The 72,089-nt window shown below is 52.5% G+C and overlaps 2 protein-coding genes across 3 annotated transcripts in view; one reads left to right on the top strand and one right to left on the bottom strand.

The window, feature by feature from the left end:
• Positions 1-24,259: 24,259 nt before the first annotated feature.
• Positions 24,260-53,265, bottom strand: LOC137345276 (transmembrane protein 17-like). The gene is made up of 4 exons (XM_068008754.1): positions 53,059-53,265; positions 45,059-45,162; positions 44,490-44,600; positions 24,260-24,551 (listed from the first exon to the last, which is right to left on the bottom strand). Exons 1-4 carry the CDS (start codon positions 53,147-53,149, stop codon positions 24,360-24,362), a joined length of 498 nt encoding a protein of 165 aa, XP_067864855.1. The 5' UTR covers positions 53,150-53,265; the 3' UTR covers positions 24,260-24,359.
• A 1,260-nt stretch (positions 53,266-54,525) lies between these two features.
• LOC137345275 (transmembrane protein 17B-like) overlaps positions 54,526-72,089 on the top strand; it is a 20,675-nt gene continuing 3,111 nt past the window's right edge. For both annotated transcript variants that reach the window (XM_068008752.1, XM_068008751.1), the window contains exons 1-2: positions 54,526-54,698; positions 69,956-70,059. In XM_068008752.1, coding sequence (XP_067864853.1) covers positions 54,581-54,698; positions 69,956-70,059 — 222 coding nt within the window. In that variant the 5' untranslated portion in view covers positions 54,526-54,580. The remainder of the gene's footprint in view (positions 54,699-69,955; positions 70,060-72,089) is intronic.

The following is a 72,089-nucleotide window of genomic DNA, read 5'->3' as shown; positions in this document are numbered from 1 at the left end:
TATCCCACTGTTCCCCAGTGTGTCCCCTCTCTGTTTCCCACTGTTCTCCAGTGTGTCCCCCCTCTATATCCCACTGTTCCCCAGTCTATCCCCTCTCTGTATCCCACTGTTCCCCAGTATGTCCCCTCTCTATATCCCACTGTTCTCCAGTCTGTCCCCTCTCTACATCCCACTGTTCCCCAGTGTGTCCCCTCACTTTTTCTCACCATTCCCCAGTCTGTCCCCTCTCTGTTTCCCACTGTTCTCCAGTGTGTCCCCCCTCTATATCCCACTGTTCTCCAGTCTGTCCCCTCTCTTTTTCTCACCATTCCCCAGTCTGTCCCCTCTCTATATCACACTGTTCCCCAGTGTGTCCCCTCTCTATATCCCACTGTTCTCCAGTCTGTCCCCTCTCTTTTTCTCACCATTCCCCAGTGTGTCCCCTCTCGATATCCCACTGTTCTCCAGTGTGTCCCCTCTCGATATCCCACTGTTCCCCAGTCTGTCCCCTCTCTATATCCCACTGTTCTCTAGTGTGTCCCCTCTCAATATCCCTCTGTTCTCCAGTCTGTCCCCTCTCTATATCCCACTGTTCTCCAGTGTGTCCCCTCTCTATATCCCACTGTTCACCAGTCTGTCCCCTCTCTATATCGCACTGTTCCCCAGTCTGTCCCCTCTCTAGATCCCACTGTTCCCCAGTGTGTCCCCTCTCTTTTTCCCACTGTTCTCCAGTATGTCCCCTCTCTATATCTCACTATTCCCCAGTCTGTCCCCTCTCTACATCCCACTGTTCCCCAGTGTGTGCCCTCTCTATATCCCACTGTTCTCCAGTGTGTCCCCTCTCTATATCCCACTGTTCTCCAGTGTGCCCGCTCTCTATATCCCACTGGTCCCCAGTCTGTCCCCTCTCTATATCCCACTGTTCCCCAGTCTGTCCCCTCTCTATATCCCAATGTTCTCCAGTCTGTCCCCTCTCTATATCCTACTGTTCCCCAGTGTGTGCCATCTCTGTATCCCACTGTTCCCCAGTCTGTCCCCTCTCCATATGTCACTGTTCCCCAGTCTGTCCCCTCTCTATATCCCACTGTTCCCCAGTCTGTCCCCTCTCTATATCCCACTGTCCCCAGTGTGTCCCCTCTCTATATCCCACTGTTCCCCAGTGTGTCCCCTCTCTATATCCCACTGTTCCGCAGTGTGTCCCCTTTCTATATCCCACCGTTCCCCAGTCTGTCCCCTCTCTATATCCCACTGTTCCCCAGTGTGTCCCCTCTCTGTTTCCCACTGTTCTCCAGTGTGTCCCCCCTCTATATCCCACTCTTCCCCAGTCTATCCCCTCTCTATATCCCACTGTTCTCCAGTCTGTCCCCTCTCTACATCCCACTGTTCCCCAGTGTGTCCCCTCTCTATATCTCACCATTCCCCAGTCTGTCCCCTCTCTATATCACACTGTTCCCCAGTGTGTCCCCTCTCTATAACCCACTGTTCTCCAGTGTGTCCCCTCTCTATCTCCCACTGTTCTCCAGTGTGTCCCCTCTCGGTATCCCACTGTTCCCCAGTCTGTCCCGTCTCTATATCCCACTGTTCCCCAATGTGTCCCCTCTCTATATCCCACTGTTCTCCAGTCTGTCCCCTCTCGATATCTCACTGTTCCCCAGTGTGTCCCCTCTCTATATCCCACTGTTCTCTAGTGTGTCCCCTCTCTATATCCCACTGTTCTCCAGTGTGTCCCCTCTCTATATCCCACTGTTCACCAGTCTGTCCCCTCTCTATATCCCACTGTTCTCCAGTGTGTCCCCTCTCTGTATCCCAGTGTTCCCCAGTCTGTCCCCTCTCTATATCCCACTGTTCCCCAGTGTGTCCCCTCTCTTTTTCCCACTGTTCTCCAGTATGTCCCCTCTCTATATCTCACGATTCCCCAGTCTGTCCCCTCTCTATATCCCACTGTTCCCCAGTGTGTGCCCTCTCTATATCCCACTGTTCTCCAGTGTGTCCCCTCTCGATATCCCACTGTTCCCAAGTCTGTCCCCTCTCTATATCTCACTATTCCCCAGTCTGTCCCCTCTCTATATCCCACTGTTCTCCAGTCTGTCCCCTCTCTATATCCCACTGTTCCCCAGTCTGTACCCTCTCTATATCCCACTGTTCCCCAGTCTGTCCCCTCTCTATATCTCACTATTCCCCAGTCTGTCCCCTCTCTATATCCCACTGTTCCCCAGTCTGTCCCCTCTCTATATCCCACTGTTCCCCAGTCTGTCCCCTCTCAATATCCCACTGTTCCCCAGTGTGTCCCCTCTCTATATCCCACTGTTCTCCAGTCTGACCCCTCTCGATATCCCACTGTTCCCCAGTCTGACCCCTCTCGATATCCCACTGTTCCCCAGTCTGTCCCCTCTCTATATCCCACTGTTCCCCAGTCTGTCCCCTCTCGATATCCCACTGTTCCCCAGTCTGTCCCCTCTCGATATCCCACTGTTCCCCAGTGTGTCCCCTCTCTATATCCCACTGTTCTCCAGTCTGACCCCTCTCGATATCCCACTGTTCCCCAGTCTGTCCCCTCTCTATATCCCACTGTTCCCCAGTGTGTCCCCTCTCTATATCCCACTGTTCCCCAGTCTGTCCCCTCTCTATATCCCACTGTTGTCCAGTGTGTCCCCTCTCTATATTCCACTGTTCCCCAGTCTGTCCCCTCTCTATATCCCACTGTTCCCCAGTGTGTCCCCTCTCTATATCCCACTGTTCCCCAGTGTGTCCCCTCTCTATATCCCACTGTTCCCCAGTCTGTCCCCTCTCTATATCCCACTGTTCCCCAGTGTGTCCCCTCTCTATATCCCACTGTTCCACAGTCTGTCCCCTCTCTATATCCCACTGTTGTCCAGTCTGTCCCCTCTCTATATCCCACTGTTCCCCAGTGTGTCCCCTCTCTATAATCCCACTGTTCCCCAGTCTGTCCCCTCTCTATATCCCACTGTTCCCCAGTGTGTCGCCTCTCGATATCCCACTGTTCCCCAGTCTGTCCCCTCTCTATATCCCACTGTTCCCCAGTGTGTCCCCTCTCTTTATCTCACTGTTCCCCAGTCTGTCCCCTCTCTATATCCCACTGTTCCCCAGTCTGTCCCCTCTCTATATCTCACTGTTCCCCAGTCTGTCCCCTCTCTATATCCCACTGTTCCCCAGTCTGTCCCCTCTCTATATCCCACTGTTCCCCAGTCTGTCCCCTCTCTATATCCCACTGTTCCCCAGACTGTCCCCTCTCTAGATCCCACTGTTCCCCAGTCTGTCCCCTCTCCATATCTCACTGTTCCCCAGTCTGTCCCCTCTCTATATCCCACTGTTCCTCAGTGTGTCCCCTCTCTATATCCCACTGTTCCCCAGTGTGTCCCCTCTCTATATCCCACTGTTCCCCAGTCTGTCCCCTCTCTATATCCCACTGTTCCTCAGTGTGTCCCCTCTCTATATCCCACTGTTCCCCAGTGTGTCCCCTCTCTATATCCCACTGTTCCCCAGTGTGTCCCCTCTCTATATCCCACTGTTCCCCAGTGTGTCCCCTCTCTTTATCTCACTGTTCCCCAGTCTGTCCCCTCTCTATATCCCACTGTTCCCCAGTCTGTCCCCTCTCTATATCCCACTGTTCCCCAGTCTGTCCCCTCTCTATATCCCACTGTTCCCCAGTCTGTCCCCTCTCTATATCCCACTGTTCCCCAGACTGTCCCCTCTCTAGATCCCACTGTTCCCCAGTCTGTCCCCTCTCTAGATCCCACTGTTCCCCAGTCTGTCCCCTCTCCATATCTCACTGTTCCCCAGTCTGTCCCCTCTCTATATCCCACTGTTCCTCAGTGTGTCCCCTCTCTATATCCCACTGTTCCCCAGTGTGTCCCCTCTCTATATCCCACTGTTCCCCAGTGTGTCCCCTCTCTATATCCCACTGTTCCCCAGTGTGTCCGCTTTCTATATCCCACCGTTCCCCAGTCTGTCCCCTCTCTATATCCCACTGTTCCCCAGTGTGTCCCCTCTCTGTTTCCCACTGTTCTCCAGTGTGTCCCCCCTCTATATCCCACTGTTCCCTAGTCTATCCCCTCTCTATATCCCACTGTTCTCCAGTCTGTCCCCTCTCTATATCTCACCATTCCCCAGTCTGTCCCCTCTCTATATCCCACTGGTCCCCAGTCTGTCCCCTCTCTATATCCCACTGTTCCCCAGTCTGTCCCCTCTCTATATCCCAATGTTCTCCAGTCTGTCCCCTCTCTATATCCTACTGTTCCCCAGTGTGTGCCATCTCTGTATCCCACTGTTCCCCAGTCTGTCCCCTCTCCATATGTCACTGTTCCCCAGTCTGTCCCCTCTCTATATCCCACTGTTCCCCAGTCTGTCCCCTCTCTATATCCCACTGTTCCGCAGTGTGTCCCCTTTCTATATCCCACCGTTCCCCAGTCTGTCCCCTCTCTATATCCCACTGTTCCCCAGTGTGTCCCCTCTCTGTTTCCCACTGTTCTCCAGTGTGTCCCCCCTCTATATCCCACTCTTCCCCAGTCTATCCCCTCTCTATATCCCACTGTTCTCCAGTCTGTCCCCTCTCTACATCCCACTGTTCCCCAGTGTGTCCCCTCTCTATATCTCACCATTCCCCAGTCTGTCCCCTCTCTATATCACACTGTTCCCCAGTGTGTCCCCTCTCTATAACCCACTGTTCTCCAGTGTGTCCCCTCTCTATCTCCCACTGTTCTCCAGTGTGTCCCCTCTCGATATCCCACTGTTCCCCAGTCTGTCCCGTCTCTATATCCCTGGATCTCTATCTCTCTCTCACTCTCTCTCTCTCTCTCTCTCTCTCTCTCTCACTGTTCCTGTATCTCTCTCTCTCTCTCTCTCTCACTGTTCCTGGATCTCTCTCTCTCTCTCTCTCTCTCTCTCACTCACTGTTCCTGGATCTCTCTCTCTCTCTCTCACTGTTCCTGGATCTCTCTTTCTCTCTCTCTGTTCCTGGATCTCTCTCTCTCTCTCTCTCTTACTGTTCCTGGATCTCTCTCTCTCTCTCTCTCACTCTCTCTCTCTCTCACTGTTCCTGGATCTCTCTCTCTCTCTCTCTCTCACTGTCCTGGATCTCTCTCTCTCTCTCTCTCACTGTTCCTGGATCTCTCTCTCTCTCTCTCACTGTTCCTGGATCTCTCTCTCTCTCTCACTCTCTCTGTTCCTGGAAATCTCTCTCTCTGTGCTGTGTTTCACTCTCTTTCTTTCACTGTTCCTGGATCTCTCTCTCTCTCTCTCACTCACTGTTCCTGGATCTCTCTCTTTCTCTGTTCCTGGATCTCTCTCTCTCTCTCTCACTGCTCCTGGATCTCTCTATCTCTCACTGTTCCTGGATCTCTCTATCTCTCTTTCTCTGACTGTTCCTTGATCTCTCTCTCTCTCTCTCTCTCTGTTCCTGGATCTCTCTCTCTCTCACTGTTCCTGGATCTCTCTCTCTCTCTCTCTCACTGTGTCTGGATATCTCTCTCTCTCTCTCACTGTTCCTGGATCTCTCTCTCTCTCTCTCTCTCACTGTTCCTGGATCTCTCTCTCTCTGTGCTGTGTTTTACTCTCTTTCTCACTGTTCCTGGATCTCTCTCTCTCTCTGTTCCTGGATCTCTCTCTCTCTCTCTCTCGCTCACTGTTCCTGGATCTCTCTCTCTCTCTCTCTCTCACTGTTCCTGGATCTCTCTCTCTCTCACTCTCTCTGTTCATGGATCTCTCTCTGAGCGCTGTTTCTCTCTCTCTCACTCTCTCTGTTCCTGGATCTCTCTCTCTCTCTGTTCCTGGATCTCTCTCTTTCTGTTCCTGATCTCTCTCTCTCTGTGCTGTGTTTCACTCTCTCTCTCTCTCACTGTTCCTGGATCTTTCTCTCTCTCTCTCACTGTTCCTGGATCTCTCTCTCTCTCTCTTTCTGTTCCTGGATCTCTCTCTCTGTGCTGTGTTTCACTCTCTCTCGCTCTCACTGTTCCTGGATCTCTCTCTCTCTTTCTCACTGTTCCTGGATCTCTCTCTCTCTCTCTCACTGTTCCTGGAAATCTCTCTCTCTGTGCTGTGTTTCACTCTCTTTCTTTCACTGTTCCTGGATCTCTCTCTCTCTGTGCTGTGTTTCACTCTCTCTCTCTCACTGTTCCTGGATCTCTCTCTCTCTCTCTCTCTCTCTCACTGTTCCTGGATCTCTCTCTCTCTCTCTCTCTCACTGTTCCTGGATCTTTCTCTCTCTCTCTCTCTCTCTCTCTCTGTTCCTGGATCTCTCTCTCTCGCTCTCTGAGCGCTGTTTCTCTCTCTCTCACTCTCTCTCTCTCACTGTTCCTGGATCTCTCTCTCTCTCTCTTTCTGTTCCTGGATCTCTCTCTCTCTGTGCTGTGTTTCACTCTCTCTCTCTCACTGTTCCTGGATCCCTCTCTCTCTCTCACTGTTCCTGGATCTCTCTCTCTCTCTCACTCTCTCTGTTCCTGGAAATCTCTCTCTCTGTGCTGTGTTTCACTCTCTTTCTTTCACTGTTCCTGGATCTCTCTCTCTCTCTCTCTCACTCACTGTTCCTGGATCTTTCACTCTCTCTCTCTCTCACTGTTCCTCGATCACTCTCTCTCACGCTCTCTCACTGTTCCTGGATCTCTCTCTCACTGTTCCTGGATCTCTCTCTCTCTCTCTCTCTCTGTTCCTGGATCTCTCTCTCTCTCTCTCTCACTGTTCCTGGATCTCTCTATCTCTCTTTCTCTCACTGTTCCTGGATCTCTCTATCTCTCTTTCTCTGACTGTTCCTGGATCTGTCTCTCTCTCTCTCTCCCTCACTGTTCCTGGATCTCTCTCTCTCTCTCACTGTTCCTGGATCTCTCTCTCTCTCTCACTGTCCCTGGATCTCTCTCTCTCTCTCTCTCTCACTGTTCCTGGATCTCTCTCTCTCTCTCTCTCACTGTTCCTGGATCTCTCTCTCTCTCTCTCTCACTGTTCCTGGATCTCGCTCTCTCTCTCTCACTGTTCCTGGATCTCTCTCTCTCTCTCACTCTCTCTGTTCCTGGAAATCTCTCTCTCTGTGCTGTGTTTCACTCTCTTTCTTTCACTGTTCCTGGATCTCTCTCTCTCTCTCACTCACTCACTGTTCCTGGATCTTTCTCTCTCTCTCTCTCTCTCTCTCTCTCACTGTTCCTCGATCACACTCTCTCACGCTCTCTCACTGTTCCTGGATCTCTCTCTCTCTCTCTCTCTCTCTCTCTCTGTTCCTGGATCTCTCTCTCTCTCTCTCACTGCTCCTGGATCTCTCTATCTCTCACTGTTCCTGGATCTCTCTATCTCTCTTTCTCTGACTGTTCCTGGATCTGTCTCTCTCTCTCTCTCTCCCTCACTGTTCCTGGATCTCTCTCTCTCTCTCACTGTTCCTGGATCTCTCTCTCTCTCTCTCTCTCTCTCTCACTGTTCCTGGATCTCTCTCTCTCTCTCTCTCTCACTGTTCCTGGATCTCTCTCTCTCTCTCTCTCACTGTTCCTGGATCTCTCTCTCTCTCTCTGTTCCTGGATCTCTCTCTCTCTCTCTGTTCCTGGATCTCTCTCTCTCTCTCTCTCTCTGTTCCTGGAACTCTCTCTCTCTCTCTCTCTCTGTTCCTGGATCTCTCTCTCTCTCTCTCTCTCTCTCTCTGTTCCTGGATCTCTCTCTCTCTCTCACTGTTCCTGGATCTCTCTCTCTCTCTCTCTCTCTCTCTCACTGTGTCTGGATATCTCTCTCTCTCTCTCTCTCTCTCACTGTTCCTGGATCTCTCTCTCTCTCTCTCTCTCTCTCTCTCACTGTTCCTGGATCTCTCTCTCTCTGTGCTGTGTTTTACTCTCTCTCTCACTGTTCCTGGATCTCTCTCTCTCTCTCTCTCTCTCTCTCTGTTCCTGGATCTCTCTCTTTCTGTTCCTGATCTCTCTCTCTCTGTGCTGTGTTTCACTCTCTCTCTCTCTCACTGTTCCTGGATCTTTCTCTCTCTCTCTCACTGTTCCTGGATCTCTCTCTCTCTCTTTCTGTTCCTGGATCTCTCTCTCTGTGCTGTGTTTCACTCTCTCTCTCTCTCACTGTTCCTGGATCTCTCTCTCTCTCTCTCTCTCACTGTTCCTGGATCTCTCTCTCTCTCTCTCACTGTTCCTGGATCTCTCTCTCTCTCTCACTCTCTCTGTTCCTGGAAATCTCTCTCTCTGTGCTGTGTTTCACTCTCTTTCTTTCACTGTTCCTGGATCTCTCTCTCTCTCTCTCTCTCTCTCACTCACTGTTCCTGGATCTTTCGCTCTCTCTCCCTCTCTCTCACTGTTCCTCGATCACTCTCTCTCACTGTTCCTGGATCTCTCTCTCTCTCTCGCTCTCTCACTGTTCCTGGATCTCTCTCTCTCTCTCTCTCTCTGTTCCTGGATCTCTCTCTCTCTCTCTCTCACTGTTCCTGGATCACTCTATCTCTCTTTCTCTCACTGTTCCTGGATCTCTCTATCTCTCTTTCTCTGACTGTTCCTGGATCTGTCTCTCTCTCTCTCTCCCTCACTGTTCCTGGATCTCTCTCTCTCTCTCACTGTTCCTGGATCTCTCTCTCTCTCTCACTGTTCCTGGATCTCTCTCTCTCTCTCTCTCTCTCACTGTTCCTGGATCTCTCTCTCTCTCTCTCTCTCTCACTCACTGTTCCTGGATCTCTCTCTCTCTCTCTCTCACTGTTCCTGGATCTCTCTCTCTCTCTCTCACTGTTCCTGGATCTCTCTCTCTCTCTCTCGCTCTCTCTGTTTCTGGATCTCACTCTCTCTCTCTGTGAGCTGTGTGTTCTCACTCACTCACTGTTCCTGGAGCTCTCTCTCTCTCTCTCGCTCTCTCTGTTTCTGAATCTCACTCTCTCTCTCTGTGAGCTGTGTGTTCTCTCTCTCTCACTGTTCCTGGATCTCTCTCTCTCTCTATGAGCTGTGTTTCTCTCTCACTCACTGTTCCTGGATCTCTCTCTCTCTCTCTCTCACTGTTTCTGGATCTCTCTTTCTCTCTCTCTCTGTTCCTGGATCTCTCTCTCTCTCACTGTTCCTGGATCTCTCTCTCTCTCTGTGTTCCTGGATCTCTCTCTCTCTCTCTCTTTCACTGTTCCTGGATCTCTCTCTCTCTGTTCCTCAATCTCTCTCTCTCTGAGCTGTGTTTCTCTCCCTCTCTCACCTTTCCTGGCAGTCTCTCTCTCTGTGTCTGTGCTGTGTGTGTGTCTCTCTCTCTCTCTGTGCTGTGTTTCACTCTCTCTCTCTCACTGTTCCTGGATCTCTCTCTCTCTCTCTCACTGTTCCTGGATCTCTCTCTCTCTCTCTCTCTCTCACTGTTCCTGGATCTCTCTCTCTCTGTGCTGTGTTTCACTCTCTCTCTCACAGTTCCTGGATCTCTCTCTCTCTCTCTCTCTCTGTTCCTGGATCTCTCTCTCTCTCTCTCTCTCTCTCACTGTTCCTGGATCTCTCTCTCTCTCTCACTGTTCCTGGATCTCTCTCTCTCTCTCTCTCTCTCTCTCTCTCACTGTTCCTGGATCTCTCTCTCTCTCTGTTCCTGGATCTCTCTCTCTCTCTCTGAGCGCTGTTTCTCTCTCTCTCACTCTCTCTCTCTCTCTGTTCCTGGATCTCTCTCTCTCTCTCTCTCTCTGTTCCTGGATCTCTCTCTCTCTCTCTCTCTCTGTTCCTGGATCTCTCTCTCTCTCTCTTTCTGTTCCTGATCTCTCTCTCTCTGTGCTGTGTTTCACTCTCTCTCTCTCACTGTTCCTGGATCTCTCTCTCTCTCTCTCTCTCTCTCACTGTTCCTGGATCTCTCTCTCTCTCTTTCTGTTCCTGGATCTCTCTCTCTCTGTGCTGTGTTTCTCTCTCTCTCTCTCACTGTTCCTGGATCTCTCTCTCTCTCTCTCTCTCTCTCACTGTTCCTGGATCTCTCTCTCTCTCTCTCTGTTCCTGGATCTCTCTCTCTCTCACTGTTCCTGGATCTCTCTCTCTCTCTCTCTCTCTCACTGTTCCTGGATCTCTCTCTCTTTCTCTCTCTCTCTCTCACTGTTCCTGGATCTCTCTCTCTCTCTGTCTCTCTCTCTCTCTGTTCCTGGATCGCTCTCTCTCTCTCTCTCTCTCTGTTCCTGGATCTCTCTCTCTCTCTCTCTGTTCCTGGATCTCTCTCTCTCTCTCACTCTCACTGTTCCTGGATCTCTCTCTCTGAGATGTGTTTCTCTCTCTCTCTCTGTTCCTGGATCTCTCTCTCTCTCACTGTTCCTGGATCTCTCTCTCTCTCTCTCTCACTGTTCCTGGATCTCTCTCTCTCTCTCTCTCTCTCTCTCTCTCTCTCTCACTGTTCCTAGATCTCTCTCTCTCTCTCTCTCTCTCTCTCTGTTCCTGGATCTCTCTCTCTGAGATGTGTTTCTCTCTCTCTCACTGTTCCTGCATCTCTCTCTCTCTGTTCCTGGATCGTTCCCTTTCTCCATCCCTGGCTCTCTCTCTCCTGTTCTCTTTCACTGTGTCCTGAGATCCGTTTTCTCTCTCTTTTCCTGGATTTGTTTCTGTCCTATGATGAGAAGCTGAGTATATTGGGCCTATACTCGGTGGAGTTTGGAAGAATGAGAGGTGATCTCATTGAAAGAAATGACTGTGAAGGGGTTTGACAGGGTAGACACTGAGAGATTGTTTCTCCCCCTGGCTGGAGAACCAGGAAAACGGAGGCACCGTCTCAGGATAAGCGGCGAATCCTTTAGGTCAGAGACGTGGAGATATTCCTTCAACCAGAGGCTTGTGACTCCCAGAGGGTTATGGATGCTCTGTCGTAAATATATTTGAGGCTGGATAGAGAATTTGGGTCTCTCAGGGAATAAAGGGATCCAGGGAGTGGGTGGGAAAGTGGAGTTGGAGCCGAAGATCAGTCATGACAATACTGAATAGTCTGGAGGGGCGGAAAGGCCTGCTCCTGCTCCTATTCCCGATGTTCTGATCGATCCCTTTCTCTCTCTCCGCAGTTTCCCGAACTCTGTGCCTTCCTCCGTCTGACCCTGCTGCTGCTGGTTCCGGTCAGCCTCCTTGTTCTCGGGAAAAAGAGGATGACATTCCTGGATGATCTGCCATCCTCGCCCGTGTCCTTCGCTCTGCTGCTCAGCGCAGAATCCGTGCTGGCCCATTTGCTGGTCAGGATGATCCGTAAACCCTTTCACATTGCTGTGGAGATCTGGAAGATCAGCATTGATTAAACAGGAGGAGCCACCCCAGCAGCATCTTTCATCACATCTCCTCCCCTCCACACGCGGGGGTGGGGGGGGAAACACGGAAACTGGGATGACCAGTTCCTGCTTAAGCCAATAAATGGGGTGCGGTGGGGGGGGGGGAGTTCCTCTCCACATTCAGTGCCTCTCAACCCATACTTTGCCCCCTTGTTCAGAGTTACACTTATACTGCGCACAGTCCCGGTCTCCATATACCACACATGGAGCACAGCGCACAGTCCCGGTCTCCATATACCACACATGGAGCACTGCGCACAGTCCCAGTCTCCATATACCACACGTGGAGCACAGCGCACAGTCCCGGTCTCCATATACCACACATGGAGCACAGCGCACAGTCCCGGTCTCCATATACCACACATGGAGCACAGCGCACAGTCCCGGTCTCCATATACCACACGTGGAACACTGCACACAGTCCCAGTCTCCATATACCACACGTGGAGCACTGCGCACAGTCCCGGTCTCCATATACCACACGTGGAACACTGCGCACAGTCCCAGTCTCCATATACCACACTTGGAGCACAGTGCACAGTCCCAGTCTCCATATACCACACATGGAGCACTGCGCACAGTCCCAGTCTCCATATACCACACATGGAGCACTGCGCACAGTCCCGGTCTCCATATACCACACGTGGAGCACAGCGCACAGTCCCGGTCTCCATATACCACACGTGGAGCACAGCGCACAGTCCCGGTCTCCATATACCACACATGGAGCACTGCGCACAGTCCCAGTCTCCATATACCACACGTGGAGCACAGCGCACAGTCCCAGTCTCCATATACCACACATGGAGCACTGCGCACAGTCCCAGTCTCCATATACCACACATGGAGCACTGCGCACAGTCCCAGTCTCCATATACCACACATGGAGCACAGCGCACAGTCCCGGTCTCCATATACCACACATGGAGCACTGCGCACAGTCCCAGTCTCCATATACCACACTTGGAGCACAGCGCACAGTCCCGGTCTCCATATACCACACATGGAGCACTGCGCACAGTCCCAGTCTCCATATACCACACATGGAGCACTGCGCACAGTCCCAGTCTCCATATACCACACATGGAGCACTGCGCACAGTCCCGGTCTCCATATACCACACGTGGAACACTGCGCACAGTCCCAGTCTCCATATACCACACATGGAGCACAGCGCACAGTCCCAGTCTCCATATACCACACATGGAGCACTGCGCACAGTCCCAGTCTCCATATACCACACATGGAGCACTGCGCACAGTCCCAGTCTCCATATACCACACATGGAGCACTGCGCACAGTCCCAGTCTCCATATACCACACATGGAGCACTGCGCACAGTCCCGGTCTACATATACCACACATGGAGCACTGCGCACAGTCCCAGTCTCCATATACCACACATGGAGCACAGCGCACAGTCTCCATATACCACACGTGGAACACTGCGCACAGTCCCAGTCTCCATATACCACACATGGAGCACAGCGCACAGTCCCAGTCTCCATATACCACACATGGAGCACTGCGCACAGTCCCAGTCTCCATATACCACACGTGGAACACTGCGCACAGTCCCAGTCTCCATATACCACACATGGAGCACAGCGCACAGTCCCAGTCTCCATATACCACACATGGAGCACTGCGCATAGTCCCAGTCTCCATATACCACACTTGGAGCACTGCGCACAGTCCCAGTCTCCATATACCACACATGGAGCACAGCGCACAGTCCCAGTCTCCATATACCACACATGGAGCACTGCGCACAGTCCCAGTCTCCATATACCACACGTGGAACACAGCGCACAGTCCCAGTCTCCATATACCACACATGGAGCACTGCGCACAGTCCCGGTCTCCATATACCACACATGGAGCACAGCGCACAGTCCCAGTCTCCATATACCACACGTGGAACACTGCGCACAGTCCCAGTCTCCATATACCACACTTGGAGCACAGTGCACAGTCCCAGTCTCCATATACCACACATGGAGCACAGCGCACAGTCCCAGTCTCCATATACCACACTTGGAGCACAGCGCACAGTCCCAGTCTCCATATACCACACTTGGAGCACTGCGCACAGTCCCAGTCTCCATATACCACACTTGGAGCACAGAGCACAGTCCCAGTTCTCCATATACCACACGTGGACCACTGCGCACAGTCCCAGTCTCCATGTACCACACTTGGAGCACAGCGCACAGTCCCAGTCTCCATATACCACACTTGGAGCACAGTGCACAGTCCCAGTCTTCATATACCACACTTGGAGCACAGAGCACAGTCCCAGTCTCCATATACCACACGTGGACCACTGCGCACAGTCCCAGTCTCCATATACCACACTTGGAGCACAGCGCACAGTGCCAGTCTCCATATACCACACTTGGAGCACAGCGCACAGTCCCGGTCTCCATATACCACACATGGAGCACAGCGCACAGTCCCAGTCTCCATATACCACACATGGAGCACTGCGCACAGTCCCAGTCTCCATATACCACACGTGGAACACTGCGCACAGTCCCAGTCTCCATATACCACACATGGAGCACAGCGCACAGTCCCAGTCTCCATATACCACACATGGAGCACAGCGCACAGTCTCCATATACCACACGTGGAACACTGCGCACAGTCCCAGTCTCCATATACCACACATGGAGCACAGCGCACAGTCCCAGTCTCCATATACCACACATGGAGCACTGCGCACAGTCCCAGTCTCCATATACCACACGTGGAACACTGCGCACAGTCCCAGTCTCCATATACCACACATGGAGCACAGCGCACAGTCCCAGTCTCCATATACCACACATGGAGCACTGCGCATAGTCCCAGTCTCCATATACCACACTTGGAGCACTGCGCACAGTCCCAGTCTCCATATACCACACATGGAGCACAGCGCACAGTCCCAGTCTCCATATACCACACATGGAGCACTGCGCACAGTCCCAGTCTCCATATACCACACGTGGAACACAGCGCACAGTCCCAGTCTCCATATACCACACATGGAGCACTGCGCACAGTCCCGGTCTCCATATACCACACATGGAGCACAGCGCACAGTCCCAGTCTCCATATACCACACGTGGAACACTGCGCACAGTCCCAGTCTCCATATACCACACTTGGAGCACAGCGCACAGTGCCAGTCTCCATATACCACACTTGGAGCACAGCGCACAGTCCCGGTCTCCATATACCACACATGGAGCACAGCGCACAGTCCCAGTCTCCATATACCACACATGGAGCACTGCGCACAGTCCCAGTCTCCATATACCACACGTGGAACACTGCGCACAGTCCCAGTCTCCATATACCACACATGGAGCACAGCGCACAGTCCCAGTCTCCATATACCACACATGGAGCACAGCGCACAGTCTCCATATACCACACGTGGAACACTGCGCACAGTCCCAGTCTCCATATACCACACATGGAGCACAGCGCACAGTCCCAGTCTCCATATACCACACATGGAGCACTGCGCACAGTCCCAGTCTCCATATACCACACGTGGAACACTGCGCACAGTCCCAGTCTCCATATACCACACATGGAGCACAGCGCACAGTCCCAGTCTCCATATACCACACATGGAGCACTGCGCATAGTCCCAGTCTCCATATACCACACTTGGAGCACTGCGCACAGTCCCAGTCTCCATATACCACACATGGAGCACAGCGCACAGTCCCAGTCTCCATATACCACACATGGAGCACTGCGCACAGTCCCAGTCTCCATATACCACACGTGGAACACAGCGCACAGTCCCAGTCTCCATATACCACACATGGAGCACTGCGCACAGTCCCGGTCTCCATATACCACACATGGAGCACAGCGCACAGTCCCAGTCTCCATATACCACACGTGGAACACTGCGCACAGTCCCAGTCTCCATATACCACACTTGGAGCACAGTGCACAGTCCCAGTCTCCATATACCACACATGGAGCACAGCGCACAGTCCCAGTCTCCATATACCACACTTGGAGCACAGCGCACAGTCCCAGTCTCCATATACCACACTTGGAGCACTGCGCACAGTCCCAGTCTCCATATACCACACTTGGAGCACAGAGCACAGTCCCAGTTCTCCATATACCACACGTGGACCACTGCGCACAGTCCCAGTCTCCATGTACCACACTTGGAGCACAGCGCACAGTCCCAGTCTCCATATACCACACTTGGAGCACAGTGCACAGTCCCAGTCTTCATATACCACACTTGGAGCACAGAGCACAGTCCCAGTCTCCATATACCACACGTGGACCACTGCGCACAGTCCCAGTCTCCATATACCACACTTGGAGCACAGCGCACAGTGCCAGTCTCCATATACCACACTTGGAGCACAGCGCACAGTCCCGGTCTCCATATACCACACTTGGAGCACAGCGCACAGTCCCGGTCTCCATATACCACACTTGGAGCACAGCGCACAGTCCCTGTCTCCATATACCACACTTGGAGCACAGCGCACAGTGCCAGTCTCCATATACCACACGTGGAACACTGCGCACAGTCACAGGAGGAGGTTATCGAGATAGGGAGGGTTGTAGAGTTGGAGGAGGCTACCGAGATAGGGAGGGGTGTCGGGGCTGGAGGAGGTTATGGAGATAGGGTTTTGGGGAGTGGAGGAGGTTACAGAGATAGGGTTTTGGGGACTGGAGGTGGTTACAGAGGTAGGGTTGTCGGGGCTAGAGGAGGTTACAGAGAAAGGGTTTTGGGGACTGGAGGTGGTTACTGAGATAGGGAGGGGTGTAGGGGCTGGAGGAAGGGACGGTGATAGGGAGGCTTGTAGGAGTTGGAGGGGGTTACAGAGATAGGGTTTTGGGGACTGGAGGAGGTTACAGAGATAGGGTTGTCGAGGCTGGATGTGGTTACAGAGATAGGGTTGTCGGGGCTGGAGGAGGTTACAGAGATAGGGTTGTCGGGGCTGTTGGAGGTTACAGAGATAGGGTTGTCGGGGCTGGAGGAGGTTACAGAGATAGGGTTGTTGGGGCTGGAGGAGGTTACCGAGATAGGGTTGTTGGGGCTGGAGGAGGTTACCAAGGTAGGGTTGTCGTAGCTGGAGGTGCTTACAGAGATAGGGTTTTGGGGACTGGAGTAGGTTACCAAGGTAGGGTTGTCGGGGCTGGAGGTGCTTACAGAGATAGGGTTTTGGGGACTGGAGGAGGTTCCAGAGATAGGGTTTTGGGGACTGGAGGAGGTTACAGAGATAGGGTTGTCGGGGCTGTAGGAGGTTACAGAGATAGGGTTTTGGGGACTGGAGGAGGTTCCAGAGATAGGGTTTTGGGGACTGGAGGAGGTTACAGAGATAGGGTTGTCGGGGCTGTAGGAGGTTACAGAGATAGGGTTGTCGGGGCTGTTGGAGGTTACAGAGATAGGGTTGTCGGGGCTGGAGGAGGTTACAGAGATAGGGTTGTCGGGGCTGGAGGAGGTTAGAGATAGGGTTGTCGGGGCTGTAGGAGGTTACAGAGATAGGGTTGTCGGGGCTGGAGGAGGTTAGAGATAGGGTCGTCGGGGCTGGAGGTGGTTACAGAGATAGGGTTGTTGGGGCTGGAGGTGGTGACAGAGATAGGGTTGTCGGGGCTGTAGGAGGTTACAGAGATAGGGTTGTCGGGGCTGGAGGAGGTTACAGAGATAGGGTTGTCGGGGCTGGAGGAGGTTACAGAGATAGGGTTGTCGGGCTGTTGGAGGTTACAGAGTTAGGGTTGTCAGGGCTGGAGGTGGTTACAGAGATAGGGTTGTCGGGGCTGGAGGTGGTTACAGAGATAGGGTTGTTGGGGGCTGGAGGAGGTTACCGAGATAGGGTTGTTGGGGCTGGAGGAGGTTACAGAGATAGGGTTGTTGGGGCTGGAGGAGGTTACCGAGATAGGGTTGTTGGGGCTGGAACAGGTTACCAAGGTCGGGTTGTCGGGGCTGGAGGTGCTTACAGAGATAGGGTTTTGGGGACTGGAGTAGGTTACCAAGGTAGGGTTGTCGGGGCTGGAGGTGCTTACAGAGATAGGGTTTTGGGGACTGGAGGAGGTTCAAGAGATAGGGTTTTGGGGACTGGAGGAGGTTACAGAGATAGGGTTGTCGGGGCTGTAGGAGGTTACAGAGATAGGGTTGTCGGGGCTGTTGGAGGTTACAGAGATAGGGTTGTCGGGGCTGGAGGAGGTTACAGAGATAGGGTTGTCGGGGCTGGAGGAGGTTACAGAGATAGGGTTGTCGGGGCTGGAGGAGGTTAGAGATAGGGTTGTCGGGGCTGTAGGAGGTTACAGAGATAGAGTTGTCGGGGCTGGAGGAGGTTAGAGATAGGGTTGTCGGGGCTGTAGGAGGTTACAGAGATAGGGTTGTCGGGGCTGTAGGAGGTTACAGAGATAGGGTTGTCGGGGCTGGAGGAGGTTAGAGATAGGGTTGTCGGGGCTGTAGGAGGTTACAGAGATAGGGTTGTCGGGGCTGGAGGTGGTGACAGAGATAGGGTTGTCGGGGCTGTAGGAGGTTACAGAGATAGGGTTGTCGGGGCTGGAGGAGGTTACAGAGATAGGGTTGTCGGGGCTGTTGGAGGTTACAGAGATAGCGTTGTCGGGGCTGTTGGAGGTTACAGAGATAGGGTTGTCGGGGCTGGAGGAGGTTACAGAGATAGGGTTGTCGGGGCTGGAGGTGGTTACAGAGATAGGGTTGTCGGGGCTGGAGGTGGTTACAGAGATAGGGTTGTCAGGGCTGGAGGTGGTTACAGAGATAGGGTTTTGGGGACTGGAGTAGGTTACCAAGGTAGGGTTGTCGGGGCTGGAGGTGCTTACAGAGATAGGGTTTTGGGGACTGGAGGAGGTTCAAGAGATAGGGTTTTGGGGACTGGAGGAGGTTACAGAGATAGGGTTGGCGGGGCTGTAGGAGGTTACAGAGATAGGGTTGTCGGGGCTGTTGGAGGTTACAGAGATAGGGTTGTCGGGCTGGAGGAGGTTACAGAGATAGGGTTGTCGGGGCTGGAGGAGGTTACAGAGATCGGGAGCGTAGTAGGGGCTGGAGGAGGTTACAGAGATAGGGTTGTCGGGACTGGAGGAGGTTACAGGGATAGGGTTGTCGGGGCTGGAGGAGGTTAGAGATAGGGTTGTCGGGGCTGTAGGAGGTGACAGAGATAGGGTTGTCGGGGCTGGAGGAGGTTACAGAGATAGGGTTGTCGGGGCTGGAGGAGGTTACAGAGATAGGGTTTTGGGGACTGGAGGAGGTTCCAGAGATAGGGTTTTGGGGACTGGAGGAGGTTACAGAGATAGGGTTGTCGGGGCTGGAGGAGGTTATAGAGATAGGGAGGGTTGAAGGGGCTGGAGGAGGTTACAGAGATAGGGTGGGTTGTCGGGGCTGGAGGAGGTTACAGAGATCGGGAGCGTAGTAGGGGCTGGAGGAGGTTACAGAGATAGGGAGGGTTGTAGGGGCTGGAGGAGGTTACAGAGATAGGGAGGGTTCTCGGGGCTGGAGGAGGTTTCAGAGATCGGGAGCGTAGTAGGGGCTGGAGGAGGCTACAGAGATAGGGAGGGTTGTCGGGGCTGGAGGAGGTTACAGAGATCGGGAGCGTAGTGGGGGCTGGAGGAGGTTACAGAGATAGGGAGGGTTGTAGGGGCTGGAGGAGGTTACAGAGATAGGGAGGGTTGTCGGGGCTGGAGGAGGTTACAGAGATAGGGTTGTTGGGGCTGGAGGAGGTTACAGAGATAGGGTTGTCGGGGCTGGAGGAGGTTACAGAGATCGGGAGCGTAGTAGGGGCTGGAGGAGGTTACAGAGATAGGGAGGGTTGTAGGGGCTGGAGGAGGTTACAGAGATAGGGAGGGTTGTCGGGGCTGGAGGATGTTACAGAGATAGGGTTGTAGGGGCTGGAGGAGGTTACAGAGATAGGGTTGTCGGGGCTGGAGGTGGTTACAGAGATAGGGTTGTCGAGGCTGGAGGTGGTTACAGAGATAGGGTTGTCGAGGCTGGAGGTGGTTACAGAGATAGGGTTATTGGGGCTGGAGGAGGTTACCGAGATAGGGTTGTTGGGGCTGGAGGAGGTTACCAAGGTAGGGTTGTCGGGGCTGGAGGTGCTTACAGAGATAGGGTTTTGGGGACTGGAGGAGGTTCCAGAGATAGGGTTTTGGGGACTGGAGGAGGTTACAGAGATAGGGTTGTCGGGGCTGTAGGAGGTTACTGAGATAGGGTTGTCGGGGCTGTTGGAGGTTACAGAGATAGGGTTGTCGGGCTGGAGGAGGTTACAGAGATAGGGTTGTCGGGGCTGGAGGAGGTTAGAGATAGGGTTGTCGGGGCTGGAGGTGGTTACAGAGATAGGGTTGTCGGGGCTGGAGGTGGTGACAGAGATAGGGTTGTCGGGACTGGAGGAGATTACAGAGATAGGGTTGTCGGGGCTGGAGGAGGTTAGAGATAGGGTTGTCGGGGCTGTAGGAGGTTACAGAGATAGGGTTGTCGGGGCTGGAGGAGGTTACAGAGATAGGGTTGTCGGGGCTGGAGGAGGTTACAGAGATCGGGTTGTCGGGGCTGGAGGAGGTTAGAGATAGGGTTGTCGGGGCTGGAGGAGGTTACAGAGATAGGGTTTTGGGGACTGGAGGAGGTTTCACAGATAGGGTTTTGGGGACTGGAGGAGGTTACTGAGATAGGGTTGTCGGGGCTGGAGGAGGTTACAGAGATAGGGTTGTCGGGGCTGGAGGTGGTTACAGAGATAGGGTTGTCGGGGCTGGAGGTGGTTACAGAGATAGGGTTGTCGGGACTGGAGGAGGTTACAGAGATAGGGTTGTCGGGGCTGGAGGAGGTTAGAGATAGGGTTGTCGGGGCTGGAGGAGGTTACAGAGATAGGGTTTTGGGGACTGGAGGAGGTTTCACAGATAGGGTTTTGGGGACTGGAGGAGGTTTCACAGATAGGGTTTTGGGGACTGGAGGAGGTTACAGAGATAGGGTTGTCGGGGCTGTAGGAGGTTACAGAGATAGAGTTGTCGGGGCTGTTGGAGGTTACAGAGATCGGGTTGTCGGGGCTGGAGGAGGTTACAGAGATAGGGTTGTCGGGGCTGGAGGAGGTTAGAGATAGGGTTTTCGGGGCTGGAGGTGGTTACAGAGATAAGGTTGTCGGGGCTGGAGGTGGTTACAGAGATAGGGTTGTCGGGACTGGAGGAGGTTACAGAGATAGGGTTGTCGGGGCTGGAGGAGGTTAGAGATAGGGTTGTCGGGGCTGTCGGAGGTTACAGAGATGGGGTTGTCGGGGCTGGAGGAGGTTACAGAGATAGGGTTGTCGGGGCTGGAGGAGGTTACAGAGATAGGGTTGTCGGGGCTGGAGGAGGTTAGAGATAGGGTTGTCGGGGCTGTTGGAGGTTACAGAGATAGGGTTGTCGGGGCTGTTGGAGGTTACAGAGATAGGGTTGTCGGGCTGGAGGAGGTTACAGAGATAGGGTTGTCGGGGCTGGAGGAGGTTAGAGATAGGGTTGTCGGGGCTGGAGGAGGTTACAGAGATAGGGTTGTCGGGGCTGGAGGAGGTTAGAGATAGGGTTGTCGGGGCTGTCGGAGGTTACAGAGATGGGGTTGTCGGGGCTGTAGGAGGTTACAGAGATGGGGTTGTCGGGGCTGGAGGTGGTTACAGAGATAGGGTTGTCGGGACTGGAGGAGGTTAGAGATAGGGTTGTCGGGGCTGTAGGAGGTTACAGAGATAGGGTTGTTGGGGCTGGAGGTGGTTACAGAGATAGGATTGTCGGGGCTGGAGGAGGTTACAGGGGGATCATTGGATCTGAATGGCACAGACCAGAAGGAAACCATTCAGCACATTGAGACTGCACACAGCCCCCAGTGATAATGCACAGTCCCTCCTGAATGTTCACATCCCATTGGGTATACACTCACTGAGATCTATATATTCCCCAGCAAGTGTACACACTCCCCCGTGAGTGTTCATAATCTCCTTTTTGTGTACACGATCCCCATCAAGTGTACAGAGTCCAAAGTGAACATACACTGCCCCCAGTGAGTGTACACACACCCCCAATGACTGTATGCAGTCTACAGTGAGTGTACAGACTGCACAGATTATACACAGGCCCCAGTGAGTGTACACAGTGCCCAGTGATTACACACAGTTCCTAGTGAGTTTGCGTGGTCCCCAATGATTATACACTGTCCCGTGTTTCTGTACAGACCACAGTGAGTGTTCACAGACCTCAGTGTGTGAACACTATCCCCAGCGAGTGTACACAGTTACCGACGAGTGTACACAGTTACCGACGAATGTACAGACACCAATGATTATGCACAGTCCCCATTGGTTATGTACACTCCTCAGTGAGTGTACAAGTCCATAGTGAATGTACACTGTCCCGAGTGGGTGTACACAAATGCCTGTGAGTGTACACAGTCTCCACTGAGTGTACAAAGTCCCCAGTTAGTGTTAAGAGTCCGAGTGAGTGTACACTGATCCCAATGATTATACAAAATCCCCTGTGATCATACATGCCCCCAGTGAGTGTACACAGAAGCCAGTGCGTGTACACTGGCCCCAGTGAGTGTATACTGACCCCAGTGAGTGTACACAGAAGCCAGTGCGTGTACACTGGCCCCAGTGAGTGTATACTGACCTCAGTAAGTGTATAGTCCTCAGTGAATGTACATAGAAGCCAGTGAATGTATACTGACCCCAGTGCGTATATACTGACCTCAGTGAGTGTACAGCCCCCAACGAGTGTGCACTGAAGCCAGTGAGTGTATACTGACCCCAGTGAGTGTACACAGAAGTCAGTGAGTGTACACTGACCCAGTGAGTGTACACAGAAGCCAGTGAGTGTACACTGACCCAGTGAGTGTACACAATCCCCAGTGAACGTACACAGTCCCCAATTAATGTACACTGATCCCAGTGAGTGTACAGTCCCTAGTGAATGCACACAGTCCCCAGTGAGTGTGCACAGACTCCAGTGAGTGTACACAGTCCCCTGTGTACAGAGACGCTAGTAAAAATGCAGACCACTGTGAGCATACACAGTCCCAGCAATTGTGCACAGTCCCCAGCGAGTGTACACAATCCCCAATGAGTGTACACAGTCCGCAGTGTGGGTACACAGTCCCCAGTGTACAGAGACGCAAGTGAAAATGCAGACCACTGTGAGCATACACAGTCCCAGCAATTGTGCAGTCCCCAGTGAGTGTACACAGTCCGCAGTGTGTGTACACAGTCCCCAGTGTACAGAGACCCCAGTGAAAATGTACAAACCACTGTGAGCATACACAGTCCCAGCAATTGTGCACAGTCCCCAGCGAGTGTACACAATCCCCAGTGAATGTGCACAGTGCCCAGTTTGTGTACACTATTCTGAAATGTGTATACACAGTATCCAGTCAGGGTACACAGTCGCTTGTGTGGATCCACAGACCCCAGTGAGTGTACACAGTTCCCAGTGAGTGCACAGAGTCCCCAGTGAGCATACACAGTCCCCAGGGAGTGTACACAGTGCCCAGTGGGTGCACACAATCACCAGTGAAGGTACACAATCCCCAGTGAGTGTACACAGTCTCCAGTGAATGTACATTGCCCAGTGTGGTTACACAGTCCCCAGTGATTATACATAGTCCCCAGTGTACACAATCTCCAGTGAGTGTACATACTTCCCAGCAAGTGTACTTGATCCCCCATGAGTGTACACAGATGCCAGTGAGTGTACATTGATCCCAGTGAGTGTACACAGTCTCCGGTAAATGCACATAGGCCCCAGTGAGTGTACACATTCCTACTGAGTATACACAGTCCCCAGTGCATATGCACAGATCTCAGTGAGTGTACACAGTCCCAGCATGTGTATACAGTCCCAGGCAGGTATACACAATCCTCAATAAATGTACACAGTCCCCAATGAATGTATACATCCCCTTTTGTGTACACTATTCCAAAGTGTGTACACACAGTCACCAGTCAGGGTACACAGCTCTCAGTGAGTGCACACAACTCCCACTGATTTTATACAGTTCCCAGTGAGTGTACACAGCTCCCAGTGAGTGCACACAGTCCCCAGCGAGTGCACACAGCCCCCAATGATTGTACACAGTCCCCAATGAGCGTATATAGTCTGCAGTGAGTGCACATAGCCCCGGTGAGTGTGCACAGTCCCCAGTGGGTGTATACAGCTCCCAGTAATGTACACAGTCCCCAGTGAGTGTACACAGAGCCCAGTCAATGTACATAGACCCCGGAGAGTGTACACAGACACGGTGAGTTTACACAGTCCCCAGTGAGTTTACACAGTCCCCAGTGAGTGTACACAGCTCCCAGTGAGTGCACACAGTCCCCAGCGAGTGTACACAGCCCCCAATGATTGTACACAGTCCCCAATGAGCGTATACAGTCTGCAGTGAGTGTACATATCCCGGTGAGTGTGCACAGTCCCCAGTGGGTATATACAGTTCCCAGTAATGTACACAGTCTCCAGTGAGTTTACACAGTCCCCAGTGAGTGTACACTGCTCCCAGAGAGCATATATAGTCGACAGTGAGTGTACATATCCCGGTGAGTGTACACAGTCCCCAGTGCATGCATACAGTCCCCAGTGAGTGTACACAGTCTCTGGTGAGTGTACACAGTCTCTGGTGAGTGTAGACTGGCCCCAGTGAGTATACACAGTCACCAGTGAGTATACACAGAGCCCAGTGAGTGTACACAGTCACCAGTGCATGTATACAGTCACCAGTAATGTACACAGTCGCCAGTGAGTATACACAGAACCCAGTGAGTGTACACAGTCACCAGTGAGTATGCACAGAGCCCAGTCAATGTACACAGACCGCAGTGAGTGTAACAGCCCCTGGTGAGTTTACACAGTCCCCAGTGAGTGAACAAAAACCCCAGCGAGTGTACACAGAGCCCAGTCAATGTACACAGACACGGCGAGTATACAGAGTCTCTGGTGAGGGTAGACCTGCCCCAGTGAGTGTACACAGACACCAGTGCATCTCGCCAATTGTGAGAAACCTCCTCCAGACTCCTCATTGAACAAAGGCTCAATGAATGAAAGCGAGGAGTGCCGGTGAACACTTGCTTCTTTAATAGCCTCCTGATACCGCTCCTTATCCTCCACCCCAAGACTGTGTTGTGTGAGTAAAGAGCGGGGTCCTCCTGGCTTCAATTTCCTACAACATCCGCTTCATGGTCCTGAGGCCCAGGAATCCAAACACCCATTCCAGGGCCAACAACAACAAGAAGCCAAGGAAGAGATTGCACTCCACAGCGGTGAAGTCAGTCGAAAGCCTGGTGAAAACCACAGTCGTCGAGCAAAGTAACATCAGCACTGTGAGAATCAGGAAGAGAATCATCAGCCGGATCTGAGGAAAAAACAGCAAAGACAGTCATGGAAGCAATAGTGGGCAACAGCGGGGTATAGACAGGGCACACACAGGGCAACAGTGGGAGATAGACAGGGCACACACTGGGGATCAGTGGGATATAGACTGGGCACACACTGGGGAACAGCATAATATAGACAGGGCACACACAGGGCAACAGTGGGATATAGACTGGGCACACACAGGGCAACAGTGGGAGATAGACAGGGCACACACTGGGGATCAGTGGGATATAGACAGGGCACACACTGGGGAACAGCATAATGTAGACAGGGCACACACAGGGCAACAGCACAATATAGACAGGGCACACACAGGGCAACAGTGGGAGATAGACAGGGCACACACTGGGGATCAGTGGGATATAGACTGGGCACACACTGGGGAACAGCATAATAAAGACAGGGCACACACAGGGCAACAGTGGGATATAGACTGGGCACACACTGCGGAACAGCATAATATAGACAGGGCACACACAGGGCAACAGTGGGATATAGACTGGGCACACACAGGGCAACAGCACAATATAGACAGGGCACACACAGGGCAACAGTGGGATATAGACAGGGCACACACTGGGGATCAGTGGGATATAGACTGGGCACACACTGGGGAACAGCATAATATAGACAGGGCACACACTGGGGAACAGTGGGATATCCACAGGGCAACAGCACAAAATAGACAGGGCACACACTGGGGAACAGCATAATATACACAGGGCACACACTGGGGAACAGTGGGATATCGACAGGGCACACACAGGGCAACAGCACAATATAGACAGGGCACAAACTGGGGAACAGCACAATATAGACAGGGCACACACTGGGGAACATCACAATATAGACAGGGCACACACAGGGCAACAGCACAATATAGACAGGGCACACACTGGGGAACAGCATAATATAGACAGGGCACACATAGGGCAACAGCACAATATAGACAGGGCACACACAGGGCACCAGCACAATATAGACAGGTCACACACTGGGGAACAGTGGGATATCGACAGGGCACACACAGGGCAACAGCACAATATAGACAGGGCACACACAGGGGAACAGCATAATATAGACAGGGCACACACAGGGCAACAGCATAATATAGACAGGGCACACACAGGGCAACAGCACAATATGGACAGGGCACATACTGGGGATCAGTGGGATATAGACAAGGCACACACTGGGGAAGAGCACAATATAGACAGGGCACACACAGGGCAACAGCATAATATAGACAGGGCACACACTGGGGAACAGCACAATATAGACAGGGCACACACTGCGCAACAGCATAATATAGACAGGGCACACACTGGGGATCAATGGGATGTAGACAGGGCACACACTGGGCAACAGCATAATAGAGACAGGGCACACACAGGGCAACAGCATAATATAGACAGGGCACAGACTGGGGATCAATGGGATATAGACAGGGCACACAGTGGGGATCAGTGGGATATCGACAGGGCACACACTGGGGAACAGCATAATATAGACAGGGCACACACAGGGCAACAGCACAATATAGACAGGGTACACACTGGGGAACAGCATAATATAGACAGGGTACACACAGGGCAACAGCATAATATAGACAGGGCACACACTGGGGAACAGCATAATACAGACAGGGCACACACAGGGCAACAGCATAATATAGACAGGGCACACACTGGGGAACAGTGGGATATAGACAGGGCACACACTGGGGAACAGCACAATATAGACAGGGCACACACAGGGCAACAGCATAATATAGACAGGGCACACACAGGGCAACAGCATAATATAGACAGGGCACACACTGGGGAACCGTGGGATATAGACAGGGCACACACTGGGGAACAGCATAATGTAGACAGGGCACACACTGGGGAACAGTGGGATATAGACAGGGCACACACTGGGGCACAGTGGGATATAGACAGGGCACACACTGGGGATCAGTGGGATATAGACAGGGCACACACAGGGCAACAGCACAATATAGACAGGGCACACACAGGGCATCAGCATAATATAGACAGGGCACACACTGGGGAACAGCACAATATAGACAGGGCACACACAGGGCAACAGCATAATATAGACAGGGCACACACAGAGCAACAGCACAATATAGACAGGGCACACACTGGGGAGCAGTGGGATATAGACAGGGCACACACAGGGGAACTGCACAATATAGACAGGGCACACACAGGGCAACAGCATAATATAGATAGGGCACACACTGGGGAACAGCACAATATAGACAGGGCACACACAGGGCAACAGCATAATATAGACAGGGCACACACAGGGCAACAGCATAATATAGACAGGGCACACACAGGGCAACAGCACAATATAGACAGGGCACACACAGGGCAACAGCATAATATAGACAGGGCACACACAGGGCAACAGCATAATATAGACAGGGCACACACTGGGGAACAGCACAATATAGACAGGGCACACACAGGGCAACAGCACAATATAGACAGGGCACACACAGGGCAACAGCATAATATAGACAGGGCACACACAGGGCAACAGCACAATATAGACAGGGCACACACTGGGGATCAGTGGGATATAGACAGGGCACACACAGGGCAACAGCACAATATAGACAGGGCACACACAGGGCAACAGCATAATATAGACAGGGCACACACTGGGGAACAGTGGGATCGAGACAGGGCACACACAGGGCAACAGCATAATATAGACAGGGCACACACTGGGGAACAGCACAATATAGACAGGGCACACACTGGAGAACAGCAAAATATAGACAGGGCACACACAGGGCAACAGCATAATACAGACAGGGCACACACAGGGCAACAGCATAATATAGACAGGGCACACACTGGGGAACAGCACAATATAGACAGGGCACACACTGGGGAACAGCATAATATAGACATGGCACACACTGGGGAACAGCATAATATAGACAGGGCACACACAGGGCAACAGCACAATATAGACAGGGCACACACTGGGGAACAGCACAATATAGACAGGGCACACACTGGGGAACAGCATAATATAGACAGGGCACACACTGGGGAACAGCATAATACAGACAGGGCACACACAGGGCAACAGCACAATATAGACAGGGCACACACTGGGGAACAGCACAATATAGACAGGGCACACACTGGGGAACAGCATAATATAGACAGGGCACACACTGGGGAACAGCATAATACAGACAGGGCACACACTGGGGAACAGTGGGATATAGACAGGGCACACACTGGGGAACAGCATAATATAGACAGGGCACACACAGGGCAACAGCATAATATAGACAGGGCACACACAGGGCAACAGTGGGATATAGACAGGGCACACACTGGGGAACAGCATAATATAGACAGGGCACACACAGGGCAACAGTGGGATATAGACAGGGCACACACTGGGGAACAGCATAATATAGACAGGGCACACACAGGGCAACAGCATAATATAGACAGGGCACACACTGGGGAACAGCACAATATAGACAGGGCACACACTGGGGAACAGCACAATATAGACAGGGCACACACTGGGGAACAGCACAATATAGACAGGGCACACACTGGGGATCAGTGGGATATAGACAGGGCACACATAGGGCAACAGCACAATATAGACAGGGCACACACTGGGGAACAGCATAATATAGACAGGGCACACACTGGGGAACAGCACAATATAGACAGGGCACACATAGGGCAACAGCACAATATACACAGGGCACACACTGGGGAACAGCATAATATAGACAGGGCACACACTGGGGATCAGTGGGATATAGACAGGGCACACGCAGGGCAACAGCACAATATAGACAGGGCACACACTGGGGAACAGCATAATATAGACAGGGCACACACTGGGGATCAGTGGGATATAGACAGGGCACACACTGGGGAACAGTATAATATAGACAGGGCACACACTGGGCAACAGCATAATATAGACAGGGCACACACTGGGGAACAGCACAATATAGACAGGGCACACACTGGGGATCAGTGGGATACAGACAGGGCACACACTGGGCAACAGCATCATATAGACAGGGCACACACTGGGGAACAGCACAATATAGACAGGGCACACACTGGGGATCAGTGGGATATAGACAGGGCACACACAGGGCAACAGCACAATATAGACAGGGCACACACTGGGGAACAGCATAATATCGACAGGGCACACACTGGGGAACAGCACAATATAGACAGGGCACACACAGGGCAACAGCATAATATAGACAGGGCACACACTGGGGTTCAGTGAGATATAGACAGGGCACACACTGGGGAACAGCATAATATAGACAGGGCACACACTGGGAATCAGTGGGATACAGACAGGGCACACACTGGGGAACAGCATAATATAGACAGGGCACACACTGGGGAACAGCACAATATAGACAGGGCACACACTGGGGAACAGCATAATATAGACAGGGCACACACTGGGGAACAGCATAATATAGACAGGGCACACACAGGGCAACAGCACAATATAGACAGGGCACACACAGGGCAACAGCATAATATAGACAGGGCACACACAGGGCAACAGCATAATATAGACAGGGCACACACTGGGGAACAGCACAATATAGACAGGGCACACACAGGGCAACAGCACAATATAGACAGGGCACACACAGGGCAACAGCATAATATAGACAGGGCACACACAGGGCAACAGCACAATATAGACAGGGCACACACTGGGGATCAGTGGGATATAGACAGGGCACACACAGGGCAACAGCACAATATAGACAGGGCACACACAGGGCAACAGCATAATATAGACAGGGCACACACTGGGGAACAGTGGGATCGAGACAGGGCACACACAGGGCAACAGCATAATATAGACAGGGCACACACTGGGGAACAGCACAATATAGACAGGGCACACACTGGAGAACAGCAAAATATAGACAGGGCACACACAGGGCAACAGCATAATACAGACAGGGCACACACAGGGCAACAGCACAATATAGACAGGGCACACACTGGGGAACAGCACAATATAGACAGGGCACACACTGGGGAACAGCATAATATAGACATGGCACACACTGGGGAACAGCATAATATAGACAGGGCACACACAGGGCAACAGCACAATATAGACAGGGCACACACTGGGGAACAGCACAATATAGACAGGGCACACACTGGGGAACAGCATAATATAGACAGGGCACACACTGGGGAACAGCATAATACAGACAGGGCACACACAGGGCAACAGCACAATATAGACAGGGCACACACTGGGGAACAGCACAATATAGACAGGGCACACACTGGGGAACAGCATAATATAGACAGGGCACACACTGGGGAACAGCATAATACAGACAGGGCACACACTGGGGAACAGTGGGATATAGACAGGGCACACACTGGGGAACAGCATAATATAGACAGGGCACACACAGGGCAACAGCATAATATAGACAGGGCACACACAGGGCAACAGTGGGATATAGACAGGGCACACACTGGGGAACAGCATAATATAGACAGGGCACACACAGGGCAACAGTGGGATATAGACAGGGCACACACTGGGGAACAGCATAATATAGACAGGGCACACACAGGGCAACAGCATAATATAGACAGGGCACACACTGGGGAACAGCACAATATAGACAGGGCACACACTGGGGAACAGCACAATATAGACAGGGCACACACTGGGGATCAGTGGGATATAGACAGGGCACACATAGGGCAACAGCACAATATAGACAGGGCACACACTGGGGAACAGCATAATATAGACAGGGCACACACTGGGGAACAGCACAATATAGACAGGGCACACATAGGGCAACAGCACAATATACACAGGGCACACACTGGGGAACAGCATAATATAGACAGGGCACACACTGGGGATCAGTGGGATATAGACAGGGCACACGCAGGGCAACAGCACAATATAGACAGGGCACACACTGGGGAACAGCATAATATAGACAGGGCACACACTGGGGAACAGCACAATATAGACAGGGCACACACTGGGGATCAGTGGGATATAGACAGGGCACACGCAGGGCAACAGCACAATATAGACAGGGCACACACTGGGGAACAGCATAATATAGACAGGGCACACACTGGGGAACAGCACAATATAGACAGGGCACACACTGGGGTTCAGTGGGATACAGACAGGGCACACACTGGGGAACAGTATAATATAGACAGGGCACACACTGGGGAACAGCACAATACAGACAGGGCACACACTGGGGAACAGTATAATATAGACAGGGCACACACTGGGGAACAGCACAATATAGACAGGGCACACACTGGGGAACAGCACAATATAGACAGGGCACACACTGGGGAACAGTATAATATAGACAGGGCACACACTGGGCAACAGTATAATATAGACAGGGCACACACTGGGGATCAGTGGGATACAGACAGGGCACACACTGGGCAACAGCATCATATAGACAGGGCACACACTGGGGAACAGTATAATATAGACAGGGCACACACTGGGGATCAGTGGGATACAGACAGGGCACACACTGGGCAACAGCATCATATAGACAGGGCACACACTGGGGAACAGCACAATATAGACAGGGCACACACTGGGGATCAGTGGGATATAGACAGGGCACACACAGGGCAACAGCACAATATAGACAGGGCACACACTGGGGATCAGTGGGATATAGACAGGGCACACACTGGGGATCAGTGGGATATAGACAGGGCACACACTGGGGAACAGTATAATATAGACAGGGCACACACTGGGCAACAGCATAATATAGACAGGGCACACACTGGGGAACAGCACAATATAGACAGGGCACACACTGGGGATCAGTGGGATATAGACAGGGCACACACTGGGGAACAGTATAATATAGACAGGGCACACACTGGGGATCAGTGGGATACAGACAGGGCACACACTGGGCAACAGCATCATATAGACAGGGCACACACTGGGGAACAGCACAATATAGACAGGGCACACACTGGGGATCAGTGGGATATAGACAGGGCACACACAGGGCAACAGCACAATATAGACAGGGCACACACTGGGGAACAGCATAATATCGACAGGGCACACACTGGGGAACAGCACAATATAGACAGGGCACACACAGGGCAACAGCATAATATAGACAGGGCACACACTGGGGTTCAGTGAGATATAGACAGGGCACACACTGGGGAACAGCATAATATAGACAGGGCACACACTGGGAATCAGTGGGATACAGACAGGGCACACACTGGGGAACAGCATAATATAGACAGGGCACACACTGGGGAACAGCACAATATAGACAGGGCACACACTGGGGAACAGCATAATATAGACAGGGCACACACTGGGGAACAGCATAATATAGACAGGGCACACACAGGGGATCAGTGGGATACAGACAGGGCACACACTGGGCAACAGCACAATATAGACAGGGCACACACTGGGGATCAGTGGGATACAGACAGGGCACACACTGGTGATCAGTGGGATATAGACAGGGCACACACTGGGGATCAGTGGGATATAGACAGGGCGCACACTGGAGATCAGTGGGATATAGACAGGGCACACACAGGGCAACAGCACAATATAGACAGGGCACACAAAGGGCAACAGCATAATATAGACAGGGCACACACTGGGGATCAGTGGGATATAGACAGGGCACACACTGGGGATCAGTGGGATATAGACAGGGCACACACAGGGCAACAGCATAATATAGACAGGGCAAACACTGGGGATCAGTGGGATATAGACAGGGCACACACTGGGGATCAGTGGGATATAGACAGGGCACACACAGGGGAACAGCACAATATAGACAGCGCACACACTGGGGAACAGCATAATAGAGACAGGGCACACACAGGGCAACAGCATAATATAGACAGGGCACATACTGGGGATCAGTGGGATATAGACAGGGCAAACACTGGGGATCAGTGGGATATAGACAGGGCACACACTGGGGATCAGTGGGATATAGACAGGGCACACACAGGGGAACAGCACAATATAGACAGCGCACACACTGGGGAACAGCATAATACAGACAGGGCACACACAGGGCAACAGCACAATATAGACAGGGCACACACTGGGGAACAGCATAATACAGACAGGGCACACACTGGGGAACAGCACAATATAGACAGGGCACATACTGGGAAACAGCATAATATCGACAGGGCACACACAGGGCAACAGCATAATATAGACAGGGCACACACAGGGCAACAGCATAATATAGACAGGGCACACACAGGGCAACAGCACAATATAGACAGGGCACACACTGGGGAACAGCATAATACAGACAGGGCACACACTGGGGAACAGCACAATATAGACAGGGCACATACTGGGAAACAGCATAATATCGACAGGGCACACACAGGGCAACAGCATAATATAGACAGTGCACACACTGGCGAACAGCATAATATAGACAGGGCACACACAGGGCAACAGCACAATATAGACAGGGCACACACTGGGGAACAGCACAATATAGACAGGGCACACACTGGGGATCAGTGGGATATAGACAGGGCACACACAGGGCAACAGCATAATATAGACAGTGCACACACTGGCGAACAGCATAATATAGACAGGGCACACACAGGGCAACAGCACAATATAGACAGGGCACACACTGGGGAACAGCATAATATAGACAGGGCACACACTGGGGATCAGTGGGATATAGACAGGGCACACACTGGGGAACAGCATAATATAGACAGGGCACACACTGGGGAACAGCATAATAGAGACAGGGCACACACTGGGGATCAGTGGGATATAGACAGGGCACACACTGGGGAACAGTATAATATAGACAGGGCACACACTGGGGAACAGCATAATATAGACAGGGCACACACAGGGCAACAGCATAATACAGACAGGGCACACACTGGGGATCAGTGGGATATAGACAGGGCACACACTGGGGAACAGCATAATATAGACAGGGCACACACTGGGGAACAGCATAATAGAGACAGGGCACACACAGGGCAACAGCATAATATAGTCAGGGCACACACTGGGGATCAGTGGGATATAGACAGGGCACACACTGGGGAACAGCATAATATAGACAGGGCACACACAGGGCAACAGCACAATATAGACAGGGCACACACTGAGGAACAGCGCAATATAGACAGGGCACACACTGGGGAACAGCATAATATAGACAGGGCACACACTGGGGAACAGCATAATACAGACAGGGCACACACTGGGGAACAGTGGGATATAGACAGGGCACACACTGGGGAACAGCATAATATAGAGGGCACACACAGGGCAACAGCATAATATAGACAGGGCACACACAGAGCAACAGTGGGATATAGACAGGGCACACACTGGGGAACAGCATAATATAGACAGGGCACACACAGGGCAACAGCATAATATAGACAGGGCACACACTGGGGAACAGCACAATATAGACGGGGCACACACTGGGGAACAGCACAATATAGACAGGGCACACACTGGCGATCAGTGGGATATAGACAGGGCACACACAGGGCAACAGCACAATATAGACAGGGCACACACTGGGGAACAGCATAATATAGACAGGGCACACACTGGGGAACAGCACAATATAGACAGGGCACACAATGGGGAACAGCACAATATAGACAGGGCACACACTGGGGTTCAGTGGGATATAGACAGGGCACACACTGGGGAACAGCATAATATAGACAGGGCACACACTGGGCAACAGCATCATATAGACAGGGCACACACTGGGGAACAGCACAATATAGACAGGGCACACACTGGGGATCAGTGGGATATAGACAGGGCACACACAGGGCAACAGCACAATATAGAGAGGGCACACACTGGGGAACAGCATAATATAGACAGGGCACACACAGGGCAACAGCATAATATAGACAGTGCACACACTGGGGTTCAGTGGGATATAGACAGGGCACACACTGGGGAACAGCATAATATAGACAGGGCACACACAGGGCAACAGCATAATATAGACAGGGCACAAACTGGGGAACAGCATAATATAGACAGGGCACACACAGGGCAACAGCATAATATAGACAGGGCACACACTGGGGAACAGCATAATATAGACAGGGCACACACTGGGGATCAGTGGGATATAGACAGGGCACACACTGGGGAACAGCATAATATAGACAGGGCACACACTGGGGATCAGTGGGATACAGACAGGGCACACACTGGGCAACAGCACAATATAGACAGGGCACACACTGGGGATCAGTGGGATACAGACAGGGCACACACTGGGGAACAGCATAATATAGACAGGGCACACACTGGGGATCAGTGGGATACAGACAGGGCACACACTGGGCAACAGCACAATATAGACAGGGCACACACTGGGGATCAGTGGGATACAGACAGGGCACACACTGGGCAACAGCACAATATAGACAGGGCACACACTGGGGATCAGTGGGATACAGACAGGGCACACACTGGGGAACAGCATAATATAGACAGGGCACACACTGGGGATCAGTGGGATACAGACAGGGCACACACTGGGCAACAGCACAATATAGACAGGGCACATACTGGGGATCAGTGGGATGTAGACAGGGCACACACTGGGCAACAGCATCATTTAGACAGGGCACACACTGGGGAACAGCACAATACAGACAGGGCACACACTGGGGAACAGCATAATATGGACAGGGCACACAAAGGGCAACAGCATAATATAGACAGGGCACACACAGGGCAACAGCATAATATAGACAGGGCACACACTGGGGATCAGTGGGATATAGACAGGGCACAGACAGGGCAACAGCACAATATAGACAGGGCACACACTGGGGATCAGTGGGATATCTACAGGGCACACACTGGGGAACAGCACAATATAGACAGGGCACACACTGGGGATCAGTGGGATATCTACAGGGCACACACTGGGGAACAGCATAATATAGACAGGGCACACACTGGGGAACAGCACAATATAGACAGGGCACACACAGGGCAACAGCATAATACAGACAGGGCACACACAGGGCAACAGCACAATATAGACAGGGCACACACTGGGGATCAGTGGGATATCTACAGGGCACACACTGGGGAACAGCATAATATAGACAGGGCACACACTGGGGAACAGCACAATATAGACAGGGCACACACAGGGCAACAGCATAATACAGACAGGGCACACACAGGGCAAAAGCACAATATAGACAGGGCGCACACTGGGGAACAGCACAATATAGACAGGGCACACACAGGGCAACAGCACAATATAGACAGGGCACACACTGGGGATCAGAGGGATATAGACAGGGCACACACTGGGGAACAGCATAATATAGACAGGGCACACGCTGGGGATCAGTGGGATATAGACAGGGCACACACTGGGGAACAGCACAATATAGACAGGGCACACACAGGGCAACAGCACAATATAGACAGGGCACACACTGGGGATCAGAGGGATATAGACAGGGCACACACTGGGGAACAGCATAATATAGACAGGGCACACGCTGGGGATCAGTGGGATATAGACAGGGCACACACAGGGCAACAGCACAATATAGACAGGGCACACACTGGGCAACAGCACAATATAGACAGGGCACACATAGGGCAACAGCACAATATAGACAGGGCACACACTGGGGATCAGTGGGATACAGACAGGGCACACACTGGGCAACAGCATAATATAGACAGGGCACACACAGGGCAACAGTGGGATATTGACAGGGCACACACTGGGGATCAGTGGGATATAGAGAGGGGACACAATGGGGAACCGTGGGATATAGAGAGGGCACAAACAGGGGAACAGCATAATATAGACAGGGCACACACTGGGGAACAGTGGGATATAGAGAGGGGACACACAGGGGAACAGCATAATATAGAAAGGGCACACACTGGGGATCAGTGGGATACAGACAGGGCACACACTGGGGAACAGCATAATATAGACAGGGCACACACAGGGCAACAGCACAATATAGACAGGGCACACACTGAGGAACAGCGCAATATAGACAGGGCACACACTGGGGAACAGCATAATATAGACAGGGCACACACTGGGGAACAGCATAATACAGAGGGCACACACAGGGCAACAGCATAATATAGACAGGGCACACACAGGGCAACAGTGGGATATAGACAGGGCACACACTGGGGAACAGCATAATATAGACAGGGCACACACAGGGCAACAGCATAATATAGACAGGGCACACACTAGGGAACAGCACAATATAGACGGGGCACACACTGGGGAACAGCACAATATAGACAGGGCACACACTGGCGATCAGTGGGATATAGACAGGGCACACACAGGGCAACAGCACAATATAGACAGGGCACACACTGGGGAACAGCATAATATAGACAGGGCACACACTGGGGAACAGCACAATATAGACAGGGCACACAATGGGGAACAGCACAATATAGACAGGGCACACACTGGGGTTCAGTGGGATATAGACAGGGCACACACTGGGGAACAGCATAATATAGACAGGGCACACACTGGGCAACAGCATCATATAGACAGGGCACACACTGGGGAACAGCACAATATAGACAGGGCACACACTGGGGATCAGTGGGATATAGACAGGGCACACACAGGGCAACAGCACAATATAGAGAGGGCACACACTGGGGAACAGCATAATATAGACAGGGCACACACAGGGCAACAGCATAATATAGACAGTGCACACACTGGGGTTCAGTGGGATATAGACAGGGCACACACTGGGGAACAGCATAATATAGACAGGGCACACACAGGGCAACAGCATAATATAGACAGGGCACACACTGGGGAACAGCATAATATAGACAGGGCACACACAGGGCAACAGCATAATATAGACAGGGCACACACTGGGGAACAGCATAATATAGACAGGGCACACACTGGGGATCAGTGGGATATAGACAGGGCACACACTGGGGAACAGCATAATATAGACAGGGCACACACTGGGGATCAGTGGGATACAGACAGGGCACACACTGGGCAACAGCACAATATAGACAGGGCACACACTGGGGATCAGTGGGATACAGACAGGGCACACACTGGGGAACAGCATAATATAGACAGGGCACACACTGGGGATCAGTGGGATACAGACAGGGCACACACTGGGCAACAGCACAATATAGACAGGGCACACACTGGGGATCAGTGGGATACAGACAGGGCACACACTGGGCAACAGCACAATATAGACAGGGCACACACTGGGGATCAGTGGGATACAGACAGGGCACACACTGGGGAACAGCATAATATAGACAGGGCACACACTGGGGATCAGTGGGATACAGACAGGGCACACACTGGGCAACAGCACAATATAGACAGGGCACATACTGGGGATCAGTGGGATGTAGACAGGGCACACACTGGGCAACAGCATCATTTAGACAGGGCACACACTGGGGAACAGCACAATACAGACAGGGCACACACTGGGGAACAGCATAATATAGACAGGGCACACACTGGGCAACAGCATAATATGGACAGGGCACACAAAGGGCAACAGCATAATATAGACAGGGCACACACAGGGCAACAGCATAATATAGACAGGGCACACACTGGGGATCAGTGGGATATAGACAGGGCACAGACAGGGCAACAGCACAATATAGACAGGGCACACACTGGGGATCAGTGGGATATCTACAGGGCACACACTGGGGAACAGCACAATATAGACAGGGCACACACTGGGGATCAGTGGGATATCTACAGGGCACACACTGGGGAACAGCATAATATAGACAGGGCACACACTGGGGAACAGCACAATATAGACAGGGCACACACTGGGGAACAGCATAATATAGACAGGGCACACACTGGGGAACAGCACAATATAGACAGGGCACACACAGGGCAACAGCATAATACAGACAGGGCACACACAGGGCAACAGCACAATATAGACAGGGCACACACTGGGGATCAGTGGGATATCTACAGGGCACACACTGGGGAACAGCATAATATAGACAGGGCACACACTGGGGAACAGCACAATATAGACAGGGCACACACAGGGCAACAGCATAATACAGACAGGGCACACACAGGGCAAAAGCACAATATAGACAGGGCGCACACTGGGGAACAGCACAATATAGACAGGGCACACACAGGGCAACAGCACAATATAGACAGGGCACACACTGGGGATCAGAGGGATATAGACAGGGCACACACTGGGGAACAGCATAATATAGACAGGGCACACGCTGGGGATCAGTGGGATATAGACAGGGCACACACTGGGGAACAGCACAATACAGACAGGGCACACACAGGGCAACAGCACAATATAGACAGGGCACACACTGGGGAACAGCACAATATAGACAGGGCACACACTGGGCAACAGCACAATATAGACAGGGCACACATAGGGCAACAGCACAATATAGACAGGGCACACACTGGGGATCAGTGGGATACAGACAGGGCACACACTGGGCAACAGCATAATATAGACAGGGCACACACAGGGCAACAGTGGGATATTGACAGGGCACACACTGGGGATCAGTGGGATATAGAGAGGGGACACAATGGGGAACCGTGGGATAGAGAGAGGGCACAAACAGGGGAACAGCATAATATAGACAGGGCACACACTGGGGAACAGTGGGATATAGAGAGGGGACACACAGGGGAACAGCACAATATAGACAGGGCACACACTGGGGAACAGTGGAATATAGAGAGGGGACACACAGGGGAACAGCATAATATAGACAGGGCACACACTGGGGATCAGTGGGATATAGAGAGGGGACACACAGGGGAACAGCATAATATAGAAAGGGCACACATGGGGATCAGTGGGATATAGAGAGGGGACACACAGGGGAACAGCATAATATAGAAAGGGCACACACTGGGGATCAGTGGGATATAGAGAGGGGACACACAGAGGAACAGCATAATATAGACAGGGCACACACAGGGCAACAGCACAATATAGACAGGGCACACACTGGGGATCAGTGGGATACAGACAGGGCACACACTGGGGATCAGTGGGATACAGACAGGGCACACACTGGGGAACAGCATAATATAGACAGGGCACACACTGGGGATCAGTGGGATACAGACAGGGCACTCACAGGGCAACAGCACAATATAGACAGGGCACACACTGGGGATCAGTGGGATATAGACAGGGCACACACAGGGCAACAGCATAATATAGAAGGGGCACACACTGGGGATCAGTGGGATATAGACAGGGCACACACAGGGCAACAGCACAATATAGACAGGGCACACACTGGGGATCAGTGGGATATCTACAGGGCACACACTGGGGAACAGCACAATATAGACAGGGCACACACAGGGCAACAGCATAATACAGACAGGGCACACACAGGGCAAAAGCACAATATAGACAGGGCACACACTGGGGAACAGCACAATATAGACAGGGCACACACAGGGCAACAGCATAATATAGACAGGGCACACACTGGGGATCAGAGGGATATAGACAGGGCACACACTGGGGCACAGCACAATACAGACAGGGCACACACAGGGCAACAGCACAATATAGACAGGGCACACACTGGGGAACAGCACAATATAGACAGGGCACACACTGGGCAACAGCACAATACAGACAGGGCACACACTGGGGATCAGTGGGATATTGACAGGGCACACACTGGGGATCAGTGGGATATAGAGAGGGGACACAATGGGGAACCGTGGGATAGAGATAGGGCACAAACAGGGGAACAGCACAATATAGACAGGGCACACACTGGGGAACAGTGGGATATAGAGAGGGGACACACAGGGGAACAGCATAATATAGACAGGGCACACACTGGGGATCAGTGGGATATAGAGAGGGTACACACAGGGGAACAGCATAATATAGAAAGGGCACACACTGGGGATCAGTGGGATATAGAGAGGGGACACACAGGGGAACAGCATAATATACAAAGGGCACACACTGGGGATCAGTGGGATATAGAGAGGGGACACACAGGGGAACAGCATAATATAGACAGGGCACACACAGGGCAACAGCACAATATAGACAGGGCACACACTGGGGAACAGTGGGATATAGAGAGGGGACACACAGGGGAACAGCATAATATAGAAAGGGCACACACTGGGGATCAGTGGGATATAGAGAGGGGACACACAGGGGAACAGCATAATATACAAAGGGCACACACTGGGGATCAGTGGGATATAGAGAGGGGACACACAGGGGAACAGCATAATATAGACAGGGCACACACAGGGCAACAGCACAATATAGACAGGGCACACACTGGGGAACAGTGGGATATAGAGAGGGGACACACAGGGGAACAGCATAATATACAAAGGGCACACACTGGGGATCAGTGGGATATAGAGAGGGGACACACAGGGGAACAGCATAATATAGACAGGGCACACACAGGGCAACAGCACAATATAGACAGGGCACACACTGGGGAACCGTGGGATATAGAGAGGGGACACACTGGGGAATAGTGAGATATAGAGAGTGCACTCACTGGGGAAAAATGGGATATAGAGAGGGGACACACTGGGGAACAGTGGGATATAGACAGGGCACACACTGGGGAACAGTGGGATATAGAGAGGGGACACACTGGGGAACAGTGGGATATAGGACGGGGGACACAGTGGGGTAAAGTGGGATATAGGAAGGGGACAGAGTGGGGTACAGTGGGATATAGGAAGGGGACACAGTGGGGTAAAGTGGGATATCGGAAGGGGACAGAGTGGGGTACTTTGGGATATAGGAAGAGGGACAGAGTGGGGTACAGTGGGATATAGGAAGGGGGACACAGTGGGGTAAAGTGGGATATAGGAAGGGGACAGAGTGGGGTACTTTGGGATATAGGAAGAGGGACAGAGTGGGGTACAGTGGGATATAGGAAGGGGGACACAGTGGGGTAAAGTGGGATATAGGAAGGGGACAGAGTGGGGTACAGTGGGATATAGGAAGGGGACACAGTGGGGTACAGTGGGATATAGGAAGGGGACACAGTGGGGTATAGTGGGATATAGGAAGGGGGACACAGTGGGGTACAGTGGGATATAGGAAGGGGGACACAGTGGGGTACTGTGGGATATAGGAAGGGGACACAGTGGGGTACAGTGGGATAGAGGAAGGGGGACACAGTGGGGTACAGTGGGAATTAGGAAGGGGGACAGAGTGGGGTACAGTGGGATATAGGAAGGGGACACAGTGGGGTACAGTGGGATATGGGAAGGGGGACACACTGGGTTACAGTGGGATAGAGGAAGGGGGACACAGTGGGGTACAGTGGGATATAGGAAGGGGGAGAGGGTGGGGTACAGTGGGAATTAGGAAGGGGGACAGAGTGGGGTACAGTGGGATATAGGAAGGGGGACAGACTGGGGTACAGTGGGATATAGGAAGGGGGACATAGTGAGGTACAGTCGGATATAGGAAATGGGAAAAAGTGGGGTACAGTGAGATATAGGAAGGGGTACAGAGTGGGGTACAGTGGGATATAGGAAGAGGGACACAGTGGGGTACAGTGGGATATAGGAAGGGGGACAGAGTGGGGTACAGTGGGATATAGGAATGGGGACAGAGTGGGGTACAGTGGGATATAGGAAGGGGGAAAGAGAGGGGTACAGTGGGATACAGGAAGAGGGACACATTGGGGAACAGTGGGATATAGGAAGGGGGACAGAGTGGGGTACTGTAGGATATAGGAAGGGGGACACAGTGGGGTACAGTGGGATATAGGAAGGGGGACAGAAGGGGTACAGTGGGATATCGGAAGGGGGACACAGTGGGGTACAGTGGGATATAGGAAGGGGGACAGAGTGGGGTACAGTGGGATATAGGAAGGGGGAAAGAGTGGGGTACAGTGGGATATAGGAAGGGGGACAGAGTGGGGTACAGTGGGATATAGGAAGGGGGACAGAGTGGGGTACAGTGGGATATAGGAAGGGGGAAGAGTGGGGTACAGTGGGATATAGGAAGGGGGACAGAGTGGGGTACAGTGGGATATAGGAAGGGGGACACAGTGGGGTACAGTGGGATATTGGAAGGGGGACACAGTGGGGGACAGTGGGATATTGGAAGGGGGACAGAGTGGGGTACAGTGGGATATAGGAAGGGGGTCAGACTGGGGTACAGTGGGATATCGGAAGGGGGAAACAGTGGGGTACAGTGGGATATTGGAAGGAGGACAGACTGGGGTACTGTGGGATATAGGAAGGGGGACACAGTGGGGTACAGTGGGATATTGGAAGGGAGACAGACTGGGATACAGTGGGATATAGGAAGGGGGACACAGTGGGGTACAGGGGGATATAGGAAGGAGGACAGACTGGGGTACAGTGGGATATAGGAAGGGGGACACAGTGGGGTACAGTGGGATATTGGAAGGGGGACAGACTGGGGTACTGTAGGATATAGGAAGGGGGACACAGTGGGGTACAGTGGGATATTGGAAGGGGGACAGACTGGGGTACTGTAGGATATAGGAAGGGGGACACAGTGGGGTACAGTGGGATATAGGAAGGGGGACAAACTGGGGTACAGTGGGATATAGGAAGGGGGTCAGACTGGGGTACAGTGGGATATAGGAAGGGGGACTCAGTGGGGTACAGTGGGATCTTGGAAGGAGGACAGACTGGGGTACAGTGGGATATAGGAAGGGGGTCAGACTGGGGTACAGTGGGATATAGGAAGGGGGAAACAGTGGGGTACAGTGGGATATTGGAAGGGGGAAACAGTGGGGTACAGTGGGATATTGGAAGGAGGACAGACTGGGGTTCTGTGGGATATAGGAAGGGGGACACAGTGGGGTACAGTGGGATATAGGAAGGGGGAAACAGTGGGGTACAGTGGGATATTGGAAGGAGGACAGACTGGGGTTCTGTGGGATATAGGAAGGGGGACACAGTGGGGTACAGTGGGATATTGGAAGGAGGACAGACTGGGGTACTGTGGGATATAGGAAGGGGGACACAGTGGGGTACAGTGGGATATAGGAAGGGGGACACAGTGGGGTACAGTGGGATATTGGAAGGAGGACAGACTGGGGTACTGTGGGATATAGGAAGGGGGACACAGTGGGGTACAGTGGGATATTGGAAGGAGGACAGACTGGGGTACTGTGGGATATAGGAAGGGGGACACAGTGGGGTACAGTGGGATATTGGAAGGGGGACACAGTGGGGTACAGTGGGATATTGGAAGGAGGACAGACTGGGGTACTGTGGGATATAGGAAGGGGGACACAGTGGGGTACAGTGGGATATTGGAAGGGAGACAGACTGGGATACAGTGGGATATAGGAAGGGGGACACAGTGGGGTACAGTGGGATATAGGAAGGGGGACACAGTGGGGTACAGTGGGATATTGGAAGGAGGACAGACTGGGGTACTGTGGGATATAGGAAGGGGGACACAGTGGGGTACAGTGGGATATAGGAAGGGGGACACAGTGGGGTACAGTGGGATATTGGAAGGAGGACAGACTGGGGTACTGTGGGATATAGGAAGGGGGACACAGTGGGGTACAGTGGGATATTGGAAGGGGGACACAGTGGGGTACAGTGGGATATTGGAAGGAGGACAGACTGGTTACTGTGGGATACAGGAAGGGGGACAGTGGGAGAGATGGAGTGACACTGGTTTATACAGCCCGATGGGCGGTATCGGAGATTGGGTGTTCAGTGCCCTACCTTGCCCTTATTCCCTGCCAATCCGACGTAGAGGCGGATCACCTCCATCACTGTGAAGAATGTCACCAAGACGAGGACAAATATCCGACTTTTCTGCTCAAACTCATCAAACTATGGGAGGAAGAGACCGACAGTCTGTGAATGGCTCGCCGACAGTGTGGGGTCGGTGGAGGCAGGTGGGGGAGGGCGGTGAGTGGGGTTGGAGGGGGTGGGTTGGTGAGGTCCAACCCTTCCCCTGCCTCTCACCCCCGACCTTTCACACTCGACCCTGGCCCCAATATCCCGACATACCCACTCCCGCCACTCCCCGCCCCCCGACAAATCGCAGTTCACTGATGTCCAGGCGGAGACGCGGCAGTCACAAGGGACAGGGCATCCCCTTTGCCCCGAGATTGAGGGGATGCCAGGCTACGGCAGGAGGCCTTTCTGCCCCTCGAGCCTGTGGCGGCTGTTTTGGCAATGCTGTAGCATTCACCCCATTTCCCAACACTGTTCATCGCCCTGCAAATTGCTCCCTGGAGGTCGCGACCCTCTGAACCCATGCCATTTGCCCCTCGGCCCTCACTTACCCGTGGTTGAAGGAGCAGAATAGCAGTGATCCACGACAGGATGGAGAACAGCACGTTTATGTACAGGCAGAAATGCAGGCCGGGATTGGCCATAAAGTCGTCCCCTGGCATAGAGAGAGAGAGAGAGAGAGAGAGAGGGAGAGAAGGAGACGTTTTTACTTTTGCTTTGTAAACGTCTTGGATCCCGGAATACAGAGGAGAATCTCAAAATTTGCCAATGACACCAAACTTGGAGGAATGAGAAAGTGTGAGGATGATCCGAACTGCCTGCAACAGGACATAGATAGGCTAGCAGAATGGGCAGAGAGGTGGCAGATGGAGTTTAATACTGACAAGTGTGAGGTGATGCATTTTGTCAGAAGGAATAGGGAGAGGCAATATAGACTTAATGGCAGAGTTCTAAAGAGTGCGCAGGAGCAGAGGGACCTGGAGGTGCTTGTGCATCGATCTTTGAAGGTGGTCGGATATATTGAGAGACTGGTTAGTAAAGCTTATGGGATCTTGGGCTTCATGAACAGAGACACTGAGTACAAAAGCAGGGAAGTCATGCTGAACCTTTATAAAGCTCTGGTTGGGACACAACTGGAGTATTGTGTCCAGTTCTGGTCACCACACTTCAGGAAGGATGTGAGGGTCCTTGAGAGGGTACAGAGGAGATTTACCAGAATGGTTCCAGGGATGGGGGATTCGAGTTACAAGGTTAGGTTGGAAAAGCTGGGGTTGTTTTCCTTAGAGCAAAGGAGATTGAGGGGTGATTTAATAGAGATGTACAAGATACTGACAGGTTTAGAGAAGTTAAACAAGGAAAAACTGTTCCCATTAACTGATGGTACAAGGACTGGGAGACACAGATTGAAGATTTTGGGTAAGAGATGCGGTGGGGGGTGAGTGGTGAAGGGATCTGAGGGAAATCTTTTTTACACAGTGGGTGGTAATGATCTGGAACTCGCTGCCCACGAGGGAGGTGGAAGTGAAGACAATCAATGATTTCTAAAGGAAACTGGATGGGTAATTGAGGGAAATTAACTTGCAGGCGACAGGGATCGAGCGGGGGAGTGGGACTGAGTGGATTACTCTGCAGAGAGGCCGAATAGCCTCCTTCTTTGCTGTAAATGACTCTGACTCCAGAACAGGCTTGGAGGGGACAAAGTGGGAAGGTTCAACAACAACAACTTATATTTACACGGCAACATTATCATAAAATCTCCCAAAGCGCTTCACAGGAACATTATAAAACAAAATAAAACACCGAGCCACATCAGGAGATATTAGGTCAGATAACCAGTACCTCAGTCAAAGAGGGAGGTGTGGAGGAGTGTCTGAAAGGAGGAAAGCGAGGTGGAGAGACAGACAGGTGTAGGGAGGGTATTTCAGAGCTTAGGGCCCAGGCAACGGGAGACACGGCCACCAATGGTGGAGCGATTAAAATCAGGGATGGAAAGAGGCCAGAATTAGAGGAGCTCAGAGATCGTAGAGCCTGGAGGAGGTTACAGAGGTAGGGAGGGGTGTAGGGGCTGGAGGAGGTTACAGAGATAGGGAGGTGTGTAGGGGCTGGAGGAGGTTACAGAGATAGGGAGGGGTGTAGGGGCTGGAGGAGGTTACAGAGATAGGGAGGTGTGTAGGGGCTGGAGGAGGTTACAGAGATAGGGAGGGGTGTAGGGGCTGGAGGAGGTTTCAGAGATAGGGAGGGGTGTAGGGGCTGGAGGCGGTTACAGAGATAGGGAGGGTTGTAGGGGCTGCAGGAGGTTACAGAGGTAGGGAGGGGTGTAGGGGCTGGAGCAGGTTACAGAGATAGGGAGGGGTGTGGGGCTGGAGGAGGTTACAGAGGTAGGGAGGGGTGTAGGGGCTGGAGGAGGTTACAGAGGTAGGGAGGGGTGTAGGGGCTGGAGGAGGTTAGAGAGGTAGGGAGGGGTGTAGGGGCTGGAGGAGGTTACAGAGGTAGGGAGGGGTGTAGGGGCTGGAGGAGGTTCCAGAGATAGGGAGGGGTGTAGGGGCTGGAGGAGGTTACAGAGATAGGGAGGGCTGTAGGGGCTGGAGGAGGTTACAGTGATAGGGAGGGGTGCAGGGGCTGGAGGAGGTTACAGAGGTAGGGAGGGGTGTAGAGGCTGGAAGAGGTTACAGAGAAAGGGAGGGGTGTAGGGTCTGGAGGAGGTTACAGAGATAGGGAGGGGTGTAGGGGCTGGAGGAGGTTACAGAGATAGGGAGGGGTGTAGGGGCTGGAAGATGTTACAGAGATAGGGAGGGGTGTAGGGGCTGGAGAAGCTTACAGAGATAGGGAGGTGTGTAGGGGCTGGAGGAGGTTACAGAGGTAGGGAGGGGTGTAGGGGCTGGAAGGTGTTCCAGAGAGAGGGATGTAGGGGCTTGAGGAAGTTGCAGAGATAGGGCAGGTTAGAGGGGCTCGAGGGGATTACAGAGAGAGGGAGGGGTGTCGGGGTTGGAGGAGGTTACAGAGATAAGTAGGGTTATAGGGGCCGGAGGAGGTTACAGAGATAGGGAGGGATGTAGGGGCTGGAGGAGGTTCCAGAGATAGGGAGGGGTGTCGGGTCTGGAGGAGGTTACAGAGATACGGAGGGGTGTAGGGGCTGGAGGATGTTACAGAGATAGGGAGGGGTGTAGGGACTGGAGGAGGTTACAGAGATTGGGAGGGGTGTAGGGGCTGGAGGAGGTTCCAGAGATAGGGAGGGGTGTAGGGTCTGGAGGAGGTTACAGAGATAGGGAGGGGTGTAGGGTCTGGAGGAGGTTACAGAGATAGGGAGGGGTGTCGGGTCTGGAGGAGGTTACAGAGATAGGGAGGGGTGTAGGATCTGGAGGAGTTTACAGATCTAGGGAGGGGTGTTGGGGCTGGAGGAGGTTACAGAGAGAGGGAGGGGTGTAGGGGATGGAGGAGGTTACAGAGAGAGGGAGGGGTGTAGGGGCTGGAGGAGGTTACAGAGATAGGGAGGGGTGTAGGGGCTGGAGGAGGTTACAGAGATAGGGAGGGGTGTCGGGTCTGGAGGAGGTTACAGAGAGAGGGAGGGGTGTAGGGGCTGGAGGAGGGTACAGAGATAGGGAGGGGTGTCGGGTCTGGAGGAGGTTACAGAGATAGGGAGGGGTGTCGGGTCTGGAGGAGGTTACAGAGAGAGGGAGGGGTGGAGGGGCTGGAGGAGGTTACAGAGAGAGGGAGGGGTGTAGGGGCTGGAGGAGGTTACAGAGAGAGGGACGGGTGTCGGGTCTGGAGGAGGTTACAGAGATAGGGACGGGTGTAGGGTCTGGAGGAGTTTACAGAGATAGGGAGGGGTGTAGGATCTGGAGGAGGTTACAGAGATAGGGAGGGGTGTCGGGTCTGGAGGAGTTTGCAGAGATAGGGAGGGGTGTAGGGTCTGGAGGAGTTTACAGAGATAGGGACGGGTGTAGGGTCTGGAGGAGTTTACAGAGATAGGGAGGGGTGTAGGGTCTGGAGGAGGTTACAGAGATAGGGAGGGGTGTCGGGGCTGGAGGAGGTTACAGAGATAGGGAGGGGTGTCGGGTCTGGAGGAGGTTAGAGAGATAGGGAGGGGTGTAGGGGCTGGAGGAGGTTACAGAGATAGGGAGGGGTGTAGGATCTGGAGGAGTTTACAGAGATAGGGAGGGGTGTCGGGTCTGGAGGAGTTTACAGAGATAGGGAGGGGTGTAGGGTCTGGAGGAGTTTACAGAGATAGGGAGGGGTGAGGTGATGGAGGGATTTGAAAACAAGGATGAGAAGTTTAAAATCGAGGTGTTGTTTGACCGGGAGCCAGTGTCGGGCAGTGAACACAGGGGGTGACAGGGGAACAGGACTGGGTGTGAGTTAGGACACGGGGGCAGCAGAGTTTCGATGAGCTCATGTTTACAGAGGGTAGAATGTGGGAGAGCAGCCAGGAGTGTGTTGGAATGGTCAAGTCTAGAGGTAACAAAGGCATGAATGAGGGTTTCAGATGAGCTGAGACAGGGGCGAAGTCGGGTCATGTTACAGAGGTGGAAATAGACGGTCTTAGTGATGATGTGAATATGAGATCAGAAACTCATCTCGGGGTCAAATGTGACACCAAGATTGTGAAGAGACTGCATTAATCTCAGACTGTTTCCAGGGAGAGGGATGGAGTCGGGAGCTAGGGCACGGAGATTGGAGTGGAGACAGAAAACAATGTCTTCAGTCTTCCCAATGTCTAATTGGAGAAAATTTCTGCTGATGCAGTACTGGATGTGGGATAAGCAGACCGATAATTTAACAACAGTGGAGGAGTGGAGTGAGAGGTGGTGGGGAGGGAGAAATGGGTGTTTTTCAGCAGATCAGAATGAGAGGAGGTGAGAGCAGTCCCAGCCAGCCAGACGACAGTGCAGTGGAGGAGAGTGGTGTGAGGATGGGGGAGAGGGGTTTAAGCAGACGAGAGCAGGACCCGGTAGTGTTTGATGTGATCCAGTCAGTTCTGGCAGTGAATGGCCACCAGAAAGCAGGTGTCCACCATAATCTTTCAAGTCTGCCTCTCTTGGACTTTAGGGGAGCGGAGATGAGGAGCGTACCCGGGGGAACGGTCAGGGTGAGAGAGTAGCTGCAGAAATGAATGGAGGGCCAAAGGCGAGAGTCAGGATTGTGAAAGTGCAGTTGTAAGTGCATTGGGGGATAGCTTTTTCCAGAGATGGATCCGGGAGCAGGTAGGGTTTGGGTGTGGAAGAAGGAGGTAGGTGGAGAGTGATACAAGTAGGTGATTAGAAATGGCGTTATCTGTAATTGATAGGATGGACTCGCAAGACCATGAGAGATAGGTGGCATTGACATCAACCTGAGAGGCAAGACAGGGCCTCAGGTTAACATCTCATTCGACAGACAGCAGAGCTGACAGTGCAGCACTCCCTCAGTACTGGCCCTCCGACAGTGCGGCACTCCCTCAGTACTGACCCTCCGACAGTGCAGCACTCCCTCAGTACTGACCCTCCGACAGTGCGGCACTCCCTCAGTACTGACCCTCCAACAGTGCAGCAGTCCCTCAGTACTGACCCTCCGAGAGTGCGGCACTCCCTCAGTACTGACCCTCTGACAATGCGGCACTCCCTCAGTACTGACCCTCCGACAGTGCAGCACTCCCTCAGTACTGACCCTCCGACAATGCGGCACTCCCTCAGTACTGACCCTCCGACAGTGCGGCACTCCCTCAGTACTGACCCTCCGACAGTGCGGCACTCCCTCAGTACTGACCCTCCGACAGTGCAGCACTCCCTCAGTACTGACCCTCCGACAGTGCAGCACTCCGTCAGTACTGACCCTCCGACAGTGCAGCACTCCCTCAGTACTGACCCTCCGACAGTGCAGCACTCCCTCAGTACTGACCCTCCGACAGTGCGGCACTCCCTCAGTACTGACCCTCCGACAGTGCGGCACTCCCTCAGTACTGACCCTCCGACAGTGCGGCACTCCCTCAGTACTGACCCTCCGACAGTGCGGCACTCCCTCAGTACTGACCCTCCGACAGTGCGGCACTCCCTCCGTACTGACCCTCTGACAGTGGGGCACTCCCTCAGTACTGACCCTCCGACAGTGCGGCACTCCCTCCGTACTGACCCTCCGACAGTGCGGCACTCCCTCCGTACTGACCCTCCGACAGTGCGGCACTCCCTCCGTACTGACCCTCCGACAGTGCGGCACTCCCTCCGTACTGACCCTCCGACAGTGCGGCACTCCCTCCGTACTGACCCTCCGACAGTGCGGCACTCCCTCCGTACTGACCCTCCGACAGTGCGGCACTCCCTCAGTACTGACCCTCCGACAGTGCAGCACTCCCTCCGTACTGACCCTCCGACAGTGCGGCACTCCCTCCGTACTGACCCTCCGACAGTGCGGCACTCCCTCAGTACTGACCCTCCGACAGTGCAGCACTCCCTCAGTACTGACCCTCCGACAGTGCAGCACTCCCTCAGTACTGACCCTCCGACAGTGCAGCGCTCCCTCAGTACTGACCCTCCGACAGTGCAGCACTCCCTCAGTACTGACACATCGATTCATCTTCCAACGCTCTTTAGACTCAGGGGTGCTGCCGGTGGACTAGAGAATTGCAACCCTAGACAGCACCTTCCAAACCCGTGACCTCAACCAACTAGAAGGACAAGGGCAGCAGATGCATGGGAACATCACCACCTGCAAGTTCCCCTCCAAGTCACACACCATCCTGACTTGGAACGATATCGCCGTTCCTTCACTGTCGCTGGGTCAAAATCCTGGAACTCCCTTCCTAACAGCACTATGGGTGTACCTACCCCACACGGACTGCAGCGGTTCAAGAAGGCAGCTCACCACCACCTTCTCAAAGGCAATTAGGGATGGGCAATAAATGCTGGCCTGGTCAGCGACGCCCACATCCCACGAATGAATGAAAGAAAAAGGATGTCAAGATAAACCAGCCACTGCAGGCCAGGCTGTTTACCCTCAGTGGTGGAAAAGCTTTTCGAAACAAATATCCAGAACAAAATTCACAGTGACCTGGACAAATTTGAATTAGTTAAGGAAAGACAGTGCAGATTTGTTAAGGGGAAAATCGTGTTTTACTAACTTGCTGGAGTTCTTTGAGGAGCTAACAGAGAGGGTTGAGGAGGGCAATGCTGTTGATGTGGCGTACATGGACTTTCAAAATGGCATTTGATGAAGTGCCACACAACAGACTGGTGAGCAAAGTTACAGCTCATGGAATAAAAGGGACAGTATCCACATGGATACGGAATTAGCTGAGTGAAAGGAAACAGAGATTATTGGTGAACGGTTGTTTCTCGGACTGGAGGACATTGGGGTCCCCAGGGGTCGATATCAGGATCATTACTTTTCTTCATGAATATTAATGACCTAGACTTGGGTGTACAATAGGGCACAATTTCAAAGTATGCAGATGACACAAAACTTGGAAGTATTGTGAACTGAGGGGAGGATAGTGATAGTGTGGAGGACATAGGCTGGGGGAATGGGCAGACAAGTGGCAGATACAGTTTAACAGAGAGAAGTGTGAAGTGATATATTGTGGTGGGGAGGAACGAGGAGAGACAATATAACATAAAGGGAACAATTGTAACGGGGATGCAGGAGCAGAGGGACCTGGGGGTAAATGTACACAAATCATTGAAGGTGACAGGACAGGTTCAGAAAGTGGTTAATGGAGCATAAGGGATCCTGGGCTTTATAGAGACATCGATACAAAAACAAGGACGTTCTGGTAAAATTTTATAAATCTCTGGTTCATCCTCAACTGGAGTATTGTGTCCAGTTCTGGTCACCACACTTTCGGAAGGATGTGAAGGCTTTAGAGAGGGTGCATTAAAGATTCACGATAATGGTTCCAGGGATGAGGGACTTCCGTTACGGTGGATAGATTGGAGAAGCTGGGACTGTTCTCCTTGGAGAAGAGGAGATTTGATCGAGGTGTTCAAAATCATTGGGGGTCTGGTCAGAGTAGATAGAGAGAAACTGTTCCCATTGGCGGAGGGGTCGAGAACCAGAGGACACCGATCTAAGGCGACTGGTGAGAGAAGCAGAGGTGACACGAGGAAAAACATTTCGAGGCAGTGAGTGGTTCGGATCTGGAAAGGACTGCCTGAGAGTGTGGTGGAGGCAGATTCAATCGAGGCTTTCATAAAGGAATAACTGGATAATAATCTGAAAAGAAAAAAAAATTGCAAGGCTATGGGGAAAAGATGGGGCAGTGGGACGAGGTGAGGTGCTGTTACAAAATGTCAGCACAAACACGACGGGCCGAATGGCCTCATCCTGTGCCGTACCATTCGCCAATTCCATGAGTTATTTAGACATGTAGAAGTAGAAGACACAGTTAAAAATACAGAACTGCCCTGACCTAATTGAATGGTGGAACAAAACAAGCTCAAGGGGAATGAGGGGAAGGGCTGAATGGCCTCCTCCTGCTATCTCAGCCACTTGACGAGTGGGTAGCCAGGATCAAAGATGGCAGCCCCATCAATTTCGCCCTCGCCGAGCTCCGGGCGCGGCCATCTTTGAGGCTGGCGCTCACCTGGCTGGAACGGCAGCTGGTCGGCGTCGATGACGTCCTCGAAGGCGCGGATGCGCTTGCGCAGTCCATCCACGATGACCTGGTCTTCCATCTCGCGCCGCCCTGTCTGTCTGGCGGGGGGTGGGTGGGGGTGGGGAACAGGCCGCTATGAGGGTGGGGGCGGGGTGAAGAGAGGGGTGGGGCAGGTCCCGGGCCGCACAGCCGGCTCACAAAGGGACAAAGGCGGGGCGCGGCCGATGACGTCACGTGAACGGGTGCGGTGACGCGTAACTGGGGCGGGGCCAGTGACGACATGCGTCTGGTCAGGGACGCCTTGCGGGGCGGAACTAGTGACGAAGGAGGAGCGGGGCAAGCGCCCGCAATTATCCGCGTCTGCGCACAGCCGCTCAGGTTTTAATGGGCTAGTGAGGTCAGATGCTGCTAATAACGGTTTTCCCCGATCGTTTCGCCATGACTCATTTTTTTTAAAAACTCTCCATTTCCCCGTTTTCCTTTAAACAACGCCGGATATGGAGGACCTCCGACATTAACTTTTTGCTTAGTGTGTGTGGGGATTTGGATGCCTTGTAACATCATGGCGCCTGTTCCCTGCGGCTGGTCCCGCCCCCGCTGCCATGGGTAACCGCCCGGCGATGGGATGGAGCGCTGCTGGTCCCGCCCCCAGCCCCGCTGCCAGGGGAACACCGCGGCGCTGAGATGGAGCGCTGCTGGCCCCGCCCCCAGCCCCGCTGCCAGGGTAACACCGCGGCGATGGGATGGAGCGCTGCTGGCCCCGCCCCCAGCCCCGCTGCCAGGGTAACTGCTCGGCGATGGGATGGAGCGCTGCTGGCCCCGCCCCCAGCCCCGCTGTCAGGGGAACACCGCGGCGCTGAGATGGAGCGCTGCTGGCCCCGCCCCCAGCCCCGCTGCCAGGGTAACTGCTCGGCGATGGGATGGAGCGCTGCTGGCCCCGCCCCCAGCCCCGCTGCCAGGGTAACTGCTCGGCGATGGGATGGAGCGCTGCTGGCCCCGCCCCCAGCCCCGCTGCCAGGGTAACTGCTCGGCGATGGGATGGAGCGCTGCTGGCCCCGCCCCCAGCCCCGCTGCCAGGGTAACACCGCGGCGATGGGATGGAGGGCTGCTGGCCCCGCCCCCAGCCCCGCTGCCAGGGTAACTGCTCGGCGATGGGATGGAGCGCTGCTGGCCCCGCCCCCAGCCCCGCTGCCAGGGTAACTGCTCGGCGATGGGATGGAGCGCTGCTGGCCCCGCCCCCAGCCCCGCTGCCAGGGTAACACCGCGGCGATGGGATGGAGCGCTGCTGGCCCCGCCCCCAGCCCCGCTGCCAGGGTAACACTGCGGCGATGGGATGGAGCGCTGCTGGCCCCGCCCCCAGCCCCGCTGTCAGGGTAACACCGCGGCGATGGGATGGAGCGCTGCTGGCCCCGCCCCCAGCCCCGCTGCCAGGGTAACACCGCGGCGATGGGATGGAGCGCTGCTGGCCCCGCCCCCAGCCCCGCTGCCAGGGTAACACCGCGGCGCTGAGATGGAGCGCAGTCCGATCCCGGAGCCGATCCGCCGGCGCCTCAGTCTCCTCAGCGAGAGCGTCTTCAATGTCCGCCGGGGGCTGGAGGAGACGGAAAGGGAGTTGAAATGCTGGATAGGTGAGCGGAAGATGGCGGGAGGGAGGGAGGGAGGGGAGTATCCGCCATTTTTTCGGCTGTCAGCGAGCTGCCTCCATCAATGTGGATGGTCAGTCTCCATCTTTAATACTGAGACAAGGGAACCGGAGAGGGGGAGGGGGGGGAGACTGACCCTAAACACTGACCCGAAACACTGACCCGAATCACTGTGGATGGTCAGTCTCCATCTTTAATACTGAGACAAGGGAACCGGAGAGGGGGAGGGGGAGGGGGAGGGGGGGGAGACTGACCCTAAACACTGACCCGAAACACTGACCCGAATCACTGTGGATGGTCAGTCTCCATCTTTAATACTGAGACAAGGGAACCGGAGAGGGGGAGGGGGAGGGGGAGGGGGGGGAGACTGACCCTAAACACTGACCCGAAACACTGACCCGAATCACTGACCCGAAACACTGACCCGAATCACTGACCCGAATCACTGACCCTAAACACTGACCCGAAACACTGACCCGAAACACTGACCCGAATCACTGACCCGAAACACTGACCCGAAACACTGACCCGAATCACTGACCCGAATCACTGACCCGAATCACTGACCCGAAACACTGACCCGAATCACTGACCCGAATCACTGACCCGAATCACTGACCCTAAACACTGACCCGAAACACTGACCCGAATCACTGACCCGAATCACTGACCCGAAACACTGACCCGAATCACTGACCCGAATCACTGACCCGAATCACTGACCCGAAACACTGACCCGAATCACTGACCCGAAACACTGACCCGAATCACTGACCCGAATCACTGACCCGAATCACTGACCCGAAACACTGACCCGAATCACTGACCCGAATCACTGACCCGAATCACTGACCCGAAACACTGACCCGAATCACTGACCCGAATCACTGACCCGAAACACTGACCCGAAACACTGACCCGAATCACTGACCCGAATCACTGACCCGAATCACTGACCCGAATCACTGACCCGAAACACTGACCCGAATCACTGACCCGAATCACTGACCCGAAACACTGACCCGAATCACTGACCCGAAACACTGACCCGAAACACTGACCCGAATCACTGACCCGAAACACTGACCCGAAACACTGACCCGAAACACTGACCCGAAACACTGACCCGAAACACTGACCCGAAACACTGACCCGAAACACTGACCCGAAACACTGACCCGAATCACTGACCCGAAACACTGACCCGAAACACTGACCCGAAACACTGACCCGAAACACTGACCCGAATCACTGACCCGAATCACTGACCCGAATCACTGACCCGAATCACTGACCCGAAACACTGACCCGAATCACTGACCCGAAACACTGACCCGAATCACTGACCCGAATCACTGACCCGAAACACTGACCCTAAACACTGACCCGAATCACTGACCCGAAACACTGACCCTAATCACTGACCCGAATCACTGACCCGAATCACTGACCCGAAACACTGACCCGAAACACTGACCCGAAACACTGACCCGAAACACTGACCCGAATCACTGACCCGAATCACTGACCCGAATCACTGACCCGAATCACTGACCCGAATCACTGACCCGAATCACTGACCCGAAACACTGACCCGAAACACTGACCCGAAACACTGACCCGAATCACTGACCAGAATCACTGACCCGAAACACTGACCCGAAACACTGACCCGAATCACTGACCCGAATCACTGACCCGAAACACTGACCCGAATCACTGACCCGAAACACTGACCCGAATCACTGACCCGAATCACTGACCCGAATCACTGACCCGAAACACTGACCCGAATCACTGACCCGAAACACTGACCCGAAACACTGACCCGAATCACTGACCCGAATCACTGACCCGAAACACTGACCCGAATCACTGACCCGAATCACTGACCCGAATCACTGACCCGAATCACTGACCCGAATCACTGACCCGAATCACTGACCCGAATCACTGACCCGAAACACTGACCCGAAACACTGACCCGAAACACTGACCCGAAACACTGACCCGAATCACTGACCCGAATCACTGACCCGAAACACTGACCCGAAACACTGACCCGAATCACTGACCCGAATCACTGACCCGAATCACTGACCCGAATCACTGACCCGAATCACTGACCCGAAACACTGACCCGAAACACTGACCCGAAACACTGACCCGAATCACTGACCCGAATCACTGACCCGAATCACTGTGGATGGTCAGTCTCCATCTTTAATACTGAGACAAGGGAACCGGAGGGTGGGAGGGGGAGGGGGGGGGGGAGGGAGACTGACCCGAATCACTGACCCTAAACACTGACCCGAAACACTGACCCGAAACACTGACCCGAAACACTGACCCTAAACACTGACCCGAAACACTGACCCGAAACACTGACCCGAATCACTGACCCGAAACACTGACCCGAATCACTGACCCGAATCACTGTGGATGGTCAGTCTCCATCTTTAATACTGAGACAAGGGAACCGGAGGGTGGGAGGGGGAGGGGGGGGGGGAGGGAGACTGACCCGAATCACTGACCCTAAACACTGACCCGAAACACTGACCCGAAACACTGACCCTAAACACTGACCCGAAACACTGACCCGAAACACTGACCCGAATCACTGACCCGAATCACTGACCCGAAACACTGACCCGAAACACTGACCCTAAACACTGACCCGAAACACTGACCCGAAACACTGACCCGAATCACTGACCCTAAACACTGACCCGAAACACTGACCCGAAACACTGACCCGAATCACTGACCCGAAACACTGACCCGAAACACTGACCCTAAACACTGACCCGAAACACTGACCCGAATCACTGACCCTAAACACTGACCCGAAACACTGACCCGAAACACTGACCCGAATCACTGACCCGAATCACTGACCCGAATCACTGACCCGAATCACTGACCCGAAACACTGACCCGAAACACTGACCCGAAACACTGACCCGAATCACTGACCCGAAACACTGACCCTAAATACTGACCCGAAACACTGACCCTAAACACTGACCCGAATCACTGACCCGAATCACTGACCCGAATCACTGACCCGAATCACTGACCCGAAACACTGACCCGAAACACTGACCCGAAACACTGACCCGAAACACTGACCCGAATCACTGACCCGAATCACTGACCCGAATCACTGACCCGAAACACTGACCCGAATCACTGACCCGAAACACTGACCCGAAACACTGACCCTAAACACTGACCCTAAACACTGACCCGAAACACTGACCCGAATCACTGACCCTAAACACTGACCCGAAACACTGACCCGAATCACTGACCCTAAACACTGACCCGAAACACTGACCCGAAACACTGACCCGAATCACTGACCCGAATCACTGACCCGAATCACTGACCCGAAACACTGACCCGAAACACTGACCCGAAACACTGACCCGAATCACTGTGGATGGTCAGTCTCCATCTTTAATACTGAGACAAGGGAACCGGAGGGTGGGAGGGGGAGGGGGGGGGAGGGAGACTGACCCGAATCACTGACCCTAAACACTGACCCGAAACACTGACCCTAAACACTGACCCGAAACACTGACCCGAATCACTGACCCGAATCACTGACCCGAAACACTGACCCGAAACACTGACCCTAAACACTGACCCGAAACACTGACCCGAATCACTGACCCGAAACACTGACCCTAAACACTGACCCGAAACACTGACCCGAATCACTGACCCTAAACACTGACCCGAAACACTGACCCGAATCACTGACCCGAATCACTGACCCGAAACACTGACCCGAAACACTGACCCGAAACACTGACCCGAATCACTGACCCGAATCACTGACCCGAAACACTGACCCGAATCACTGACCCGAAACACTGACCCGAATCACTGACCCGAAACACTGACCCGAAACACTGACCCGAAACACTGACCCGAATCACTGACCCGAATCACTGACCCGAATCACTGACCCTAATCACTGACCCTAATCACTGACCCGAAACACTGACCCGAAACACTGACCCGAATCACTGACCCGAATCACTGACCCGAATCACTGACCCGAATCACTGACCCGAAACACTGACCCGAATCACTGACCCGAAACACTGACCCGAATCACTGACCCTAAACACTGACCCGAATCACTGACCCTAATCACTGACCCGAAACACTGACCCTAATCACTGACCCGAAACACTGACCCGAAACACTGACCCGAATCACTGACCCGAAACACTGACCCGAAACACTGACCCGAAACACTGACCCGAAACACTGACCCGAAACACTGACCCGAATCACTGACCCGAATCACTGACCCGAATCACTGACCCGAAACACTGACCCGAAACACTGACCCGAATCACTGACCCGAATCACTGACCCGAAACACTGACCCTAATCACTGACCCGAATCACTGACCCGAATCACTGACCCGAAACACTGACCCTAATCACTGACCCGAAACACTGACCCGAAACACTGACCCGAATCACTGACCCGAAACACTGACCCGAATCACTGACCCGAAACACTGACCCGAATCACTGACCCGAAACACTGACCCGAAACACTGACCCGAATCACTGTGGATGGTCAGTCTCCATCTTTAATACTGAGACAAGGGAACCGGAGAGGGGGAGGGGGAGGGGGGGGGGGGGGGGGAGGGAGACTGACCCGAATCACTGACCCGAAACACTGACCCGAATCACTGACCCGAATCACTGACCCGAAACACTGACCCGAATCGCTGACCCGAATCACTGACCCGAATCACTGACCCGAATCACTGACCCGAAACACTGACCCGAATCACTGACCCGAAACACTGACCCGAAACACTGACCCGAATCACTGTGGATGGTCAGTCTCCATCTTTAATACTGAGACAAGGGAACCGGAGAGGGGGAGGGGGAGGGGGGGGAGACTGACCCTAAACACTGACCCTAAACACTGACCCGAAACACTGACCCGAAACACTGACCCGAATCACTGACCCGAATCACTGACCCTAATCACTGACCCGAAACACTGACCCTAAACACTGACCCTAAACACTGACCCGAAACACTGACCCTAAACACTGACCCGAATCACTGACCCGAAACACTGACCCGAAACACTGACCCTAATCACTGACCCTAATCACTGACCCTAATCACTGACCCTAATCACTGACCCTAATCACTGACCCGAATCACTGACCCGAAACACTGACCCGAAACACTGACCCGAAACACTGACCCGAAACACTGACCCGAAACACTGACCCGAATCACTGACCCGAAACACTGACCCGAAACACTGACCCGAATCACTGACCCGAATCACTGACCCGAAACACTGACCCGAAACACTGACCCGAATCACTGACCCGAATCACTGACCCGAAACACTGACCCGAAACACTGACCCGAAACACTGACCCGAAACACTGACCCTAAACACTGACCCGAATCACTGACCCGAATCACTGACCCGAAACACTGACCCGAATCACTGACCCGAATCACTGACCCGAAACACTGACCCGAATCACTGACCCGAATCACTGACCCGAAACACTGACCCGAAACACTGACCCGAAACACTGACCCGAATCACTGACCCGAAACACTGACCCTAAACACTGACCCGAATCACTGACCCGAAACACTGACCCGAAACACTGACCCGAAACACTGACCCGAATCACTGACCCGAATCACTGACCCGAAACACTGACCCGAATCACTGACCCGAATCACTGACCCGAAACACTGACCCGAAACACTGACCCGAATCACTGACCCGAATCACTGACCCGAATCACTGACCCGAAACACTGACCCGAAACACTGACCCGAATCACTGACCCGAAACACTGACCCGAAACACTGACCCGAAACACTGACCCGAAACACTGACCCGAAACACTGACCCGAAACACTGACCCTAAACACTGACCCGAATCACTGACCCGAAACACTGACCCTAAACACTGACCCGAATCACTGACCCGAAACACTGACCCTAATCACTGACCCTAAACACTGACCCGAAACACTGACCCTAATCACTGACCCTAAACACTGACCCTAAACACTGACCCTAAACACTGACCCGAATCACTGACCCGAATCACTGACCCTAAACACTGACCCTAAACACTGACCCGAATCACTGACCCGAAACACTGACCCTAAACACTGACCCTAAACACTGACCCGAAACACTGACCCGAATCACTGACCCGAATCACTGACCCGAATCACTGACCCTAAACACTGACCCTAAACACTGACCCGAATCACTGACCCGAAACACTGACCCGAATCACTGACCCGAAACACTGACCCGAATCACTGACCCGAAACACTGACCCGAAACACTGACCCTAAACACTGACCCGAAACACTGACCCTAAACACTGACCCTAAACACTGACCCTAAACACTGACCCGAATCACTGACCCGAATCACTGACCCGAATCACTGACCCGAAACACTGACCCGAAACACTGACCCTAAACACTGACCCGAAACACTGACCCGAATCACTGACCCGAATCACTGACCCGAAACACTGACCCGAATCACTGACCCGAAACACTGACCCGAATCACTGACCCGAATCACTGACCCGAATCACTGACCCTAATCACTGACCCGAAACACTGACCCGAATCACTGACCCTAAACACTGACCCGAATCACTGACCCGAATCACTGACCCGAAACACTGACCCGAAACACTGACCCGAAACACTGACCCGAAACACTGACCCGAATCACTGACCCGAATCACTGACCCTAATCACTGACCCGAAACACTGACCCGAAACACTGACCCGAAACACTGACCCTAAACACTGACCCGAAACACTGACCCTAAACACTGACCCTAAACACTGACCCGAATCACTGACCCGAATCACTGACCCGAATCACTGACCCGAATCACTGACCCGAATCACTGACCCGAAACACTGACCCGAAACACTGACCCGAAACACTGACCCGAAACACTGACCCGAAACACTGACCCTAAACACTGACCCGAAACACTGACCCGAATCACTGACCCGAATCACTGACCCGAAACACTGACCCGAATCACTGACCCGAATCACTGACCCGAATCACTGACCCGAATCACTGACCCGAAACACTGACCCGAAACACTGACCCGAATCACTGACCCTAAACACTGACCCGAATCACTGACCCGAATCACTGACCCGAAACACTGACCCGAAACACTGACCCTAAACACTGACCCGAATCACTGACCCGAAACACTGACCCGAAACACTGACCCGAAACACTGACCCGAAACACTGACCCTAAACACTGACCCTAAACACTGACCCTAAACACTGACCCGAAACACTGACCCGAATCACTGACCCGAAACACTGACCCTAAACACTGACCCTAAACACTGACCCTAAACACTGACCCGAAACACTGACCCTAATCACTGACCCTAAACACTGACCCGAAACACTGACCCGAATCACTGACCCGAAACACTGACCCGAATCACTGACCCGAATCACTGACCCGAAACACTGACCCGAATCACTGACCCTAAACACTGACCCGAAACACTGACCCTAAACACTGACCCGAAACACTGACCCTAAATACTGACCCGAAACACTGACCCTAAACACTGACCCGAAACACTGACCCGAATCACTGACCCGAATCACTGACCCTAAACACTGACCCGAAACACTGACCCGAAACACTGACCCGAAACACTGACCCGAATCACTGACCCGAAACACTGACCCGAATCACTGACCCGAATCACTGACCCGAATCACTGACCCTAAACACTGACCCGAAACACTGACCCTAAACACTGACCCTAAACACTGACCCTAAACACTGACCCTAAACACTGACCCGAAACACTGACCCGAAACACTGACCCGAAACACTGACCCTAAACACTGACCCGAATCACTGACCCGAAACACTGACCCGAATCACTGACCCGAAACACTGACCCGAATCACTGACCCTAAACACTGACCCGAATCACTGACCCGAAACACTGACCCGAATCACTGACCCTAAACACTGACCCGAATCACTGACCCTAAACACTGACCCTAAACACTGACCCTAAACACTGACCCTAAACACTGACCCGAATCACTGACCCGAAACACTGACCCGAAACACTGACCCTAAACACTGACCCGAAACACTGACCCTAATCACTGACCCTAAACACTGACCCTAAACACTGACCCGAAACACTGACCCGAATCACTGACCCGAAACACTGACCCGAATCACTGACCCGAATCACTGACCCGAATCACTGACCCGAAACACTGACCCGAAACACTGACCCGAAACACTGACCCTAAACACTGACCCGAAACACTGACCCTAAACACTGACCCGAAACACTGACCCGAAACACTGACCCGAATCACTGACCCGAAACACTGACCCTAAACACTGACCCTAAACACTGACCCGAATCACTGACCCGAAACACTGACCCGAATCACTGACCCGAATCACTGACCCGAAACACTGACCCTAAACACTGACCCTAAACACTGACCCTAAACACTGACCCGAAACACTGACCCTAAACACTGACCCTAAACACTGACCCGAAACACTGACCCTAATCACTGACCCTAACCCAATGTCCCTAAAGACTGATCCTAACCCAATGTCCCTAAAGACTGACCCTAACCCAATGTCCCGAATCACTGATCCTAACCCAATGTCCCTAAAGACTGATCCTAACCCAATGTCCCTAATCACTGACCCTAACCCAATGTCCCTAAAGACTGATCCTAACCCAATGTCCCTAAATACTGACCCTAACCCAATGTCCCTAATCACTGACCCTAACCCAATGTCCCTAAAGACTGACCCTAACCCAATGTCCCTAATCACTGACCCTAACCCAATGTCCCTAAAGACTGACCCTAACCCAATGTCCCTAATCACTGACCCTAACCCAATGTCCCTAAAGACTGATCCTAACCCAATGTCCCTAAAGACTGACCCTAACCCAATGTCCCTAATCACTGATCCTAACCCAATGTCCCTAAAGACTGACCCTAACCCAATGTCCCTAATCACTGACCCTAACCCAATGTCCCTAAAGACTGATCCTAACCCAATGTCCCTAATCACTGACCCTAACCCAATGTCCCTAAAGACTGACCCTAACCCAATGTCCCTAATCACTGACCCTAATCACTGACCCTAACCCAATGTCCCTAATCACTGACCCTAACCCAATGTCCCTAAAGACTGACCCTAACCCAATGTCCCTAATCACGGACCCTAACCCAATGTCCCTAAAGACTGATCCTAACCCAATGTCCCTAAAGACTGACCCTAACCCAATGTCCCTAATCACTGACCCTAACCCAATGTCCCTAAAGACTGACCCTAACCCAATGTCCCTAATCACTGACCCTAATCACTGACCCTAACCCAATGTCCCTAAAGACTGACCCTAACCCAATGTCCCTAATCACTGACCCTAACCCAATGTCCCTAAAGACTGATCCTAACCCAATGTCCCTAAAGACTGACCCTAACCCAATGTCCCTAATCACTGACCCTAACCCAATGTCCCTAAAGACTGACCCTAACCCAATGTCCCCAAAGACTGATCCTAACCCAATGTCCCTAATCACTGACCCTAACCCAATGTCCCTAATCACTGACCCTAACCCAATGTCCCTAAAGACTGACCCTAACCCAATGTCCCCAAAAACTGATCCTAACCCAATGTCCCTAATCACTGACCCTAACCCAATGTCCCTAATCACTGACCCTAACCCATTGTCCCTAATCACTGACCCTAACCCAATGTCCTTAATCACTGACCCTAACCCAATGTCCCCAAAGACTGATCCTAACCCAATGTCCCTAAAGACTGACCCTAACCCAATGTCCCTAATCACTGACCCTAACCCAATGTCCCTAAAGACTGACCCTAACCCAATGTCCCTAATCACTGACCCTAATCCAATGTCCCTAAAGACTGACCCTAACCCAATGTCCCCAAAGACTGATCCTAACCCAATGTCGTTAATCACTGACCCTAACCCAATGTCCCTAAAGACTGATCCTAACCCAATGTCCCTAATCACTGACCCTAACCCAATGTCCCTAATCACTGACCCTTACCCAATGTCCCTAAAGACTGATCCTAACCCAATGTCCCTAATCACTGACCCTAACCCAATGTCCCCAAAGACTGACCCTAACCCAATGTCCTTAATCACTGACCCTAACCCAATGTCCCTAATCACTGACCCTAACCCAATGTCCCTAAAGACTGATCCTAACCCATTGTCCCTAATCACTGACCCTAACCCAAGGTCCCTAAAGACTGACCCTAACCCATTATCCCTAATCACTGACCCTTACCCACTGTCCTTAATCACTGACCCTTACCCAATGTCCCTAATCACTGACCCTAACCCAATGTCCCTAAAGACTGACCCTAACCCAATGTCCCTAATCACTGACCCTAACCCAATGTCCCTAAAGACTGATCCTAACCCAATGTCCCTAATCACTGATCCTAACCCAATGTCCCTAAAGACTGACCCTAACCCAATGTCCCTACTCACTGACCCTAACCCAATGTCCCTAATCACTGACCCTAACCCAATGTCACTAAAGACTGACCCTAACCCAATGTCCCTACTCATTGATCCTAACCCAATGTCCCTAAAGACTGATCCTAACCCAATGTCCCTAATCACTGACCCTAACCCAATGTCCCTAAACACTGACCCTAACCCAATGTCCCTACTCACTGACCCTAACCCAATGTCCCTAATCACTGACCCTAACCCAATGTCCCTACTCATTGATCCTAACCCAATGTCCCTAAAGACTGATCCTAACCCAATGTCCCTAATCACTGACCCTAACCCAATGTCCCTAAACACTGACCCTAACCCAATGTCCCTAATCACTGACCCTAACCCAATGTCCCTACTCACTGACCCTAACCCAATGTCCCTAATCACTGACCCTAACCCGATGTCCCTAATCACTGACCCTAACTCCATGTCCCTAATGACTGATCCTAACCCACTGTCACTAATGACTGATCCTAACCCAATGTCCCTAATGACTGATCCTAACCCAATGTCCCTAATCACTGATCCTATCCCACTGTCCCTAATGACTGATCCTAACCCAATGTCCCTAATGACTGATCCTAACCCAATGTCCCAACTCACTGACCCTAACCCAATGTCCCTAATGACTGATCCTATCCCACTGTCCCTAATGACTAATCCTAACCCAATGTCCCTAATGACTGATCCTAACCCAATGTCCCTAATCACTGACCCTAACCCAATGTCCCTAAAGACTGACCCTAACCCAATGTCCCTAATCACTGACCCTAACCCAATGTCCCTAAAGACTGACCCTAACCCAATGTCCCTAATCACTGACCCTAACCCAATGTCCCTAAAGACTGATCCTAACCCAATGTCCCTAAAGACTGACCCTAACCCAATGTCCCTAATCACTGATCCTAACCCAATGTCCCTAAAGACTGACCCTAACCCAATGTCCCTAATCACTGACCCTAACCCAATGTCCCTAAAGACTGATCCTAACCCAATGTCCCTAATCACTGACCCTAACCCAATGTCCCTAAAGACTGATCCTAACCCAATGTCCCTAAAGACTGACCCTAACCCAATGTCCCTAATCACTGACCCTAATCACTGACCCGAACCCAATGTCCCTAATCACTGACCCTAACCCAATGTCCCTAAAGACTGACCCTAACCCAATGTCCCTAATCACTGACCCTAACCCAATGTCCCTAAAGACTGATCCTAACCCAATGTCCCTAAAGACTGACCCTAACCCAATGTCCCTAATCACTGACCCTAACCCAATGTCCCTAAAGACTGACCCTAACCCAATGTCCCTAATCACTGACCCTAATCACTGATCCTAACCCAATGTCCCTAAAGACTGACCCTAACCCAATGTCCCTAATCACTGACCCTAACCCAATGTCCCTAAAGACTGACCCTAACCCAATGTCCCTAATCACTGACCCTAATCACTGACCCTAACCCAATGTCCCTAAAGACTGACCCTAACCCAATGTCCCTAATCACTGACCCTAACCCAATGTCCCTAAAGACTGACCCTAACCCAATGTCCCTAATCACTGACCCTAACCCAATGTCCCTAAAGACTGACCCTAACCCAATGTCCCCAAAGACTGATCCTAACCCAATGTCCCTAATCACTGACCCTAACCCAATGTCCCTAAAGACTGACCCTAACCCAATGTCCCCAAAGACTGATCCGAACCCAATGTCCCTAATCACTGACCCTAACCCAATGTCCCTAATCACTGACCCTAACCCATTGTCCCTAATCACTGACCCTAACCCAATGTCCTTAATCACTGACCCTAACCCAATGTCCCCAAAGACTGATCCTAACCCAATGTCCCTAAAGACTGACCCTAACCCAATGTCCCTAATCACTGACCCTAACCCAATGTCCCTAAAGACTGACCCTAACCCAATGTCCCTAATCACTGACCCTAACCCAATGTCCCTAAAGACTGACCCTAACCCAATGTCCCCAAAGACTGATCCTAACCCAATGTCCCTAATCACTGACCCTAACCCAATGTCCCTAAAGACTGATCCTAACCCAATGTCCCTAATCACTGACCCTAACCCAATGTCCCTAATCACTGACCGTTACCCAATGTCCCTAAAGACTGATCCTAACCGAATGTCCCTAATCACTGACCCTAACCCAATGTCCCTAAAGACTGATCCTAACCCAATGTCCCTCATCACTGACCCTAACCCAATGTCCCTAAAGACTGATCCTAACCCAATGTCCCTAATCACTGACCCTTACCCAATGTCCCTAATCACTGACCCAAACACAATGTCCCTAATCACTGATCCTAACCCAATGTCCCTAATCACTGACCCTAACCCAATGTCCCCAAAGACTGACCCTAACCCAATGTCCTTAATCACTGACCCTAACCCAATGTCCCTAATCACTGACCCTAACCCAATGTCCCTAAAGACTGATCCTAACCCATTGTCCCTAATCACTGACCCTAACCCAATGTCCCTAATCACTGACCCTAACCCAATGTCCCTAAAGACTGACCCTAACCCATTATCCCTAATCACTGACCCTAACCCAATGTCCCTAAAGACTGATCCTAACCCATTGTCCCTAATCACTGACCCTAACCCAATGTCCCTAATCACTGACCCTAACCCAATGTCCCCAAAGACTGACCCTAACCCAATGTCCTTAATCACTGATCCTAACCCAATGTCCCTAATGACTGATCCTAACCCAATGTCCCTAATGACTAATCCTAACCCAATGTCCCTAATCACTGATCCTAACCCAATGTCCCTAATCACTGACCCTAACCCAATGTCCCTAATGACTAATCCTAACCCAATGTCCCTAATGACTGATCCTAACCCAATGTCCCTAATGACTAATCCTAACCCAATGTCCCTAATCACTGATCCTAACCCAATGTCCCTAATCACTGACCCTAACCCAATGTCCCTAATGACTAATCCTAACCCAATGTCCCTAATCACTGATCCTAACCCAATGTCCCTAATCACTGACCCTAACCCAATGTCCCTAATGACTAATCCTAACCCAATGTCCCTAATGACTGATCCTAACCCAATGTCCCTAATGACTAATCCTAACCCACTGTCCCTAATGACTGATCCTAACCCAATGTCCCTAATGACTGATCCTAACCCAATGTCCCTAATGACTGACCCTAACCCAATGTCCCTAATCACTGACCCTAACCCAATGTCCCTAATGACTAATCCTAACCCAATGTCCCTAATCACTGATCCTAACCCAATGTCCCTAATGACTGATCCTAACCCAATGTCCCTAATGACTAATCCTAACCCAATGTCCCTAATGACTGATCCTAACCCAATGTCCCTAATGACTGATCCTAACCCAATGTCCCTAATGACTGATCCTAACCCAATGTCCCTAATGACTAATCCTAACCCAATGTCCCTAATCACTGATCCTAACCCAATGTCCCTAATGACTGATCCTAACCCAATGTCCCTAATGACTGATCCTAACCCAATGTCCCTAATGACTGATCCTAACCCACTGTCCCTAATGACTGATCCTAACCCACTGTCCCTAATGACTGATCCTAACCCACTGTCCCTAATGACTGATCCTAACCCACTGTCCCTAATGACTGATCCTAACCCAATGTCCCTAATGACTGATCCTAACCCAATGTCCCTAATGACTGATCCTAACCCAATGTCCCTAATGACTGATCCTAACCCAATGTCCCTAATGACTGACCCTAACCCAATGTCCCTAATGACTGACCCTAACCCAATGTCCCTAATGACTGACCCTAACCCAATGTCCCTAATGACTGATCCTAACCCAATGTCCCTAATGACTGATCCTATCCCACTGTCCCTAATGACTAATCCTAACCCAATGTCCCTAATGACTAATCCTAACCCACTGTCCCTAATGACTGATCCTAACCCAATGTCCCTAATCACTGATCCTAACCCAATGTCCCTAATGACTGACCCTAACCCAATGTCCCTAATGACTGATCCTAACCCACTGTCCCTAATGACTGACCCTAACCCAATGTCCCTAATGACATTGTCGGGTCTGGAGGAGATTACAGAGAGGGGGAGGGGTGTAGGGTCTGGAGGAGATTACAGAGAGGCGGGGAGTTGTCGGGTCTGGAGGAGATTACAGAGAGGGGGAGGGTTGTCGGGTCTGCAGAGGATTACAGAGAGGGGGAGGGGTGTAGGGTCTGGAGGAGATTACAGAGAGGGGGAGGGTTGTCGGGTCTGGAGGAGATTACAGAGAGGCGGGGAGTTGACGGGTCTGGAGGAGATTACAGAGAGGGGGAGGGTTGTCGGGTCTGCAGAGGATTACAGAGAGGGGGAGGGCTGTAGGGTCTGGAGGAGATTACAGAGAGGGGGAGGGTTGTCGGGTCTGCAGGAGATTACAGAGAGGGGGAGCGGTGTCGGGTCTGGAGGAGATTACAGAGAGGGGGAGGATTGAGGCCATGGAGGGGATTTGAACGGGAAGATGTGAATTTTTGAATGGATGTGTTAGCGGATAGGGAGGCAGTGAAAATGGTGGATGTATTTTGACCCTATAATCTCTCTCTCTGTAGGACAGCAGGTATCCTCGAGTCTGCCCCTACAGATGTGCCTCTACTTTAACCTCTACTTCTACCCATTCTGGTGGGCGTGTAAAGTCACCATGGTGCAGCTGAAGGTACGTTACAGGCAATTGAGGATCCTGAGACACTCGATGATCTCCCGTACACCCAGACAGTGTGGGTCAGACTCTGCTCCAGCACCTTCCAGAAACCAGCCTCAAATTTCGTCACCAACCAGATAGGCAATCAGCCAGGGTTCCTGCTCCTAATCACTGTCCAGTCACTCCTGGACTAGAGAGAGAGGGAAATCAGACAGTGTTCCTGCTCCTGATTACTGTCCAGTGACTCCTGGATTATAGAGAGAGAGGGAAATCAGCCAGTGTTCCTGCTCCTGATTACTGTCCAGTGACTCCTGGATTATAGAGAGAGAGGGAAATCAGCCAGTGTTCCTGCTCCTGATTACTGTCCAGTGACTCCTGGATTATAGAGAGAGAGGGAAATCAGCCAGTGTTCCTGCTCCTGATTACTGTCCAGTGACTCCTGGACTATAGAGAGAGAAGGGAAATCAGCCAGGGTTCCTGCTCCTGATTAGGGCGGCACAGTGGCGCAGTGGTTAGCACCGCAGCCTCACAGCTCCAGGGACCCGGGTTCGATTCCGGGTACTGCGTGTGTGGAGTTTGCAAGTTCTCCCTGTGTCTGTGTGGGTTTTCTCCGGGTGCTCCAGTTTCCTCCCACAAGCCAAAAGACTTGCAGGTTGATAGGTAAATTGGCCATTATAAATTGTCACTAGTATAGGTAGGTGGTAGGGAAATATAGGGATAGGTGGGGATGTTTGTTGGGAATATGGGATTAGTGTAGGATTAGTATAAAATGGGTGGTTGATGTTCGGCACAGACTCGGTGGGCCGAAGGGCCTGTTTCAGTGCTGTATCTCTAATCGCTGTCCAGTGACTCCTGGATTATATAGAGAGAGGGAAATCAGCCAGGGTTCCTGCTCCTGATCACTGTGCAGTGACCCCTGGACTATAGCGAGAGAGGGAAATCAGCCAGGGTTCCTGCTCCTAATCACTGTCCAGTGACTCCTGGATTATAGAGAGAGAGGGAAATCAGCCAGGGTTCCTGCTCCTGATCACTGTGCAGTGACCCCTGGATAACAGAGAGAGGGGAAATCAGCCAGGGTTCCTGCTCCTAATCACTGTCCAGTCACTCCTGGATTATAGAGAGAGGGAAATCAGCCAGGGTTCCTGCTCCTGATCACTGTCCAGTGACTCCTGGATTATAGAGAGAGAGGGAAATCAGCCAGGGTTCCTGCTCCTAATCACTGTCCAGTCACTCCTGGATTATAGAGAGAGAGGGAAATCGGCCAGGGTTCCTGCTCCTGATCACTGTGCAGTGACCCCTGGGTTAGAGAGAGAGGGGGAAATCAGCCAGGGTTCCTGCTCCTGATCACTGTGCAGTGACCCCTGGGTTAGAGAGAGAGAGGGGAAATCAGCCAGGGTTCCTGCTCCTGATCACTGTCCAGTGACCCCTGGGTTAGAGAGGGGAATCAGCCAGGGTTCCTGCTCCTGTTCACTGTCCAGTGATCCCTGGGTTAGAGAGAGAGGGGAAATCAGCCAGGGTTCCTGCTCCTGATCGTCGTCTAATGACTCCTGGTGACATCACCACCACCCCCGCCCCCTCCCCCAAGACTACCTACTTAATTGGGTGTGAAGGTGTCCTTGAAGTTGAAGATTGGCCATGCTCTTTGAAATGATCGAGCAGGCCCGAGGGGCTAAATGGCCTACTCTTTCTCCTGTTTCTTATGTTCTAATATTCTCCCCATTTGTTACACCATTGCCATTCTCAGTCCCGGTGTGGGTCGGGTATTATCGGAGCTGATTCCGGTGGGTGTCAGTGGGAATTCAGTGAGCTCGGGTATTATCGGAGCTGATTCCGGTGGGGATCAGTGGGAATTCAGTGAGTTTGGGTATTATCGGAGCTGATTCCGGTGGGTATCAGTTGAATTCGGTGAGATTGGGTATTATCAGAGCTGATTCCAGTGGGTATCAGTGGGAATTCGGTGAGATTGGGTATTATCGGAGCTGATTCGGGTGGGCGTCAGTGGGAATTCGGTGAGATTGGGTATTATCAGAGCTGATTTCGGTGGG

This window comes from Heterodontus francisci, chromosome 28 (genome assembly GCF_036365525.1).
Source record: "Heterodontus francisci isolate sHetFra1 chromosome 28, sHetFra1.hap1, whole genome shotgun sequence".
Taxonomy (NCBI): Eukaryota; Metazoa; Chordata; class Chondrichthyes; order Heterodontiformes; family Heterodontidae; genus Heterodontus; species Heterodontus francisci.
This window is presented reverse-complemented; position numbering and strand designations above follow the sequence as displayed.

What these genes read in the sequence shown, in the direction of transcription:
- LOC137345276 (XM_068008754.1), bottom strand. Translation starts at nt 53,149, where the DNA reads ATGGAAGACCAGGTCATCGTGGATGGACTGCGCAAGCGCATCCGCGCC. An exon ending in CCAGCTGCCGTTCCAGCCAG is followed by an intron (nt 45,163 to 53,058) that starts GTGAGCGCCAGC and finishes TCTCTATGCCAG; the next exon opens with GGGACGACTTTATGGCCAAT. An exon ending in TTCTGCTCCTTCAACCACGG is followed by an intron (nt 44,601 to 45,058) that starts GTAAGTGAGGGC and finishes TTCCTCCCATAG; the next exon opens with TTTGATGAGTTTGAGCAGAA.